General features: G+C 46.1%; 3 long non-coding RNA genes across 7 annotated transcripts in view; all 3 read right to left on the bottom strand.

Moving 5' to 3' along the window:
• LOC103666602 overlaps positions 1 to 16,883 on the bottom strand; it is an 18,929-nt gene extending 2,046 nt beyond the window's left edge. The window contains exons 1-6 of one of the 3 annotated variants that reach the window (XR_569563.2): positions 16,251 to 16,883; positions 14,167 to 14,468; positions 10,164 to 10,263; positions 9,872 to 9,956; positions 9,232 to 9,347; positions 7,645 to 8,940 (exon numbers count right to left, since the gene is read on the bottom strand). This is a non-coding gene — a long non-coding RNA (uncharacterized LOC103666602). Of the gene's footprint in view, positions 1 to 7,644; positions 8,941 to 9,231; positions 9,348 to 9,871; positions 9,957 to 10,163; positions 10,542 to 14,166; positions 14,469 to 16,250 lie in introns of those variants that run through there. The other 2 variants (XR_569560.1, XR_569561.2) reach the window with 2 other exon arrangements.
• Positions 16,884 to 21,679: 4,796 nt separating this feature from the next.
• On the bottom strand, positions 21,680 to 28,288 carry LOC121106422. Of its 2 annotated transcripts, none has more exons than XR_005839049.1 (2): positions 28,010 to 28,288; positions 21,680 to 22,181 (listed from the first exon to the last, which is right to left on the bottom strand). It is a non-coding gene; the product is annotated as an uncharacterized LOC121106422 (long non-coding RNA). The 2 variants fall into 2 exon arrangements; XR_005839048.1 differs by having other exon boundaries at positions 21,680 to 22,698.
• Positions 28,289 to 28,586: 298 nt separating this feature from the next.
• On the bottom strand, positions 28,587 to 42,206 carry LOC103666601. Of its 2 annotated transcripts, XR_569557.2 has the most exons (4): positions 41,503 to 42,206; positions 38,517 to 38,584; positions 30,864 to 31,142; positions 28,587 to 29,846 (listed from the first exon to the last, which is right to left on the bottom strand). It is a non-coding gene; the product is annotated as an uncharacterized LOC103666601 (long non-coding RNA). The 2 variants fall into 2 exon arrangements; XR_569558.2 differs by lacking the exon at positions 30,864 to 31,142.
• Between the last annotated feature and the right edge of the window lie 24,810 nt (positions 42,207 to 67,016).

A 67,016-nucleotide genomic window follows, 5' to 3' on the forward strand; every position in this document is an offset into this window, starting at 1 on the left:
TTCTCCTTGAAGCACCTTCTTCCATTGGCTTCCATGACATCTCGGAACTCTCCTGGTCTTTTTTTTTTTTTTTTTAAGATTTTATTTATTTATTCGACAGAGATAGAGACAGCCAGCGAGAGAGGGAACACAAGCAGGGGGAGTGGGAGAGGAAGAAGCAGGCTCCCAGCGGAGGAGCCTGATGTGGGGCTCGATCCCATAACACCGGGATCACGCCCTGAGCCGAAGGCAGGCGCTTAACCGCTGTGCCACCCAGGCGCCCCGGAACTCTCCTGGTCTTAATCCTACCTCTATGACTGTTCTTTCTCTGTTCTTTTGCAGACTCATTCTCTTCTACACAACCTCTAAATGACAGGGTCCCTTGAGGCTCAACTGTGGGCTCTCTCCTCTTATTTTGTGCCCTCTCCTTCGACAATCTCAACCATGCTCCTGGCCTCAGTCATGAGCCCGCCCCTGAAGCTGGCAGGGATGGGGACCTGATCATGGGGGAGGGGAACTGTTTCCCTGGTGATGGGGGAAAATTGGGGTACTGTTACAAAAAGAAAGAGAAAGGGGGGCGTCTGGGTGGCACAGCGGTTAAGCGTCTGCCTTCGGCTCAGGGCGGGATCCTGGCGTTGTGGGATCGGGCCCCACATCAGGCTCCTCCGCTATGAGCCTGCTTCTTCCTCTCCCACTCCCCCTGCTTGTGTTCCCTCTCTCGCTGGCTGTCTCTATCTCTGTCAAATAAATAAATAAAATCTTTAAAAAGAAAGAAAGAAAGAAAGAAAGAAAGAAAGAAAGAAAGAAAGAAAGAAAGAAAGAAAGAAAGAAAGAAGAAAGAAAGAAAGAAAGAAAGAAAGAAAGAAAGAAAGAAAGAAGAAAGAAAGAAAGAAAGAAAGAAAGAAGAAAGAAAGAAAGAAAGAAAGAAAGAAAGAAAGAAAGAAAGAAAGAAAGAAAGAAGAAAGAAAGAAAGAAAGAAAGAAAGAAGAAAGAAAGAAAGAAAGAAAGAAAGAAAGAGAAAGGGATGCTGGGGAATAGGAAAACAACAACAACAACAACAACAACGAAAGATGGTCATAGAGCCATGCATTCTGGGTAAGCTCATGCCAAGCAGTGAAACAGGCTCCCTTTGGGTCTCAGAGATTTCTTGTCGTTGGAACCCTAAGCAGGACTGGGAACAGGCAAAACAAAATCCTGATTTCCTTTGAAGACAGAACACTGTGTGGTTTATAGAGGAGGCAGTCTTGGCTAGACAGCTTAGATCAACTTTTTCCACCCCTTAGCATCTTGAAAGAACATGTAGCAAGAACTGGGAAGGTAAACAGACACTAGCAATCCACTTCTTTTTTAACACATCCCCAAAGTCAGTGCCAAGAGGATATTTTAGTCTGAGGTTAGACGCCATCATCTTAGGGCTTTTGTTTTGGCTTTTCTAGTAGGTACCTGGGAGAACTCACAGCTGCCTTCTGCTGGACCAGACCTATTTGTATTCTGACCATCTGTGGGGTCTTGCTCAGAGTTACAGAAAGGCCTCTCACATGTGGGCCAGCTGTTGGACTTTTTATATGCGTATTTGGGAGAATTCATGTTTAGTTTATTAAGCTGGCCAGCCAGCCGCCCACCATGCTTGGGATGGACCTCTACAGTGTGTCTGAAGCTGACCCTTCTTCCATGTAGTTTTCCTTGAGAATCCCCTCAAAAGCCGAGTTTGGGGCCTCCTGCTCTGTGTTCCTCTGGAAACCTTGTACTCTGAATGCTTTTATATTTGCAATTTGCGCTCCCTACTTTCTGGGCTCCTTGAAGCAGAGGCTGTGAGTCCTCTCACTGACAACTAGCATACATAGTACCTGAGACATGATACTCTGTGAATGAAGCCCGTCAGACGGTGAGCCAGAGAACCTCCAAGCAGTTGTTCCGGTTGCAAACCTCAACTCCTCCAAAGCACTCATCCCCCATTCCAATCAGACACTGCAGTGTTGCAAATAAAACTAAACCAGACACAGAACTGACGTAGGAGCTGGTGTAGTGGCAGGACTGCGGGACCAGGCTAGTGAAATGTTGGAATAATGAATCAGAGCAACAACCAACTGAAAATTAAATGTTTAAAAATACCATTTACCAGGGCACCTGGCTGGCTCAGACAGTACAGCGCATGACTCTTGATCTCAGGGTCGTGAGTTCGAGCGCCATATTGGGTATAGAAATTACTTAAATAAATAAACAGGCAAACAAACCATTTACTGGGGCGCCTGGGTGGTGCAGCTGGTTGAGCAACTGACTCTTGGTTTCAGCTTAGGTCGTGATCTCAGGGTTGTGAGATGGAGCCCCACGTTGGGCTCTATGCTCAGTGCAGTGTCTGCTTAGCTTACGATTCTCTTCTCCCTCTATCCCTCCCCTTATGCTCGCTCTCACTCTCTTTCTCAAATAAATAAATAAATCTTTTTAAAAAGAACATTTACCATAGCATCAAAACACAAAAAACACTTAGGGATCCATTTAATTAAAGATGCACAAGTTCTGTGTACCCTGAAAACTAGAAAATATCGCTGAGAGAAATTAAGTTGCTAAGTAAAGAGATGTACCCTATTCATGGATTGGAAGACCCAGTATTGTTAAGATGTTCATTCTAATGATCCATAGATTGAGGGCAATCTAATTAAAAATCCCAGCAGGTTTTTTTCCCCCTAGAAATTGACAAGCCAGTTTTCAAATGTATATGGAGGGACACGCAGGTGGTCAGTGGGTTAAACATCTGAGTCTTGATTTTGGCTCAGGTCATGATCTTGGGGTCCAGGAATCAAGCCCCGCTCCATGCTCAATGGGGAGTCTGCTTGAGGATTCTCTCTCTCCCCCTCCCTCTGCCCCTCTCTGCACTCGTTCTTGCTTCCTCGCTCTCTCTAAAATAAATAAATAAATCTTTTAAAAAATAAGGGAAAAAAATCAACCAGGTTTTTAAAAAATGGTATATAGAAATGCAAAGATCTTAGAATCTTGAGGAAGGAAAATAAAAGTTGGAGGATGTACACTACGTGATTTCAAGACCTACCATACAGCTGCAGAAATTGAAACAGTGTGTCGTTGGCAGGAGGATAGACACACAGATCAATGACCCAGAAGAGTCCAAAGTTAGATCCCACACAAACAGATTCAAATAATTGTGACGAAAATGCCAATGTAATTCAACCAGTGAAGAACAGTGTTTTCAATAAAGGATGTCAGAACAACTGAAGATCCATGTAAAAAAAAATGAATCTTTTTCGTTTTCTTAAAGATTTATTTATTCTTTGAGAGAGAGAGAGAGAGCGCGCGCACGTGCAAGCAGGGGGAGAGGGAGAAAGAGAATCTCAAGCAGACTCCCCGCTAAGCCTGGAGCCCCACATGGGGCTCCATCTCACGGATTGAGATCATGACCTGAGCTGAAACCAAGAATCGGACACTTAACCAATTGAGCACCCCAGGCACCCTGAAAACAATGAACCTTGACCCATACCTCACACCATACATAAACATAGACTCAAAATGCACATAGACCTGGGGTGCCTGGCTGGCTCGGTTGGAGGAGTGTGCAACCCCTGATCTCAGGGTTGTGGGTTTGAGCCTCACATTGGGTGTAGAGATTACTTAAAAATGAAATCTTTAAAAAAAAAATCTGAAAGTATCAAACTTCTAGAAGAAAGCATGAGAGAATCTTCATGACATTTGGTAGGCAAAAGTATTTTAGGATTACAAAGTGTACTAGCTACAAAAGACCCAATAAATCAGACCTGATTAAAATAAAACAATCCTGCTTTTCCAAAGATACCATTTAAGAAAAGAATTTCAGAGCCGCGTGAAGCATTATTTAACCTCATATAGGACTTTAAATTTTTTTCAAAAAAAAATGACATTCTCTTCACTAACACAAGCTTCAATCCTTCTAAATAAACAAACACAAATGTTATCTTTCTTTTTTGTTCAAGGGAATCGATGGAGTGCATAGCATAAGAGGACCGTTACTGAGACTGTTGACGCCTAGGACCAGGCTAGACCTGGTGACCTATTTATCTAAGGCAATTCATGCCATGATAGGCAGAAAGACTCCAGATTTTGGCCAAAAATTTCAAAGGCGGAGAAGTGATGGCAAGTATCTGGCCCAGCAGGTAAAGTGACTGAAAGTAGGGAAAATGAATCACCAAGTCTGAAGGCAGGTCCATGGGGAACAAAATACAAAGGACAAAAGCAGAGGGCACAGTGCGTCAGGCTGATTCAACACAGGGGCTCAGAGCAATGCCGGTAGCGATGTTGTCCATTTCCAACATTCATTGGTGCTGCCTGTTTTACAGCTGAAAACAGCCAGACAGGATCAGATATACTTGATCTGAGGCCGCAAGGTCTGGCCCCATTTAAAACCTATATGGATTGGGAAACTCTGATTGTCAGATTTCTCTGTCAGACGGCACTCCCTGGACAGCTGCCATTACAGTTCTGTTGGGCTTCACCTGGATGACTTTTCACCCTCTGCCCTGTGTGTACGTGCGGCCTGTGTGCATGTGCGCCCTGCGTGTATGTGTACCCTGTGTGTATGTGCACCCTGTGTGCATGTACGTCCTGTGTGTATGTGTGCCCTGTGTGCACGTGTGCCCTGTGTGCATGTACGCCCTGCGTGTATGTGTACCCTGTGTGTACGTGCGGCCTGTGTGCATGTGCGCCCTGCGTGTATGTGTACCCTGTGTGTACGTGCGGCCTGTGTGCATGTGCGCCCTGCGTGTATGTGTACCCTGTGTGCATGTACGCCCTGCGTGTATGTGTACCCTGTGTGTACGTGCGGCCTGTGTGCATGTGCGCCCTGCGTGTATGTGTACCCTGTGTGTACGTGCGGCCTGTGTGCATGTGCGCCCTGCGTGTATGTGTACCCTGTGTGTACGTGCGGCCTGTGTGCATGTGCGCCCTGCGTGTATGTGTACCCTGTGTGTACGTGCGGCCTGTGTGCATGTGCGCCCTGCGTGTATGTGTACCCTGTGTGTACGTGCGGCCTGTGTGCATGTGCGCCCTGCGTGTATGTGTACCCTGTGTGTACGTGCGGCCTGTGTGCATGTACGCCCTGCGTGTATGTGTACCCTGTGTGTACGTGCGGCCTGTGTGCATGTGCGCCCTGCGTGTATGTGTACCCTGTGTGTACGTGCGGCCTGTGTGTATGTGCACCCTGTGTGTATGTGTACCCTGTGTGTACGTGCGGCCTGTGTGCATGTGCGCCCTGCGTGTATGTGTACCCTGTGTGTACGTGCGGCCTGTGTGCATGTGCGCCCTGCGTGTATGTGTACCCTGTGTGTATGTGTACCCTGTGTGCATGTACGTCCTGTGTGTATGTGTGCCCTGTGTGCATGTACGTCCTGTGTGTATGTGTACCCTGTGTGCATGTACGTCCTGTGTGTATGTGTGCCCTGTGTGCACGTGTGCCCTGTGTGCATGTGCGCCCTGCATGTATGTGTACCCTGCATGTATGTGCACCCTGTGTGTATGTGTACCCTGTGTGCATGTGTACCCTGTGTGCATGTACGTCCTGTGTGTATGTGTGCCCTGTGTGCACGTGTGCCCTGTGTGCATGTGCGCCCTGTGTGCATGTGCGCCCTGCATGTATGTGTACCCTGTGTGCACGTGTGCCCTGTGTGTATGTGTGCCGTGTGTATGTGTGCCCTGTGTGCATGTACGTCCTGTGTGTATGTGTGCCCTGTGTGCACGTGTGCCCTGTGTGTATGTGCACCCTGTGTGCACATGTACCCTGTGTGCATGTACATCCTGTGTGTATGTGTACCCAGCATGTATTCTGCATGTGCAGGCCACGCGTTCACCTTTTCCACTTCTTCTTCCTGGGTGCATACATAGTCTGTGTTTCCCAGCACCCCTTGAGGGAGCGTGCGGTCATGTGACTGGGTTTTGTCCAATGGAACGTGAGAGGAAATGCCCTGAGCCACCTCCAGGTACGGCCACGGCCATAAATTGCCACCGGTGACCTGTGCCATACTCTCAATCTCTCTCTGTTCATCTGCTAGCCGAATGCAGAGGACGTGAGGGAGGACACCAACGTGGAAGAAGCCAGCATCCCCTCCCAGCACAGTGCACTGAAACATCCGATCAGACTATCTCAGGGAGAAAACAAACCCGTGTGGTCATAAGCCACTAAGAGTTGGGGGCTGTTTGTTTCAGCAGCCAGCATTATCCTGACTAATACAGGTCTAAAGAGCTGCCCGTGATAGCTTTCAATATAGCAGGAAATGATTGGGATGACCAATTGAAACAGGATTTCCCTGAAAGTGGGAAGGTTCCATCGGTATCTCAAGGTAGAGCCAGGGCGCGGGACAAAGATCACATGGCTACACGGATGGTGAGCCAGGGTTTGAACAGAGTTCTGTCTCACCCCAAAGCCTATGTCTTTCTCCCTCTTCCATATCACCCCAAGACAAAGAGGTGTCTAGAAGTTTTGAGTGGTGATCATAACAAGGATAGACCCTAGGGTTCTGTATCATTTACTCTCTGGCACGTTTGTGCTATATATTATCGCAAAGTTTCCACTACTTGACACAAGCCAATGAGGTTCACTCTAAGGACACCCTAGAATCCTTGTTTTTATAGCAACGTCATCCCCAAGGGCCCAAAGGTGGGTAGTTAAAATCATTCTCCATTTCCCTAGCCAGCAAACTAAATGTTAACCAGTCTGGTAAAAGTCTCTTGGGACCACGCCATAAACGTAGAGGTCTTCCTTCTCCATCCACTTCTCCCTTTCTACCTCCACCATTCCAGTCATAAACTGGGCTCTCTGTGGAATAAATGCAGTTTCTTTCTCCCTGTGATGTTGACAGGTCAGGCGGCTGAACGTCCATATCCTGGTTTCCGCAGCTATGAGAAGGGGGGTATCATACCTACCACATACAATTGTTGTGAGATTTAAATAAGATAAGCAGTCAGCTCGTGGCATATAGTATGTTATTCAGAGTTCTACTATTCGTTTTTATCCCCCACCCCGCAACAATCTTCACTGTTCTCACCAAACATCAAACGAGTCTTGGTATTTTATAAACACATTTGCCAGTCTTATGGTGTCCACACATTTTACACCTAGTTATGTCACCTTGTAGATCTGCGACCTTAAACTCCAAGTAGGCAGAAAACCCATGGTTGCTAAAGATTTGTGGATTCCATGACCACACAGTGAATTCATTATTCCAATCACAGTAAGAGATCATTGAGGACCTCCTATCTCATGAGCTTTATGCAAGGAAGCTCCGGGAATAAGACTCTGTGTCTGCCCAGTAGGACCATCAGAGAGATGATTTGAAAAGGCACGGTGGCTTATGATTCTTCAAAACAGCATTTTAAACACCTGGCTACAGAAATACCTGCCTATTGTAGAAAAATGACAGATAAAAGCACAAAAGAAAGAAAAATACCGAAGAAACCATCGCCATTGTCTTTTTAGAAGGTATCCTTTCGAACCTTTTTTGGGGTCTGTTGCACATATATAAATATTTTGCAAAAAATGGGATATTTTTGTAACCTGCTTTCCCCCCACCTAATACCACATCATGAATACTTTACACGTTATTAAAGATTCTCCTACGGCATGATTTTTAATGGTGCCTTAGTATCCATTGTATGGACAGATCATGATTTCTTTTTAAAGCAGCCCCCTCACGTTGTACAGTTAGGTCATTTCCAGTTTTTCTCCATTATTAGCAACAAACGTCTTTGTGTGTACTGCTCTGGTCACATCCCTCATTATTTCTTTAGAACTCACAAGTAGAAGTGAGCATCAAAGGACGGGCACATGGTCAAGGTCTTTCCTACCCATTGCCAAGTTCTCGATCAGGCAAGTCATACAAATTCACAACCCCACCGGCAGGGCATAAGAACGCTATAATGAAGGCTTTTGCCCAAGATCAAGATCATAAAAAAAAAACAATCGCGAAGATAAGCATTTGTACGGGCTCACCCCGCACCAGCTGTGTTTATTTGTTGAACTCTGTAGCCATGTTCCATGGACCAAACACTGAAGGTCCTTCAGATTCTTATTTATTTAGTGCCTCTTTCAACACCCTGAATCTCTGACCCAAGTTTTATCTGAAGGAAAGGAGATTTCTGGTAAATGTGTTTTCCAGTTTGGAAACTTAGCTCAAACACTTCCAGCCCTCGTCCCAGCGTGGACCACCTCTGTGAATCGGTCAGAAGGGGCTGCTCCTGACTTGGAGCTGAGAACTGAAGTGCTCATAAGCAATGAAAGAGCTGGTTTGGGGTGAAAAAGTCATGTTCCGAGGTACAAAGGAAAAACCAATAACAACCCAAGGGTTTGGAGTTTCATTTGACCTGCTCTGATAATATCGCTATGGTGATGGTCTCCATAAACAGTTGCAAAATAGCGAAGATGAAAAGCAACGAACCAGTTCCACCCAGGAGATCTGGAGTTATTTTAGGGATCAAGGCAATGTCATCTGGGGTAAAGATGGAATGCAAAATCTGTTCTTTTAATAATCATCCTCTTCTTTTGTGAGGCTGAACAAAGGCCTGGGCAAATCGGTCGTTTGTGCTGAAAGAAACGCTGACCCAGAGTCTTTGGGGCCGAGGGGGGAGCTCGGCCAAAAGAATGGAAATAATGGTTAATAACAGATGCTGGGATGATTCTTCTCACACCCTTGGCCTCTGAGACTCTGCTGAGCCTGGTGTGGAGTCCAAGGGTGGAACACGGGTGATGTTGTCAGGAAGGGCTGGCCTGGTTGAGAGGCTGGGATCGGGACCCCAGGGAACTGAGCTTGGTTGTCTGCCCCTGACCTTGATTTCTGAGCCAGAGGGGGTGGAGGGAAGCATCTTCAAGGCCACAGTTGGTCCCTGGGGCATCACCATCTGCCGCAGATGACATCTGCCACTCCCATCCTCATGCTGTTCTCTTTGAACCCCTGACTCAGCGAGTCCCAGTCCAAAAAGCGGAACTAGCTATTTTTTGCACCAAGAAAAAAAAAGTCAGGCAGTACACTTGCTGACTCCTTTCTGACCCTGAAACTCTTCTTCTTTGCACTTAACCCCTTGCTCTTCCTTATTCTCTTTGGTGCCTTCTCTTTCCCTCTCCTTCCCTCTCTCCCCCCCACACCTCCCCCTTCTGCTACACGGGAAGTTCCAAGGGAAGGGGTCCTTGTGCAGCTACGGAGGCAAGAATAGTGCCTGGCACGCAGAAGGTCCTCCTTAAGCACCAGCTGGTAGGAACCGAATTGAAAAGCCCATGCCTACCTTAAAGTGGATATTTCCCCAGCACATCTGAGACAATGGCTGCTTGTTCATTCACTCATTCACCAAATATTTATTGAGTACCTCCCAGGAACCAGAACTTCTGCGGGGGACTGGAGCTGCAGGGATGAGCAAGAGCGCAGGGTCTGTCCTTACACGGATTACGTTCTTGTAGATAGACCCTAATCCCTTGCAGCTGACCACAACCGTCACCCTATCACACAGCCCTCTCTGACCATTGGACATAAAATCACACTCCCTGTTTAATTTTTCTTCCCAGTACTTATCACAGGGCATATCTGTTCTTGGTTTCTTTATCAGTCTTCCCACACAAAAATGTATCCTCTTTGAGGGTGATTTGTCTCTGGTGTTCCCTGCTGAATCCCCAGCACCATGCCTAGCACACAGCAGGTGTTCAACAAATATAAGTTAAATCAATTTGCTCAATGCACTGTGCAGTCCTCTAGAACTTTCTAGCAGAAATCTCCAGGGAACGGGCTGAGAAGAACTCCAGGGAATCATAACAACAAATTACAACAGTCCAGGGCTTTACAGTTTATAAAGCAAGGGGGAGTCCGGGGGGTAAGCAGGGGCCTTCGCCCTCCTGATTGCCTCCTTGTAAAGTGGAAATAATGATGCCTACCTTTGGGAACTGTTGTGACATCTGGATAAGGACATGCTCACTAACCGCCCACCCTGGAACCTGGTACGCAGCAGGTGCTCTGTGCCTGGGGAGGAAAACTTGTTTCTTTATTATTTGAGCTGCATAATTCCACATGGACATTATTATTATTTGCCATTTAACCAACAAGGAAAACGGAGCTCACAGAGGCTTAAAGATTTGCTCTCGGTAGCTCAGGTGGGACTAAAACCCCCCGGAGGGGCCTTATCTGTATGCCCACAGCTGCCAACTTCGGAAGGAAAGTGCAACTTACCAGCACCTCCGAATTCGTCCTCTGCCCTCAGTTTGACGTTCCTGTTTTCAGTTGTCACACCACCCATGGCCGTGGGAAGAAAAGAGCTCTGGGAAGTAAGCTGAAGGGGAGGATTGTGCATTTGGTTAGTAGGTGAAGGACAGATCTCCCTCCCGCCCACCTCCCTAGCTTATCTTGCAACTTCCCCCAGTGCCTCCCCAAGTTTCCCACAGTTCCTACTCAGGGTCCCATAATCTCCTAGTATCCAAGCTGATGAGGATTCTGGTCCAATCAAGGGTGATGGGCCAAAAGACTCATTAGTATGAACAAATCAGGAAACTTCTCGAAATTTGGAGGTCCTCTGGCTAGACTATAAAGACTACCAGTAATTGAACTTCCTAAAAATAATTTTATATATATATATATATATATATATATTTTTTTTTTGTAAGAAGTGGGGGAGAGAGAATCTCAAGCAGATTCCATGCCCAGCATGAAGCCTGATATGGGGCTCAATCTCGTAACCCTGAGATCACGACCTGAGCCAAAATCAAGAGTGAGCCACCCAGGCACCCCAAACATAATTAGAATTTATTGTATTTTATTTATTTTTAATAATTTTATTTTATTTATAATTTTATATATACGTTATATATATATAATTTTATTTATAAGTTTTAAAATATATAACAGTGCTGTAATTCCTTGAACATCTCCTCAGTCTTAGGCAGTATGGGAGGCAATTTGCAAATATCCAACCCAGAAAGGTGGATATTATTGTTCCCATTTAATAGATTAAAAAGTTGGAGCCCAGGGAGATGGATGATCTCATCGGAGCTCACGTAGCTACCAAGCAGTGAAGGCTCAGGATTTAAATCCAGGTCCCCCTGCCTTCACAGCTAATGCTCCCCTGCCGCATAAAAATACATGGGGAGCACTGGGGAGTTACGTGCATCAGGACGCCTGTCCCAGCATCATTCCGAAGGAAATTGGAAACATCCTAAAAAATACAAAAATAAGGGGATGGTCCTATGAATTATAGTGAGTATGGCCAGTCGAATATTTTACAAATATTGAAAACGATACAAGGAATAATGATGACACAGAAAAGTCTTTATGATACACAGAAGATGTGGGCTGCAAAATATATGTCCATAGAGATTATAACTTATCAACGTGCAGGTGCAGAGAACTGAAAGGAAACCTATAAATATGATCATCACTGTGTGGGGAGATTTGGAAGGATTGTTTCCCCCCTCTAGCGACTAATCTTTCTGCAATGTGGTTAAATTACTTTGTAATTTATGGATTAGCAAAACAATTATCAGACACGGTTTTCCGAAGTCCTGTCGTTTGGCACACAGAGCCCAGAAACCAGCATGCATGGTTTCAAGTTGCTAACTAAATAGATGACTTTCCTTTACCAACTGTTTCAACCCTGGAGACCCACCTGCTCCCAAGTCTTAGCCCTTCTCGCTCGAGCTCCTGCCCACACAAGCGCCGGGTATCATTCTCACCCACCTCGGTGTCTGCCAATGCCAGCTTCCATCTACAGCTGTCCTGTCCAACATGGTAGCCGTGGCCACGTGGGGGCGTTTAAGTTTAAATTAATTTAAATAAAATAATTTGGTGCCTTGGTCTCCTGGCCATGGTCCAAGTGCTTGACCGTCACACTCAGCTAGTGGCTCCCGTAGTGGGAAGCACAGATATAGAATGTTTCTAACATAGCAGAAAGTTCTATCGGGTAGCACTGATCTGGACTGAACACAATCTCTTGAACTCTGAACCCCGGTCACCTGCTATCAGTGGACTGGCTGGACCATGACTTTCTCATCCTAAGGTTTTACTCTCTCATCCCATCTGTACTCTCCAGAGAGTTCAAGGGTCAGGGAAAATTAAGGATGGCCCCTCCCCGCTAAAAGGTGGGGGTCTCCCAATTATAGTTATTTGGAAGAGCTTTACAGAGTGAAGATCGATCAGGCAGGGTGGGAGAGAGGGGATGGTTAGAGTATAGCTTTTCATTATGAATGTTCTCAACAGAGCCATTTATTAATGTCCACTATGTGCCAAGCGCTGTACGTATTTTATTCTCGTTAATCCTCACAACCCTGCAGGATAGGTTTTACTCCATTATATACTATGAGGAAGACATTGAGGCTCAAAGAAGTAAAAAAAAAAAAAAAAAAAAAAAAAAAAAAAAAACAACTTGCCCAACTTCATGAGCCAGAATCCATACCTTCAGACACCACGGTTCACGCTCTTTCTATTACACCAATGTACCTCCGGGGGAGAGGAGGATTCCAAATCTCAGAGGATTCTCATTGGCCCTGCTTGTGTAACATGTCTGTCCTAGGACCAATCACGTTGGAAGGAAAGATCGGTGCCATATTTGGCCTGGCCTCAGTCATTGCCCACCACTGTACTGGCAGGGCGAGTGACCATCCGATCGAACCGTCTAAGGTTGGGGAAAGGTAGTTGCCAAATAGAAAGAAGGTTGGAGCACACAGAAACAATTGCTATTTGCTACTTTCACCCCACCATTATCATTGCCACGGGGCCTACCCACATACTGATCTCATTCATTTTCAGAATCATCTCAATGGGAACATCGATAACAATTACTACTTTTATCGAGAGCCTAGGTAACGTGCCATGTGCTTTTCCCGTGCGTTACAGTTGATCCTTATACTTGTACACGTTGTTCTTCAATGATGTTGCTATCGTTTTCTTACTCTGGGTAGAAATAGTAGATTTGATTTCCCGGACACTCAGACGTGACCCTCCTAAGTTCTCCGTGGTCCGTTTCCCACAGCTGGCCCACCCCTGCATTATGCACCGGACTAATTCAAAGCATCCATGTATTAAACGTCGAATCCTTTGATAGTTAAAGGAATAAGACATTCACACACAGGCTTCCTCATTAGGTTGGGTGCCAAGGGGCCAATTCTAAAACAGAACTCCATCTACACAGTCCAGCCGAGGGGCTGGATGGTTGACCGGAGGCTGGACCGGATGCCCTCCAGAGGGCCCTGGAGAGCTGAGAGGTCTGAGTTTCAATGGTCAGGGGAGAAGGAGGAATGTTCCCGGGCCATGGCTTCTCCTTGGGTAGAATCCAGCCTACACAAGAGCCGCTTGGGGCCCAAGTTGTCTAAGTAAACACTGATTCCTTGACGAGTTTCCAAAATCAGGAAGAGAGCAACTGTTTGGTTTGAACAGGCTGTGCTCTGTAAACCACCGCCTGCATATCACCAGGGCCCCATGTAAATATTTTAGCTACAGATTGGAAGAACACAACTTTTTTCGAAATCCCATCACTTCATCGCTAGGCTTATAATGAATTATGTGTTGTCTCTGTTGTTAGACTTAAAATGAATTATGTGTTATTTCTATTTATTGGGAGGTCCAATTCTCTAATTTGATTATCTTAGATGTGTCTCTACAGGGACTGTTGGGGTTTGGGAAGAGCCCAAGAAATAACATGCCACTTTTCCCTGCTTGAATTTGGAACAAAAGGAAGGGAAGACACAGGGATCAAGTAGGTAGAGATGAAATCATCATTTGAGGATCAATAGAGCTGATTATGGAGATGCTGGCTTTAGGTGTATGACTTCGGGTCTAATTCCTCCCTCCAGAACGAGGCTGACTTAGCCACCCAATGTGAGACAGTGCCACACTGGGGGAGACCCGTGGAGGAACAGAAGAAAGCCTGTGTTGCCAGAGGGAAGAAAGGAAGACGGCACTGAGCCAAGCATTCCCTGTGTCTTCTCCCAAAGCCACCAATCAAGGAAGCCGCCTCCTCTGGGAAACAGTAAGACGGGACCAAGGGCAGCTGAGAGGTTGGTGTAGTGGACGTCCTACCACATGGAATCGTGAAGCCAGAGAAAAGCATGTTCTCCACCAACAGACACCTTGACAAAGATGAGGACCTGGTCAAGGATCCCCCCCACCCCAGACACAGCCTCTTGGCAAAGATGACAACCGCTTGAATCAGAAAGCAGAACTTGATCTTGAAGAGAAAGTTTACCTTCAGGAGAGCTGCAGCAGTACTGGTAATCCTCAGGCCCCATTATAGGTAGAAAAAACGGAGACTCAAGTATCGTTCCCATTATTGCTTGGATCACCACAATGATATCACCTGCTGAGATGTCCACGCCACCCTCTGTCCAACAGCAGACAAGACCTATGTCACTAAAAGGGCACTGCATGGACTGGAAATTAGCACTGTGAATTTCAAACCTGGTCCTTTATAAGTTTCCTCTCTTGGGTATGTGGCGGAATGGGTTTCTCCGGGCTCGGCACTCTCTCTGCTCCTTCCCATTGTCACCCCTGGAAAGAGATGCGAAGGCAGGTCTTTTAACATAATGCCCCAAAGATCTACAAGAATCTATCAATATTGGTTGGACAGAAATAGGTCTCAGGTGCCTGGGTGGCTCAGCCCATTAAGCATCTGCCTCCAGCTCAGGTCCTGATCTCAGGGTCCTGGGATCAAGCCCCGCATCAGGCTCCCTGCTCAGTGGGGAGTCTGCTTCTCCCTCTCCCTCTGCCCCTCCCCTCTGCTCATGCTCTCACTCTCTATCTCACGTGCTCTCTCTCTCAAAATAAATAAATAAAATCTTTTTTTAAAAAAAGAAATAGGTCTCTTAGGCTTAATCACAAGGGGTTAGGCAGATGGAGCTGAGGGCTAGAAGATGAAAAAGAAAGGCCAAGTGGGAGAGAAGGTACACATGGAGAGCACAGAAATAGTGCAAGATGTCTTACACCATCCCCTTGACTGTGCAGCTGTTTGTGATTTTCTGGCTGCAGTAAGGTAGGGAACTTCCTGGGAGCAGACTTTAGCTGTCTCCCTCAGGGGCTGCTGGGTGTAAGGGCAGGGTTTTACTCACATGGCTTCACCGTCCTCAATTGCCAGTGGCCTCCCTACCAAATTCTTCTCTCCTCATTGATGACCAAGTCTTGTCCCTTCCTTCTCTGCAAGGTCTTTCTCCCATCTGTCTTATTTCTATTGCACTTTTCACTGACTCTCGATTGAACTTAATGGAAAAACTTCTCACCTAGACTTCCTGCCTTCATCACCTCCTGTCTGCACCTCCTGTGCTTTTCCTACCAGACCGAACTTTCTGAAAAACAGATCTGATCTGCTCAAGGCCCTCTGTTATTCAAAGATCTCTGCTTGCTCTCCATTGCCTGTAAAATAAAGTCTGAGACCCGAGATCTTCAGGCAAGTGTCCAACTTATCCCCTGCTGTTATCGTTCACACATCCTGCACATTAAGACAAGTATAGCTAAGTGAGTATGGAATGTTGGATTAGAAAGAAAGAGGTTGGGGGTAAACTGGACAAAAGAACCAGATTTGTAGGAACCCAGTAGGAAGGAGAAACCATTTGGCATTTTTAATATTTCCTGGGTCTTCCTAAATGTCCAACCAGAGGGGAATGGTGACGTATGAAATTTCTGCTTAGGGTATGTTATATACTTACAGTTTAAATTATGTTTACAGTTCAAAAACAGGATAATGTGCGTGTAAGAGAAACCATGGTACATTTATATGATACTTTACTATGAAGCTATCTAAAAATCAGATTTTGAAGAATACTTAATGAGATTGTAAAGTTAAAAAAAGTAGAAAAAAATGTATTATTGTAATGGTTTCCATGAAGAGAAAGCAGACTAGAATATATTACAAAAACATATAGTGTGTGGTAGGGTTATAGGAGACTTTTCATGCATTCTTTACACTTTTTTGTATTTTTCAAATGTTCTACAATAAGCATGTATTATTTTTTATTTTACAATCAGGAAAGAATCATGTTTACAAGGTTAGTCATAATATAAGGCAATGCAATTTGTTACAATGTTAAATTTAAAAGGCAGAGGACAAAATTACATAGAAAGACCTCAACTGTATTAAAAAAAAAAAAGTTTTGAAAACGCAGAAATAAAATACACTGAAACGTTAGCAGTGGTTGTCTTGGGGTGTTTTCCTTAATAGGCAAGTATTGTTTTTATTATGGGAGAAAACGTTTTATTTAAAAATTTTTGTGACACTGTATTAGTTTCCTTCAGAGAAACAGAATCAATAGTATTAATCAATTGACTATGAGGAATTACCTGTCAAAATTAGGGAGGCTGGTGAGTCCCAAACTTGCAGCATGGCCTGGCGGGCTGGAGACCCAGTGGAGTTGCTGGCACAGTTCCAATCCAAAGGCAGTCTGCTGGAGAACTCCCCTTTGCTTAGGGAGACTGGTGTTTTTGTTCTGTTCAGGTCTTCAACTGATTGAACGAGGCCCACCCACACTATGGAGGGCAATCTGTTTACTCAAAGATTAAAATGTTAATCACATCCCAAACAAAACTGACAGTTGACGTATAAAATGAACCATTTCAGACAGCATAACCATTAAAGCATTCTTGCCCCCAAATTTAATCTAACTGAATCTTCTCAATCTTCTAGATCTATTTATCAGTTTACATGAACAACAGGGGATGGAGGAACATAGTAAAAGACACTATGGGAAGGCGATTATCCAACCCAGTACAAAATAAATGAATGGCATAAAAAAAATCGAGGAATGGTGAGAGGTGAAAAGTGGCTTGAGAGGCCTATTGACTAAATGAGATGCGTGGGCCTTGTGTGGATCCCGAGCTGAATGAACCAGTTATAAAGGGACATTGATGAGAGAATCAGGGAAATCTGCACACTAACTAGATATTAGTTGATATCAAAGTTTTTTCTAATGTGTTAATGGTATTATAGTTATATTTTCTTTCTTTTTTTTTTTTTTTAAGATTTTATTTATTTATTTGACAGAGAGAGAGGCAGCCAGCGAGAGAGGGAACACAAGCAGGGGGAGTGGGAGAGGAAGAAGCAGGCTCATAGTGGAGGAGCCTGATGCGGGGCTCGATCCCAGAACACCGGGATCACGCCCTGGGCCGAAGGCAGACACTTAACGACTGAGCCACCCAGGCGCCCCTATAGTTATATTTTCTAAAACAAGAGGTCTTGTTTTTTAGAAATATGTAGTGAGGCACTTACAAATGGAAGGGTTTGACATCTGAGCTCTGCTTTAGGATAACCCGGCACATTTTGAGGGGGTATAGATAAAAAAGGGTCTTCCATACGTTGACAACTGTTGGTGCTGGGGGATGGGGGATCATTACATTATTCTCTCTACTTCTGTGTGTGTTTCAAATTTTCCATTAAAACATCCAATTTTTCACCTCTACTTTCAGCTAAAAGAATGAGAACAAGAATTACCTGTTCTGGAGCGTAGACATTCTTTTTCTATGTTCTTACTTTCTTGTAAAGGAGAACATCAGTGAGATTCTCCCAGCTCACAAAACTGCAAGTCGAGACCAGCATTCTCCCATAGAAACAGAATGCAGACCACAGATGTAATTTATAGTTTTCTAGGTCATATTAATGAAAGTGAAATGAAACAAGTAAAATCAATGTTAGTAACAATTTTACTTGACCCGATATTTCCAAAATATTATCCTTTCAACATGTAATATAAAAATGATTAATGAGATACTTTACACTCTTTTTTTTCATCCTAAGTCTTTAAAATCTGGCATGTATTTTAGACTGACAGCCCATCTCAATTTGGCCTAGCCACATGGCAAGTGTTCCCAATAGCCGCATGGGGCTAGGTGCCACCATATTGGACAGTGGAGGCTTACAGACTGGGCATTCAGGACTCTGGGATTTTTCTCTACCCTACTTCACATACGTGGTCTAGTTCTTGGGCTGGCTTCTTCGTGGCTGCATGAGGGCTGCCCATTGACACCAGAACGAGGTGTTTCTGGTTCACCATGAGTAGGACTGAGAACCTGGCAAACACCTTCAGATGTCTCACGGACCCGCATCGCCCCAGACCTGCCGTCCTGGAACCAATCATTGGCAAAGGGCACAGGATTGCCGTGATTGCATAGAGTAATCAGAGGCTTGGAGCTGGCATCAATTCCCTGAGTCTCACGGCTATTAATCAGCAGGAGAGGGATGTAATGGCCGTGGAGGAACCAAGCCCAAAGTCTATATTAGCGCAGGGTCTAGCACCCAGGAATACCACGCAGACTGCTCAAAACTTTCCCCACTACTCAGGGACAAGAGAACACAATTCCTTGATGTGGCATCTTTAATGACCTTTGCCACAAAGGGGTAAAAAGCTCATGAATACAATCTGCTTTCCAGCCGGCCAGCGTGAAGTTGAGCTGTTGACACAGATCCAGAAGACTCTCCGAGGGAAACAAAACCCCCAAATCCCATTTTCTTACGCGCAGTGTGGATGAAACAGCCCCGCCCTAGCCCCTACATCAGCTCCGCCCGCCTCTCATTAGTCGCGGGAACTTAGGCAGAGCATTTAGCTGTCCTGGCTACGTTTCCCTTTGTAAAATATGGGATTATATGACAACAGGGGTGGTCCACCTTTGTTCTCCCTTTTAATGACATTTTACAAGGAAGCCCGACATAGAAAACAGATAAAAGCAGAGCTTCTCGGCCTGCAGCGAGGACAGGGACCTGGCCTCTCCCTTGGCTGGGCCACTGCATCATTCTTTTTTTAAATTTAACACATATTGCATTTACGGCATGCCCAGCTCTGTTCTAAGTGCCTCGCATGCATGAATTCATTTAACATTTCATTTAAAGCCACCTAATGCCCCTATGAAGTAGGCGTTATTATGATCCACTGTTTACATGAGGCTATCGAGGTCCAGACGGGTTGAGTAACTTGTCAAAAGTCACACAGCTAGAGAGTAAGAGAGCTAGGATTCAAACCCAAGACAATCCAGCTCCGATCCTCCTTCCTATCTCCTGAAAGCCCCGGGACTCCAGGGAGTAGGTAGTGCTCAAGATCCCCTCCAGTCTTCAAGTCTGTCAATCTACGAGTAACGATCTGATTTGTTGCTTATTTCAGCACTGTGACTTCCTCAAAGCAGAATTTCATTGTTCAGGGGCACCTGGGTGGCTCATTCCGCTAAATGTCTGACTTCGGCTCAGGTCATGATCTCAGGGTCCTGGAATCAAGCCCTGCATTGGGCTCCCTGCTCAGCAGGGAGTCTGCTTCTCCCTCTGCCCCTCCCCACCCTCTGCTGTGTGTTCTGTCTCTCAGATAAATGAGTAAAATCTAAAATAATAATAATAATAATTTTTTTAAAAAGAATTCCATTGTTCAGCCTCCAGAATTCCGTGTATGGTTCAAGGAGCAGGGGTGGTTGGGAAGTGATGGAGAGAGAGGGCTCTTCTCCAGACCCTGGAGGAGTCTTGGGACCCCTTATCCCAGCGCACTTCAGCTGAAGCCCACGGACTCTGACTTCTGGCTTTTGCCTCTTTACTCATACCCCATAACCCCGGGGGAGGGGCACATTTTCCTAACGTCAAGTTGAGCTTCATGGCTAAAACTAGACACATGTTATGGTATTGTGATATAATAAGAAGTAAATTTGGTCTTTGTCCAGTCTCTGGCACAGAGCTCCAAAATCTCTTGTTATTTCTTAGGTGATAAGAGCAATCGAAATATCTTTTATTGTAATATTTGCTTTTTGTCCCCAGTTCCTGAAATAGCTCCAGAGGGATAAAAGTGAAAGGAACATCTTTTGTCATTCATAACAAGCCCCTTTCAGCGGCTCCTGAGTTTATGTTAATATGGTGACTTTTGAAAGCCCCTAAGGTTGGGGGGCTGGTTGCCAGGGGAACCAACCACGTGATTAGAGGGTTGAAGCTTTCAGCCCTGCCCCCAACTTCTGGGGAGGGGATAGGGACTGAAGAGTGAGTTCAACAGTCAGTGGCCAATGATTTAATCAATTGTGCCTATGTAATGAAGCCTCCATTAAAACCCCCTTAACCCAAGGGATTCAGAGAGCTCCAGATAGGACAGCTTCCCAGCAGAACGCATCCCAGCGTCAGGAGAGTAGTGCACCCCAGACTCTATAGGGGCCGGAGAAGCCTCCGTGCTCAAGACCCTACCAGACTTTGCCCTATGTGTCTCTTCATCTGGCTGTCCAATTTTTTTTTTTTAAGATTTTTATTTATTCACTTGAGAAGGAGCAAGAGAGTGCATGCAAAGGGAGAGGCAGAAGCAGGCTCCCACTGAGCAGGGAGCCTAATGCTGGGCGATCCCAGGACCCCAGGGTCACGACCTGAGCCCAAGGCAGCCGCTTAACCGCTTAACCGCTTAACCGCGTGAGCCACCCAGGCGCCCCTGGCTGTTCATTTTTATTCTTTAAAATATCCCTTTGTGGGGCGCCTGGGTGGTTCAGTCGTTGGGCGTCTGCCTTCGGCTCAGGGCGTGATCCCGGCGTTCTGGGATCGAGCCCCACGTCAGGCTCCTCCCCTGGGAGCCTGCTTCTTCCTCTCCCACTCCCCCTGCTTGTGTTCCCTCTCTCGCTGGCTGTCTCTCTGTTGAATGAATGAATAAAATCTTTAAAAAAAAAAAATCCCTTTGTGCTACATTGAGAAGGTTAAATTTAGTGGGGTTTTTTGTGTTGTTGTTGTTGTTTTTTAAGTAATTTCTATACCCAGTGTGGGGCCGGAGATGAAGATCAACCCCAAAATCAAGAGTTGCACGCTCTTCTGGCTGAGCCAGCCAGATGCCCCAAGTTTAGGGGTTATGTAATCAGACAAACTTGGCTACACTCCTACCCCTACCACTTGCTAGCTGTGGAACCACAAGGTACTTAAAAATAACAATCTCGGGTGCCTGGGTAGCGCAGTCGTTAAGCGTCTGCCTTCGGCTCAGGGTGTGATCCCAGCGTTGTGGGATCGAGCCCCACATCAGGCTCCTCCGCCATGAGCCTGCTTCTTCCTCTCCCGCTCCCCCTGCTTGTGTTCCCTCTCTCGCTGGCTGTCTCTCTGTCACATAAATAAATAAAATCTTCAAATAAAAAAAATAATAGCAATCTCAAGGAACATGGGGGAGTGGACAGATATTGTTTGAGCGCACGAACTTACGATGAGTAGTAAATAAGTCCTAGAGATGCACGGTCTAATGCACAGTCCAGTGAACAGAGACAACAACCTTGCATTGTAATCCTCAAACTTGCTCGGAGACTAGAAGTTAATTATTCCAAAGGACAGCTATGGGACATGATAAGGGTGCTAATGATCGCCACCATGACAATCCTAGTCCTACATATAAATGTACATGACATGTACATGACCTGTTGCACACCTTAAGTTTACACCATGTTATATGTCAAATATATTTCCATTAAAACGTCAATGAACATTGATTTATTGAGCGCTTTACAAGTATTACTTCACCTCATCTTCATTATCACCGTATATAATAGAGCTACCCTTTATTGCTGTATTCCAGGGAGGGAAAGCGGGGGACGGAGAGGTACAGGAGCTCTGCCAAGGTGAGGGAAGCAGGACTTGTGCCCAGACAGCGCCCACTTCTCCATCAGCCGTAAGACGCATAGTGCGTCAAGTCCGTAATGCCTCAAGGGTCCACAAAATTGTTTTCGTTTTCATTTATTTTACAATCAGAAGAGAAACGAAAATAATGATAAAGAGTATATAATAATGAATTCAGTCTGGATTAGATTCACCTTTATTCCAACATATCTATAAAATATCACGTTTAATATGCTTTTATGGAAGGAAGGGTCCCACAAGGCAAGAGTGCCCATAAAATCAGGACCTCTCACTGCGGATCCCATAACCCCAGGCCACTGGGCTTAAACCACTAGGGCTCCCCAACAATCTGAACCCCACGTTAAGACTGGATACCTGCGTGGGCTCGGGCAAGTCACCCTTTCTCGGCCTCGGGTTTCTCCTCTGTAAAATGGAAACGATAAATAGTATGGATTTGTCTATAGCCGGGAGGATGCCCCAAGTAACCTTAGCAACGTGACTGATGCTCAGTAAGGACTCCCGTACCGACGAGCTATGGCTGAACTGACTTGCTGCAGCCTCGGGGTCCAGAGCGTCCAGACCCCACGAGGGCCGTCCCTGGAAGAGCCAGACGGCTGACAGGCTCAGTGCGGCAACACTTCATCAGGCTCACCAGGAATTCCAGAGCATCTTCACAGCAGCCCCTGGAGAGATTCGGACGTGTTCTTCAACCAACCAGGGCAGATCCATGCTTATAAAAGCTTCCAGGCCTCAGCGATCATTTCTCCCCTTCCCACAGCCCTCCCCGCTCCCCTGGGCCCTTTTCCATCATAACTCTGTTTCTGCAGGAAGCAGGACAGAAAGGTCTCAGTCTTATGCGAGTCTAGAAGAAAGAGCCCAGACTTGGAGCTCCCAGGAACTGGCTTTGCAGCCCACAGCTCCACCAGAATAAGCTTCTACCCTTTGACAACACCTGACCTTGCCTTTCTGAGTCTAGATTTCCCATTTATAAAATGGGGAATAATAGTAGTACCCATCTCAAATGGTTATTGGGATGATAAAATGAGATATTTAGATCTAAAGCTCTTTGCAGCACTGGGTACACACTAAGTGCTCTATAAATGCCTGCAATTACTGCTTTAGTTATAAATGTGCCTCTTCATGAGCCTTTGGCCTGTTGCCCAGTTTCCCAACTGCACACAGTAGATGTTCAATGAACGGCTGTGGAATGAAAAGATGAAAGAACGGATGAGTGAATTAAGGAACAGACTTGCCATCCTTCGCAATCCAGAACTCAATCCAGAACTTCTTCAGGCCAAATTCCCTTGATCTAATGGCTGTGGGAATCCTTGCAGCCTCAAGACTTTCAATTTTCTTGTTTCTTCTTGACTGGATAAAGCGGTGAAAAATATGTCCCCAACTCTGACCCTCCCTTCAAAATGTGGACCCTAATTCCCTTCCTCCTCTTGACTGTGAGCCGAATTTAGTGACTCATTTCTTTTGTTTTTAATTAAAGATTTATCTATCTATCTATCTATTGGAGAGAGAGCAAAAAATCCTGAGGGGGTGAAGTGCACAGGGAGAAGCAGACTCCACACTGAGCAGGGAGCCCGGTGTGGGGCTCGATCCTGGCACTCCAGGATTATGACCTGAGCTGAAGGCAGATGCTTAACCATCTGTTAACAAGCTGTTATGGAAGCAGGTCCTCCGGACCCAGTCAAGCCTTCAGATGGCTGCTACCCCAGCCAACAGTTGGACTGCAACCTCATCAGAGACTCTGAGCAAGAACTATCTGTCTGAGTCACTCCCAATTTTCTGACCCACAGAAACTATGGGATAAAAAGTGTTGTCTTAGGGGCGCCTGGGTAGCGCAGTCGTTAAAGCGTCTGCCTTCGGCTCAGGGCGTGATCCCGGCGTACCGGGATCGAGTCCCACATCGGGCTCCTCCGCTGTGAGCCTGCTTCTTCCTCTTCCACTCCCCCTGCTGTGTTCCCTCTCTCGCTGGCTGTCTGTCTGTCACATAAATAAATAAAATCTTTAAAAAAAAAAAAAGTGTTGTCTTAAGTTGCTATGTTTGGGGATAATTTGTTATACAGTGATAGATAACTAATACTAACATTTGCGTGAATATTCTTTTTTATTTTTTTATTTTTTTATTTGACAGAGAGAGAGACAGCCAGCGAGAGAGGGAACACAAGCAGGGGGAGTGGGAGAGGAAGAAGCAGGCTCTCAGCGGAGGAGCCCGATAAGGGGCTCGATCCCAGAACAATGGGATCACGCCCTGAGCCGAAGGCAGACGCTTAACGACTGTGCCACCCAGGCATCCCTGCATGAATATTCTTTTTTTTTTTTTTTAAAGATTTTATTTATTTATTCGACAGAGAGAGAGACAGCCAGCAAGAGAGGGAACACAAGCAGGGGGAGTGGGAGAGGAAGAAGCAGGCTCATAGAGGAAGAGCCTGACGTGGGGCTCGATCCCAGAACTCCGGGATCACGCCCTGAGCCGAAGGCAGACGCTTAACCGCTATGCCACCCAGGCGCCCCCCTGCATGAATATTCTTGACAAAAGGTTGAACGAATGCTTTTCTAACAACACCTGGCTCATGGAAACGTCCGACAATTCATTCTCCATATTGTTCAAGCAGTCTCCAGAAAGCCTGAATCCCCACTTTCCCTGTGACGTTGCTATGACCAGACCATGCCTGCCAACTAATTAAGGTCCTCTTCCTCCCTAGGATCCCAGGCGGGATGCATCGTGGTATGTGTCGCACACCAGTCCTCAGGGGCATTGACACCGCCAGGTCCCCAGCTGGGAAGAAAGAGTCAGGCTTTGTGACAAGGAGGCCAGTCAGTAGCTCATATTTAGAAGAAACATAATATCAGTTTCAGGAGGAGCCATCTCAGAGAAACGATTTCCTTACTGACAGCTGCCTTGTTGTTCTAACAGCAACTAACCCTTCAGCTTTTTTAGAGAGAACTTCAGAATCCTTCCCCTGCCTAGCCAAGGCCCTGCACTCGCTGGAGAGAGCTCTGATAGTCCTTTGCCTCGGGGAAGCCTCTGCCTAATGTGGGAAAGTGCCTGGAAAGAGTGTCTGTGCCTGAGCAGACCGAGAACTCCAGGTTGATAAAGACAAGCCAGCTCTTCTTAGCTCACGACGAGGACTTTAGCAATCAGGCTGTCCGGAGGGCATGGCCAGTGTGGCTATGGCCCTCAAGTTCAACAGTCTTTTTTTTTTTTTTTTAAGATTTTATTCATTCACTTGAGAGAGAGAAAGAGAGAGTACGTGCGCATGAGCTGGGGAAGGGGGGGCACTGCGATAGTCCAAGCAAGAGGGGATGGTGGCCAAGACCCACATGAGGGCGGCATAGATGGAGAATGTAAAAAGATTCCTGATTTGACAACAAATCTGCACTTGACTCTTGTCTCAGGATCCCTGCTACCCACTGAGCATGGGTTTACGGGCCTTGACCTCTTTTTGTAAGCTCTTTCTTCAAATTTCAAGTCCAGTTTGGTAGTTACTGTTCCAGTTGGACTCCAGGAGGGATCAGAGGAGGATAAGTTGGATCCCACCAGTCCTCAGAAGTTATGACCAAGAGCTTGGAGGAATTCTTCCAAGTCCTCAACCTGGGATTTTCTCGTCTCTGTACTTGGCTCACGGCTGAGTCTACTTCTTAGTAGTTCTTGAATCAGTCCAATCTTCTCCAACCCCAAGGAAGGAACTTTTCCTTGTTCTCTTCTGCTATGTGCTCTTGGCTCACCTGGCTCATGGGTAAACTTCTGCTTTTGCTCTGGATTCTAATTACTGATTGGTTTGCCTGTTTGCCTGTCTTCCCCAGCAGACCGTGAGTTCCCTGAGGGCAACAATCTTGTGTACTCATCTTTGTGTGCTGGCCTTGTCTGCAGTGACTGGCACATAGCAGGTGTTGAACTTGGGGCGCCTGGGTGGCTCAGTCAGTTAAGCGTCTGCCTTCAGCTCAGGTCATGATGCCGGGGTCCTGGGATCGAGTCCGGAGTCGGGCTCCCTACTCAGCGGGGAGTCAGCTTCTCCCTCTCCTCCTCCCCCTCACCCCTGCTCATGTGCTCTCTCTCACTCTGCACTCTCAAATAAAAAAATAAAATCTTAAAAAAAAATTCAAATTGGATAATGTTATTCCCCTGCTTCGACTCTTTTGAAAGGTCTTCTGTTACTCTTCGGATCCACTCTCCTTCCCATGGCTTACCAGGGCCATGGGGCTACCTTCTGCCCACCTCTCCAACTTCCTCTCCGGCCGTGCCCAAACTGCTCACCGTGTCCCACACACCGACCTTCTACTGTGCCCAAATACGCCAAGCTCTTCCCACTCAGAGCCATTCGTTCACTTAGAACAATATTTAACAGGAATCTTCTGTGTGCCAGACATTATTTTTGTTGCTGGAGATATAGTGGGGAATAAAATGCACAGAGGGGTGCCTGGGTGGCTCAGTCGGTTAGGCGTCCACCTTCAGCTGGAATCGTGATCCCAGAGTCCTGGGATCGAGTCTTGCATCAGGTTCCCTGCTCAGCAGGGAGCCTGCTTCTCCTCCCTCTGCCTGCTGCTCCCCCTGCTTGTGCTCTCTCTCTCTTTCTCTGTCAAATAAATAAACAAATAAAATCTTTAAAAATAATAATAAAATAAAATGCACACAAACCCTTGCCCTTGGGAAGCTTATATTTTAGTGAAGAACGACAGACTGTAAACAAGAGAACTAAATAAACATAGTATGTTGGATGGGAATCAGTACTAAGGGGGAAGAAAAAGCAGAGAGAGGGGAGCAGAGATGCTGGGGGATGGGTTTGCAGTTTCGACGCTGGAGCCAGAGATGCACTCAAGAAGGTGCTATTTGAGCCCTGAAGAGGGGACGGTACAAGCCATGCAGATAGGTGGGGGAAGAGCCTTCTCGGCAGAGGGCCTGAGGCTGGGGCACACCCAGTTTGTTCAAGGAACAGCGAGGAAGCCAGAAGGGCTGGAGGGGAGCAAGAGATGAGACTGGAGACTCGAGAGGTAACAGGAATCCTAATCAGACTCACCTGAACACCAGACTGGCCTAAGAACTTCGGCATCTGTGGAAATTTCCACCTGGAACATTCCACCTTGACTCTACCTGTCTGGCTCTTTCCCATCCTACAGTTCTCAGAGAGACTTTCCTTGACCACCCTCATACTTCACTTTCACAACACTCTCCTTTCTTTGTAAGAAGTACCAGAATATGCAATTGTATGATCTATTTCCACGTTCTTATCTGCTCACGATGACACGAGCTCCACCGACAGCAAGAGCCCTGTCTGCCCTGGCCACCCTCACAAGCCCAGCGCCCAGCAGACTACCCGGCACTCAGTAAGCGCTCAATAAATCACTTGTGGGATGAAAGAAAGAAAGAGGGAAGTTCTGTAATTATTATTCCCAGCTTGAACCTTCTGAAGTATGAAGAAATATGTTTTGATGTAACGGCAGACAGTAAACAAGAGAACTAAATAAACATAGTATGTTGAATGGGAATCAGTACTAAGGGGGAAGAAAAAGCAGAGAGAGGGGAGCAGAGATGCTGGGGGATGGGTTTGCAGTTTCGACGCTGGAGCCAGAGATGCACTCAAGAAGGTGCTATTTGAGCCCTGAAGAGGGCGACGGTACAAGCCATGCAGATAGGTGGGGGAAGAGCCTTCTCGGCAGAGGGCCTGAGGCTGGGGCACACCCAGTTTGTTCAAGGAACAGCGAGGAAGCCAGAAGGGCTGGAGGGGAGCGAGAGATGAGACTGGAGACTCGAGAGGTAACAGGAATCCTAATCAGACTCACCTGAACACCAGACTGGCCTAAGAACTTCGGCATCTGTGGAAATTTCCACCTGGAACATTCCACCTTGACTCTACCTGTCTGGCTCTTTCCCATCCTACAGTTCTCAGAGAGACTTTCCTTGACCACCCTCATACTTCACTTTCACAACACTCTCCTTTCTTTGTAAGAAGTACCAGAATATGCAATTGTATGATCTATTTCCACGTTCTTATCTGCTCACGATGACACGAGCTCCACCGACAGCAAGAGCCCTGTCTGCCCTGGCCACCCTCACAAGCCCAGCGCCCAGCAGACTACCCGGCACTCAGTAAGTGCTCAATAAATCACTTGTGGGATGAAAGAAAGAAAGAAAGAAAGAAAGAAAGAAAGAAAGAAAGAAAGAAAGAAAGAGGGAAGTTCTGTAATTATTCCCAGCTTGAACCTTCTGAAGTATGAAGAAATATGTTTTGATGTTGGAGGACCATGTGGGCAAAAAGCTTTCAGAGAGAGAGAGACTAAAAAAAACCAATCAGAAGCATGCCACATTGAAAACCTTGGGAATTAGAATGGCCCGAGCTTCGGAAAAATAACATTAGAAGCTAGATGGTGGAGGCACACAGCCGTTCAAAATATTACATGCAAAATACCGTTACCACAAAACTCGGCAACTAGCCGATCTGTCAGTTAGGTGTGAGGGAGAATCAACATCGTTCCAGATACGCAAACGTTCGGAGCATCTTACCTCGCATGCACTTTTTCTCAGAAAGTGATTGATGGTGCGCTCCGCCCAGATGAGAGAAAAACAAGAAAGTATCCAGGAGACAGTGGCTCCCACCCAGGAGCAAGGCAAGGGAAGCTTCCAAGCTGATGGCCCGAGCAAGACTCAGCAAGACCCCCGTGCGGGGCATCACTCCAGATGGGACCAGGAGGGCAGAAGACTCCGGGTTTGAGATCTCCCGGAAAATAGGGAAATTCACACATTATCTACTCCATGCATGTAGGGCTGCCTGCCTAATTTGCAGGGCCCTGTTCTGTAATTATTCCCAGCTTGAACCTTCTGAAGTATGAAGAAATATGTTTTGATGTTGGAGGACCATCCCTAGGAAATCTGTGGGCAAAAAGCTTTCAGAGAGAGAGACGCCCAGCAGACTACCCGGCACTCAGTAAGTGCTCAATAAATCACTTGTGGGATGAAAGAAAGAAAGAAAGAAAGAAAGAAAGAAAGAAAGAAAGAAAGAAAGAAAGAAAGAAAGAGGGAAGTTCTGTAATTATTCCCAGAAGGAACAAGAAAAAGGTTTTGATGTTGGAGGACCATCCCTAGGAAATCTGTGGGCAAAAAGCTTTCAGAGAGAGAGAGACTAAAAAAAACCAATCAGAAGCATGCCACATTGAAAACCTTGGGAATTAGAATGGCCCGAGCTTCGGAAAAATAACATTAGAAGCTAGATGGCGGAGGCACACAGCCGTTCAAAATATTACATGCAAAATACCGTTACCACAAAACTCGGCAACTAGCCGATCTGTCAGTTAGGTGTGAGGGAGAATCAACATCGTTCCAGATACGCAAACGTTCGGAGCATCTTACCTCGCATGCACTTTTTCTCAGAAAGTGATTGATGGTGCGCTCCGCCCAGATGAGAGAAAAACAAGAAAGTATCCAGGAGACAGTGGCTCCCACCCAGGAGCAAGGCAAGGGAAGCTTCCAAGCTGATGGCCCGAGCAAGACTCAGCAAGACCCCCGTGCGGGGCATCACTCCAGATGGGACCAGGAGGGCAGAAGACTCCGGGTTTGAGATCTCCCAGAAAATAGGGAAATTCACACATTATCTACTCCATGCATGTAGGGCTGCCTGCCTAATTTGCAGGGCCCTGCGCAAGACAAAAACGAAGAAGCCTCTTGCTTAAAACTTAAGAATTGCAAAATAGTGAAAGCCAAGCCAGTGGGTGGGCTCTTCTGAGAATGGGGCCCGCTGCCTCCTGCACAGGTCACACGCCCAGGAAGGTGGCCCTGCATGGGACTGTGTGGAAAACTGTCTTGCTAGCTGTTCTTCTCTGTAAGCCAAGAGAAACCAACTCTAGTTGACTTAAGGAGAAAGGGAATTTATTAAAAGAGGATTAGGTGACTCGTAAAATCCCACGAGGGCTGGAGAACGTCCATCATAGCTACCCGACTAGAAACAGCTCCTCCACCGGGCTGTCAGCTCGTGTAGTGAGGATGACGCCGCTGTTGTCCCCAAGTAGCAGGCACTGCAGCTTGCAGAGATGCCACTGATGGGTCCCCGGCACAGGTCACTGCCGCTGTCGTGCAAGGCGGCCCCACTGTGACTTCTTCTGCCAAGAAAGAAAACGGTCCTTGCATTTTCTGCTTCTGCATCCAGCAGTTACCCATTGAGATGTGTGCATCTGATGGGTGATGTCCAAGTTAAGTGCCTTAGCTGCAAGAGGCTGAGAAAATGAGCTTCTAGAATCTTCCATTTCTCTGGTGGAGGTTCTGCTTCTCACAAGTCTCCTAAGGGGAAATTCCCCAAATACAGGAAGGCTTTAACATCTGGGCAGCAAGGAAGAATGACAAACAGCCACTGTAGAAGTATGGAAAAAATTGGTGACACAGAAATTAAAAAAAAAAAAACAAGCAAATAAAAATAAAATGAGACAAATATAAACCCAGATACAAATAAAATTAAAGTTTGTTCAAGAAAGGAAATGTAGGGGCGCCTGAGTGGCTTAGTTGGTTAAGCACCCGACTCTTGATTTTGGTTCAGGTCGTGATCTCAGGGTCGTGAGATCAAGCCCCATGTCATGCTCAGCACTCAGCGGGGAGTCTGCTGGAGATGCTCTCTCTCTCCCTCTGCCCTTCCTGCTCGTGATCTGTCTGTCTAATAAATAAATAAACAAACCTTTGGGGCGCCTGGGTGGCACAGTGGTTAAGCGTCTGCCTTCGGCTCAGGGCGTGATCCCGGCGTTATGGGATCGAGCCCCACATCAGGCTCCTCCACTGTGAGCCTGCTTCTTCCTCTCCCACTCCCCCTGCTTGTGTTCCCTCTCTCGCTGGCTGTCTCTATCTCTGTCAAATAAATAAATAAAATCTTTAAAATAAATAAATAAATAAACAAACCTTTTGTAAAAAGATTTTATTTATTTATTTGACAAAGAGCGAGAGCAAAAGCAGGGGGAATGGTAGGCAGAGGGAGAAGCAGGCTTCCCGCTGAGCAGGGACCCTGATCTGTGGCTCTATCCCAGGATCCCGGGATCTTGACTTGAGCCGAAGGCAGTCACTTAACCGACTGAGCCACCCAGGCGCCCCGGTAAGTACATCTTAAAAAAAATAAAAAAGAAAGGAAACATAATGCCACTATACTGTCTGGCTCATCAGTGTCCTACATTTATTTGCATGTTCTGCATAATGTAAAAATTGAATGTAGATTTAACCCCAAATGGCATATTTATCACATTGCAAAGTTGGGAAGGGGACGATCAGGGTTGTTGACGATTTAAGAATGCTAACTCATTTGCTGTAACAGGAAGTCCGTAGATAATACCTAAAATTGGTAAATACAAAGTTAGAAGTAAAATCATATTTAGAAGTGAGGACATACATGCCCAAAGAAGTTGCTGAAACATTGCAAGTGGTCATCTGGGGACTAGGAGGGAGAACGAGGAGAGGTGAGGCAGGGGACCTGCTACTTTTGTTGTCGTTTGTTTCGTTGTAAGCCTTTTGGTGGTTGTCTTGGTCCAGTTATATTATGCTATGTTGCAATAATACATCTGTGGCTCAACACAACAACAGGTGGGGTGTTTTTCTCATTCTTCCAGAATCTAGTGTGGGTTGGCTCGCCCTCTTTGGTCTTGTAGCCCCATCATTCGGAGCAAGTTCACTGCAAAAAGAAGAAAAAGCTAGAGGGACATTTTGAAGGGCCACGCCTGGAAATGGCCTGCATTGCTTCCATTCTACCGCCCAGAACTCAGACACAGGGGGCCCAACAAACTCTCAGAGAACAGGGAAATGTGATCTTCCCGGGAAGACACATAGCACTGTCTGCTGCAAGACCATTCCCTTTTTTTTTTTTTTAAGATTTTATTTATTTATTTGAAAAAGCTAGAGGGACATTTTGAAGGGCCACGCCTAGAAATGGCCTGCATTGCTTCCATTCTACCGCCCAGAACTCAGACACAGGGGGCCCAACAAACTCTCAGAGAACAGGGAAATGTGATCTTCCCGGGAAGACACATAGCACTGTCTGCTGCAAGACCATTCCCTTTTTTTTTTTTTTTTAAGATTTTATTTATTTATTTGACAGAGAGAGAGACAGCCAGCGAGAGAGGGAACACAAGCAGGGGGAGTGGGAGAGGAAGAAGCAGGCTCCCAGCGGAGGAGCCTGATGTGGGGCTCGATCCCAGAACGCCGGGATCACGTCCTGAGCCGAAGGCAGACGCTTAACCGCTGTGCTACCCAGGTGCCCCAAGACCATTCGCTTTGTAAAAATTAACAGACTCTATTATTTAGAGCAGTTTTAGGTGAACAGCCAAATGGAGCAGAAGTAGAGAAAGTTTTTCCATATACTCCCTCTCCCCTTACCTCACACAATTTCCTCAATTTTTAAGAAGGAGTTTATTTATTCATTTGTGAGAACGAACAGGGGGGAGGGGTAGAGGAAGAGGGAGAAGCAGCTCCCCGAGGCTCGATCCCAGGACCCCGGGATCATGACCTGAGCTGAAGGCAGACGCTTAACCGACGGAGCCACCCGGGGACCTCCCACACTGTCTTGATTACTGTATCTTCATAGTAGGTCTTGCAGCTGGGCAATGTCAATCCTCCGATTTTGTTCTTCTTTAATGTTGTGTTGGCGAGTCCCAGATTCTTTTGCTTCTCCATATAAACTCAGTTTGCCGCTATCCACAAAGTAACTTGCTTGCATTTTGACTGAACTGAATCTACAGACCGAGTTGGGAATAACCGATAAATCTTAACAATATGGAGCGTTCTTATTCACGAACAAAGAATATCTATTTCTTTGGTTGTTCTTTGATTTCCTTCATCAGAGTTTTGTTGTCTTCCTCAGTAGATTTCACGTATATTTTGTTAGATTTTATGCCCAAGCATTTGATTTTGGGGGGTGGTAATGTAAATGGTGCTATTTTAAATTTCAAATTCCAATTATTCGTTGCTGATGTCTAGGAAGGCGATTGGTGTGTATGTATTAACTTGTGTCCTATAACCTTGCTGTAATTGCTTTTTAGTCCTCAAGGCTTTTGTCGATGCTTTGGGATTTTCTACATACACAATCGTGCCATCCGGGGACAAAGTGAGTTTTATCTCTTCCTTCCCAATCTGTGAATTTTATCCCATTCACGTTTTATTCCATGAATGTATTATTTTGCTAAAAATCTTTATTATTTTTTAAAGATCTTATTTTTAAGCAATCCCCACACCCACTGTGGGACTCGAACTCATGACCCTGAGATCAAGAGTCGCACACTCTACTGACCGAGCCAGCCGGGGGCCCCTGGAAATGTTTCCTTTGAACAACTGAAGGATACCTCGGAAGGGTCCTTGGAATGCCGATGTGCTGAGGCACTCTGCCATCCATCACATACAAAATCTTGGGTGTGTTAGTCTCTGTTCCCTTGTTCCTCAAAACCTGATGGTCTTACGGCAAACAGCAAGGGTTGGCAAGGATGTGGAGGCACTGGAATTCTTGTACACTGTTGATGGGAGTTTCGAATGGTGCAGCCGCTACGGAAAACAGTGTGCAGTTTCCTCAAGGCATTAAAAATAGTGTGAATGCACAAGCAGGGGGAGGGGCAGAGGCAGAGGAAGAAGCAAACTCTCTCCTGAGCAGGGAGCCCACCACGGGGGCTCGATCCCGGGATGCGGGGGATCCTTGAGCCGAAGGCAGACGTGTAACCCAGCACCCCTAGAATTATCATTTGACCCAGCAGTTCCGTTTCTAGGTATACACCCCAAAGAACTGAAAGCAGGATCTCAAAGAGATGTTTGCACACCTGTGTTTAGTCCAGCATTATTGACAATTTGGGTTGTGGAAGCAACCCAAATGTCCAAGACAAATGATGAACGCAGAAAACGTGGTAATGTATACAATGGAATATTATTCAGCCTTTAAAAGGGAATCCGGTCAGTGCTACAACGGGGGTGGATATGATGTTCAGTGAAATGAGTCAGTCACACTAAGACAAATACCGTATGATTCTAACTTACACGACGCACCTAGGGTAGTCAAACTCGTAGAAATAGAAAGTAGAATGGTGGTTGCCTGGAGCTGGGGAGGGGGAGAGGAAGTGGGAAGTTTTTAATGGGTATAGAGTTTCAGTTTTGTAAGATGAAAAGGTTCTAGAGATCTGTTGCACAACAAATGTGAATATACTAACACTACTAAACTCTAGACTTAGAACGATCAAGATGATAAATTTAATGCTATGTGATTTCTACTACAATTTGAAAAAATGTTAATGATCTTTCCATATTGGACTGGAAGGATGAACTGGAAGGCTTTTCAGGTCCCACCAGACCCTATAGAAATCTATCTGTAAGCAAATACTTAAACATGTCATGTTACTGCTATTTAAGTTTTAAATACTAAGTATCTTTTAAGTGTCTTAAAGGGACTGTTTGGGGGGAAAATGATTATTTTGCAGTGAGAGCAGCCAGCTCTAATTTATCAGATTTGAAAAGTGAAATTTTTGCTTCTTGGGTTTTCTGGAAGACATCAAAAATATACAGCATTTCCTGGGCTTAAAAACTTTCAGTTTTCTGAGTCTTAAAAAAAAAAAAAAAGCAGCTATTCAACTCCCCTTACTGTATAAAGAATTAGAACGAGCCATGCTGGGGCACGGGGGTGGTACAGTCGATTCGGCGTCCGACTCTTGGTTTTGGCTCAGGTCGTGAGCTCAGGGTGGTGAGATGGAGCCCTGCGTGGGCTCCGCGCTCAGGGCAAAGTCCGCTTGAGAACCTCTCTCCCTCTCCCTCTGCCCCTCCCACCCCGCTCGTGCTCTCTCTCTCCAGTAAATACATCTTTTTAAAAAACGAAAAGAACCAGCTATGTTGTCTGGGTTAATTAGTTTGTTTTCAATCTTGAAACCACATCAGCAGTAATGAATCAATAAATCTTCAAAAAAAAAAAAAAAAAAGAACCAGCCATGTTGTCTGGGTAATTAGTTTGTTTTCAATCTGAAAACCACATCAGAAGTATTTCCTTACTTGCTGTGACGGCCAGGAAGCTCAGAACAAGATTCATAACACATCTCTAACCTCTACCCAGAACTTTATTTTTTTAAATTTATTTTAAAGTAGGCTCCACAGCCAATGTGGAGCTCGAACTCACGATCCCAAGGTCAAGAGTCACATGCTTTACCAACTGAGCCAGGCAGGCAACCTCTACCCAGAATTTGAGGCGATATGTGTGTAGGAAAATCGTGTTTTATTTTGTCTTTTAATTCATCTGATTTATCCCCTCCCCTAATGTTTGCTTGGCCCAGCTTCATTGCTTACTTTTTTTTTTTTTTTAATCTTTTGCACAATATATGTTTAGGAAATCCTCTTTGGAACATGGTGGGGTCAAGAAACGTAAAATACAAATGAGTCATGTGGACTGAGCACTTTACAGAGATGGTCTTGTATAATCGTAAATCTCCAAACATCATCAAGTCCACGACTTCCAAAGACAAATAAAATTCCAAGGCCAAGTGAAATTCATCCTGCGAAGCAGAAGGAAGTAGCAAAGCATGAGGGGTGGACTCTTTAACTAATATATTTCATATCTCTTTGTAAACAGGAAGCACGCTGCTCGCACAGCCAAGCCGCTGATGGGAGGAGGAGGTGGGGAGGAAGGCTGGTTCCTGAACCAACTCGTTCTGGGGGCAGTGATTGTTCATTGCAGTTAATTGAAGAAACCAGCCACCTTCTAAGAAAGAGGTAGGAAGTTAAAACTATGCAGTGAGGAGACTTTTAAACACGCAGAGGTATCATGAATGAAGATGACACTAATGAGTCCTGCTCATTGTGATCTGCTTCCAGTGGTTTCTCCAGCAGTGGGAGTGAGGGACTTTGAGCTATCCCTTTTGCGGAGGGCCTCGTGGAATTAAATCAAGTGGAGGAAGTGCTGCGTCATTTAGGGTTCTTGGTTGCAAGCCACAGAACTGCACTCTCGCTTAGGCAAAACCAAAATACATTAGAAAGATGTTAGGGACCGAATGCTTGTGTTTCCCCAAACTTCATATGCCGAAAGCCACACCCTCCATGTGACGGTATTTGGAGAGGGGGCACTTGGGGAGTAATTAGGGTTAGATGAAGTCAGGAGGGTGGGGCCCTCATGATGGGATTTGTGCCCTTATAAGAGGAGACACCAGATGCCTAGCGCTCCCTCCCACCCACAGTGTACTCAAAGAAGAGGTCGTGTGAGCCCACGGGGAGATGCCAGCCCGCTACAGGAGAGGCCTCAGAATGAAGCCCACCTACCAGCACCTTGATCTTCGACTTCCCAGCCTCCAGCACTGTGAGAAATAAATGTCTACTGTTTAAGTCACCCAGTCTATGATACTTAGTAATGGCAGCCTGAGGTGACTGAGACACAGGATATGGGGGTTCGCTGAATCCAGAGGAAGCTGCAGGGCTGGCTTGGGAAATCAGCAGCAACAAAGGGAGCTCCAGAAGCCCAGCGGGCATGTTGGTACCATTCCTGGGGCCCCCAGCCTGCTGGCCGATTGTTGCCTGCCACATGCGTTTGCAAATAAAGTGTCATCTGAACTACCTCTTTCTTACCACATCGCTCGTTTCTTCTATCAGAACTGCAGAGAACAGTAACTGGCCCTAGAATACTCTTAAGGTTACATGTTGTCTAGTTTCCATAGGGATCATAAGACCTGCAAAGCCTGAAATATCTACCCCAGATGTTTGCTGATCCCTGCCGTAGACTAACATAGGATAGAATGAACTAACGCCCCCCAAAGTTGTATAGTGCACGGGTGGCCTTGCCTGGGGGGAGGCTGGGTGGCAGAAACCACAGCTAAGGTCATGCTATAGGACAGGTCAGGTTCGCATGCTGCCTCTGTGATGGGTCTGCACTTTCCAACCCCTTTTTCCATTCTCTGTATCCTTAGTCCATTGGCCGAGCTTGAGTCCTGGACCCATCGCTATGCTGTGGGACAGAGGGTGGAAGGATTGGGCTCTCTTGGCCTCATATACAAGGGTGGGCAAGGGTGCCAGGCATAGCCCTCCTATAAGACTCCAAGTGGGTTCCTAGACAGGGGGCTTCGGGTCCTAATAGGAGGAAGGGGGAGCTGGATGCTGATCGCCTCAAAGTCTACAAAAGTCTTCATAAATACGAACAGCACAATCATTGTCTTAGGACCCATCAAGGTAGACACGGCTGTCTCATTCATTCATTGTCATGCCTCATGCCCAGAATCTTCTCTCCTGGCTGCAACCCTAGCCCGGCCAATGTCATTGTCATCTCTCCCCTGCATCATTGCAACAGCTGCTATCTTATCCTTCTCCCTCCTTCCAGCCTTGCTTACTGCAGTCTGTTCTCCACACAGCTTTCAGAATATTCCTTCTACTGTTTATTTCACCGTAAACTCCAAGTCAGGTTATATCATATCTCTGTTCATGCTGTCTAGTGGCTTCCTATGCAACTCTGTCAAAGCCAAAACTGTCACCATGGCCGACCAGGGCGAGATCTGTCCCCATACCGCACAGGCTCTCTGATCTTACCTCCTACCATTCTTCCCCGCACTCCCTCTGTTCCAGCCACACCGGCCTCCTGGCCATCCCTCCAATTGTGCAAGCATTGTCTTGCCTCAAGGCCTTTGATCTTGCCCTTCCTTCTGCCTAGAATTCTGTTCCCTCAGATAGCGGCAGGCCTTCATCCCACGAGTCCCTCAGTCCTTGTTCAAAGGTCTTCTCAGCAGGGAGGGTGTCCTCGACTACCCTGTGACCTTTATCTCCCTCACCCTGTCCTCTCTTGTCCTAACATCTCTCACCAGCAGATACGTTATACGCGACTGTTCATTCGTTTGTGGTCCGTGTGTCATCTCGGAGAGTAAATTCCACAAGGGCCACCGTGTCACCGTGAGCTCGGCCTGGAACACAGCAGCACTCGATGAATAGATGTTAAATGGAAGAATCGTGGCCCAGGAAGGGCCACTGCTTCCCTCGAACCCTGGGAAGCTCTGGGCCCTGAAGCCCCCGAGAGTGTGAAAATGACCCTCTTTTCCCCACCCTCGGAATGTTGATCTTGACTTCCCTCACTTCACACTGGGGGAATTTCCAGACTATAAAACTAAAAGCTGAAGGCCTTGACCTTTTTAAACCCCAAAAGCCTCAAGAGCAGGGAAAGGGGGATGAGTCCTACAGCAGGGTCAAAACAATTTTCTGTTTCTCGTCCCTATGACCCTGCTTTATTTTTCTTCATAGCATTTGAAACCGAGCTGAAGGCCCATCCAGACACTTGGCTGCTTCTGTATTTTATGTCTGTTTTTCTGAAACTCTCTTTCTTCTGATTTTCCTTGGGAGTCACCACCCTTCATCCCCGACTCCCTCAGTTCAAATGACTTGGTTAGCCTAACTCTCAAGAGCTCCAAGAAGGGGCACGCAGACAAGTCCACACTAGTCAGTCTGTTTTATCCCCCCACTGCAGTGACTGCTTTGAGAATGGCCATGTGACCCCACTGAGACAAAAGAGAATCAGGACCAATTTAAGTCAATGGGACTGCTGGAGAAATAGAGCATCTTTTTTCTGCCATTTTTGGGGTGTGGGTTTTTTTGTTTTTTTAGATTTTATTTATTTGTCAGAGAGAAAGAGGGCACAAGCAGGGGGAGCGTCAGGCAGAGGAAGAAGCAGGCTTCTCGCTGAGCAGGGAGCCCACTGTGGGACTAGATCCCAGGACCCTGGGATCATGACCGGAGCCAAAGGCAGACGCTTAACCAGCTGAGCCCCCCAGGGATCCCTTCTGCCGGTTTTACGAGAGAACAAGATGTAAGCCTGGGATTGCTGGTGCCACTGCCACTGCTAGGGAAGAGCCTTTTTATATAAAGTTTTTTTTTTCCTTTGTCTATAAAGTTTCACACAAAGAGAGAGAGATTGGTTCTGATACCATTAACACCCTGGATCCAGCCGTATCTGAAGTCAGTGGACTTGCCGATCCATGGTGCCTAAGCCAGCTCGAGCTGCGTTTTCCGTTACTTACCGCCAAGAGATGGTTCCCTTTTTATTCACTCTTTCCTCCCAACTCACCGTCCGTTCATTCCCTCGGACTGCTCTCCTGCTAGTAGGAGCCGTATCTCTCGGTCAGACGTCAGGCCCTGAAATGGGACACAAAAGCACTTCCTGCTCAAAGCCAAAACAACAGGATGAAGAAGGGGCAAGGTCAGTCCATTTTCCCCCTGTTTCCAAACATTTGGATGCTTGTCAACACACAAACAGACTTCTTGCTTTTGATCTGGTAATTCTGGAGCTCTGTCAATGCCAAAGGGCTTGATTCTCATGCTCTCCTCAGAGCTGTAGGACATAACTAGCATTTGCGCAGAACCTGGAGAGAAGGACCCTAAATACATTCGCTGAACTATTTGTCCAGCCTCCTCTTAATCTACTTCAATGACATCATTGTTTTTAGAGCATTCTGAGCTATTTTTCATTTTTAATGCTAGAAGAATAGAAGTAGACACATGTGGACTGTATCTTTTTAATGTTATAAGAACAGAGGTGGACACATATCTGGACTTTTCAAAAATATTTCACCCTCATCATTTTTTTTTCTTATGGAAGTGAGAAATGACTTTTTCTTTTTTAAGATTTTATTTATTTATTCGACAGAGAGAGAGACAGCTAGCGAGAGAGGGAACACAAGCAGGGGGAGTGGGAGAGGAAGAAGCAGGCTCACAGCGGAGGAGCCTGATGTGGGGCTCGATCCCACAACGCCAGGATCGCGCCCTGAGCTTAACGACTGAGCCACCCAGGCGCCCCGGAAGTGAGAAATGTCTTAGAAAAATAAAACATTATAGGAATATATAACACAGGGTACGTCAATTTCCCCATGATGTGACTCTCTAGAGATGGCCAGATTGACAGGGTGCTGGGTACTCTACACATAAAGTTCTTAGACCCCAGTGGATTATCCCACATACATAGTTTGTGACTTTTTTCTCTGATAGGTCATGGACAACCCACCATTGTCTTCATATGCCCTTCTAAAGGCTTGCATCATATTTCATTGTGCACAGGGCTGTGCATGCTGTCTGAGTTGCCAGCATGTGATAGTTCTGATTTTATCGAAATTCCATCGTTTATTTTTCTACTACCTTTTTGATGGGTATTCGGGTTATCTCGAATGTTTGCTCTAGTAACGCTTTATTTGCATCTTTCTGTGTTGGCTTGCTTGTGGAAGTATGTAGAATTTATCTCTAAATGTTGAATTGCTGGGTCAAAAGGTATACCCGTTAAAGTTTTTTTTTAAAGATTCTGTTTATTTATTTGAGAGAGAGAGAGAGCATGAGCAGGGGGTGGGGGAGGGAGAAGCAGGCTCCCCGCTGAGCAGGGAGCCCCATGGGGCTCCATCCCAGGACCCTGGGATCATGACCTGAGCTGAAGGCAGACACTTAACTGACGGACTGAGCCACCCAGGCGCCCCATCGTTAACGTTTTAATGCCGAGGGCCTAACTTTTATTCTCTGCGGAGGTTGTACCGGCTTTTACCGATAACGCATGAGGGTGCTTTGGTTGGTAAACTTTTTTTTTCTCACTAATAAAAACCATCAGTAGGTGTCTTAATATGTCCGAGCCGCTAGAATAAACTACCATAGACTGGGGGGGGGGGGCCGTGCATAAACAACAGAAATTTATTTCTCACGGTGGGAGACTGGGAAGTCTAAGATCAAGGTGCTGGGAACTGGGCGTCTGGTGAGAACCTGCTTCCCAGTTCACATACTCCTGTCTTTTTGCCCCCCTCCTGCACTGGGAGGGCCAAGTGAGCTCCCTGAGATGTGTCATCTGGGCACTAATCCCATCATGGAGAGCTCTGCCCTCACCGCCTCCCAGAGATCCCACCTCCAAGTCCTGTCCCATCGGGGATTAGATCGCCATCTATTAATTTGACGAGGACACAAACATTCAGTCACCGCGGTAGGATTGTGCTGCTCTCTCCCTTGAGGACCTAGTCAGCATCAGGAATGCGTTGCAGTGAGCCATTTCCTTTCATTTCATCTCCATCATGTCAGCCAGCAACCAAACTCAAATTGATTTGGCCAAAAGTTGACTTTATGAGGTAAATGGCTTCAGGCAAGGCTGGATTCAGGGCTCAGATGTTGCCATTGGAACTCATTTTCTGTTTCCCACGGGGTTGGCTTACTTCTGTTCTAGGTCATGCCTCCGGCAGCTCCAGGCTCTCTCCTTTTTTCCCCCCTCTTTCTTTCCTTTCCTTTTTTTTTTTTTTTTTAAGATTTTATTTTTAAGGAACCTCTACACGCAACGTGGGACTCAAAATCACACGCCAGGATCAAGAGTCCCCGCACGCTCCACCCACTGAGTCAGCCAGGTGCGCCCCCAGGGCTCTCTCCTTTTAGGGGCAGGGCGGTTGCAGGAGCTCCCCCTCTCCTATCCTCTCAGGTTCAAGTTCTGCACACAAAAGCACGTTTTCTAGGGGTCAGAGCCAAAGTTCTGACAGTCCCTGTTTTTGGACCTGTCATTGACCCGATCACAGTGACCCAGCAAGTGGGCTGAGTTGATGGACTTTGCGCTGGGTTGCTCAAGTGCTCCCTGGAGGTGTGGGGGTTAGAGCCCCACCCCCCTCTCGGACACAGGGCCGGAGAGACGGAGAGAGGCAGAGGCCCTAAGGAAACTGGGAGTGCTGAATGGTTGCTGGGGAGACGACACTCCGCTCCGGCGGTCACACCGCTTCCAGTGCTGTCCTGGGGTAAATCCATTCTCCACGCCACAGGCGGAGAGGGGCCCTCCGAAAGGCTGAGCCTTGTTTAAAACTCTTTGGTTGTTCTTCTTTGCCTTCGGGGTGAATTCCACCCTCCTTAACAAGGCCTCCAGGACCTGGCCTCTCCCACCCCCCACACTCCCCAGCATTCCTTAGTGAAGCCAGGCTACATTGCCTAGTTGTCCAAATATGCCTTGTTCTCTCTCCTACTTCTTGGCTTTTGCATAACAGTCTCGGTGATTTATAAAGAACTTACCAAGTGCCAGGCAATGTGCTAAACATTACATGTGTATTACATACCCAACGTGAGTCCTCACGACAACTCTGTGAAAGCAGGCAGGGTGTACGGGACACGACACACACAGCAGTCGATCTGCTGGAGTTCAGAGTTAGGCTCGTGTATCAATCATATTTTCGCTTTCTGTATTTTACGATGCTTTCACGTCTTACGGCCTTGCAAATCCTGGAGCGATTGCCCCTCCCAGGTCTCGCTAATTCTTAGAGGCAGTAAACAACTAGCCTTCCAGCATGCCTCTCCAATACAAACCGGTCAATTCAAAGCCCACACCCCCAACCCCTCCTTTATGCAACCCTCCCGCAGCAAGTCAATAGTCCCCCTGCCCTAATCTCACACACACACACACACACACACATAGGCCAGGTAATCAGACAACCAGGGGTCACCCCACGGGCTAGAGCCTGCTGCCATTATTCATACTAGCCAATCTGAAACTCATTCTTTCCCCTGAAAATTGCAATCAAGGCTTTTGCTGGTGCTTTTTTATTTCTGTCTGACTTGTGCTGGTGCTTTCCTTCATGGCTCTGCACAGCATGGGGTGCCCCTGTTCCTTGGGAATTTCAAGTTATAAATCCTTCTTTCGAAGGCAGTTGTCTCCATGTCTGACATCTCACCATACCTGATTAAAATCACATCATGGAGGGGCACCTGGCTGGCTCAGTCGGTAGAACACATGACTCTTGATCTTCGGGTCGTGAGTTCGAGCCCCACGTTGTGGGTAGAGGTCGCTTTAAAATAAAATTAAATAAATAATAAAATTAAATAAAATTAATAAATTAATAATTAATATTATAATAATATAATAATAAATTAAATTAAAATTAAAAAATTTTTAAAAATCAAATCATGGGGAGCGCCTGGGTGGCTCAGTCGTTAAGCGTCTGCCTTCGGCTCAGGGCGTGATCCCAGAGTCCTGGGATCGAGCCCGCATTGGGCTCCTCTGCTGGGAGCCTGCTTCTTCCTCTCCCACTCCCCCTGCTTGTGTTCCTTCTCTCATTGGCTGTCTCTCTGTCTGTCAAATAAATAAATAAAATCTTTAAAAAAACAAATCAAATCATGGATACACCTCACACTAGTTTTAATCTCTAACTAGCTGTGTGACCTTGAGCTCAATCTCTGTCTTGAGTTCTCTCTCTCTAAAACAGGGATCACAGTACCTACTTCAAGGACATAGGGAGGGCTGCCTTGGTGGCTCAAGTTGTTAAGCATCTGACTCTTGATCTCAGCTCAGGTCTTTGTCTCAGGGTCCTGAGTTCAAGCCTTGCACTGGGCGTGTGGAGCCTACTTACAAAAAAAAAAAAAAAAAATGTAGGGGTGGCCGGGTGGCTCAGTGAGTTAAGCATCTGCCTTCGGCTCAGGTCATGATCCCAGGGTCCTGGGGTAAAGCCCCGCATCCAGCTCCCTGCTCACTGGGGACTCTGCTTCTCTCTCTCCCTCTGCCCCTCCCCATGTTCATGATCTCTCTCTCAAATAAATAAATAAAATATTTCTTAAAACGTAGGGAAGAATTGTGAAAGACTTTAAAATGGGAAAAAAACCAAACCAAACAAAAAACCATGAATGGGTGTCTGATGATCTCGCCCATCACAGTTATTGCTACTTTTCATGGTCTTTGAGTTATTTCGCAACTCTGTAAGTCTTGGAAACCGATAGTAATGCAATAATTATTGCTAATAGAAATGCAAATATTGTATCTGTTGAAATGCAGCTGATTTTGCCCTGAGGATATTGACCAGGTTGTCAGTTTTGCATCTATTCGTAAATTTCAGTATCCTTTTCCCAATGATCTCTGGTAGCACTTCCAACTTCCCAAAGTTCTGTTCCCACCCATAGTATCTTAGTGGCTCCCTCCTTACTTAAGGAGTGCAATAAAGTCTTTGACAATGTTCACGCTGTCTGTCCAAGAGTCAGGATTTTACCATTTTGGACAATGATTTTTTTTTTAAGATTTTATTTATTTATTTGACAGAGATAGAGACAGCCAGCGAGAGAGGGAACACAAGCAGGGGGAGTGGAAGAGGAAGAAGCAGGCTCATAGCAGAGGAGCCCGATGTGGGACTCCATCCGAGAACGCCGGGATCACACCCTGAGCGGAAGGCAGGCGCTTAACCGCTGTGCCACCCAGGCGCCCCATGGACAATGATCTTTTAATGTTCCACCGAGACATCCTAGAGACCCACCTGACAGCTGGGTCGACCTTACTTGCAGAAGAGCGCCTCGTGGCCGGTCTAAGCGCAGACGTGTCTCCTCTTGGCGCTCCGAAAGAGCCAAACTAGCAAGAGAACCTTGCCTTTCCTAACTCTGTTTCTCTCTTCTCTCTCTCTACTAGGTTTGTGTTTTGTTTCTTGTTTTGGCTCATGTACAGCCAATAAATTATTCCCCTTTTAGTGGTAGCCGTAATGGGGAATTTGATTTTTATGGTCAGAACATTTAGCAATCTCTGTAAATGGGTTAATGGATTATAAGAGATCTATTCTCAGCTGAGAGACGCAGAGAATCCGGCTTGTTCGTCTTTTTGTCTATTTGAACTCAAATCAATTAAGACTTTTATGCTTGCCAGAAAGGAAAAGAGCTCTTTGATATTCGGACCAGTGAGTTTTATGTGTTTTTCAGTTTATTCTTGACCCTTGGCTACAGTCGTAGGTTTGAAGCTGGAGGCTTCTGTATGTTTGTGTCTCTGCACTACAGAAAGGCCCTTATCTCTTTTGTAAGTATGTAAAGTTTTCCTATCTTTAGAGGGTATTAGTAAATCAGATTATGAAGTCTTCTGAAGTAAAGGAGCTCTTTTCTGAATCTCACAGAGATTTTTAAAAAGTGATTATATTTCTGAAATATGCATAAATAAGGAAATCGAATCTAATACTTCGATATGTGGTAAGTAAAACCTATTATTCTTATAGAAACTCAGAAATGTGGGGCGCCTGGGTGGCACAGCGGTTAAGCGTCTGCCTTCGGCTCAGGGCGTGATCCCGGCATTGCGGGATCGAGCCCCACGTCAGGCTCCTCCACTATGAGCCTGCTTCTTCCTCTCCCGCTCCCCCTGCTTGTGTTCCCTCTCTCGCTGGCTGTCTCTATCTCTGTCAAATAAATAAATAAAATCTTTAAAAAAAAAAAAAAGAAACTCAGAAATGTTTTCAGGGGGTGCCTAGGTGGCGCAGTGGTTAAGCGTCTGCCTTCGTCTCAGGGCGTGATCCCAGCGTTCTGGGATCGAGCCCCACATCGGGCTCCTCTGCTGGGAGCCTGCCTCTTCCTCTCCCACTCCCCCTGTTTGTGTTCCCTCTCTCGCTGGCTATCTCTCTCTCTGTCAAATAAATAAATAAAATCTTAAAAAAAAAAAGAAAAAAGAAATGTTTTCAGGATTCAAGTCCATGCATGAAGTAGGGAGGCTGAAGGGACTCCGTTTTAGAAAGGCTCTGTCTCTGCTGTTTTTCTGCTAGGTCCCACTGACTCGCAATCCATGTTTTGCCTTTGAATAAACCAAAGACCATTTACTCCCACTGCAAGGGGGAAGCAAGAAACTTCATCATTCTCTGAGCTGTGTCCTAGGCCCCAAACGCCTGATAACACCTAAGATGAGCCAGATCCCAAATATGTCCCAGGGCATAAGCTTCCAGCAAACCTTGGCTGATTCTGGCCTCAACACCCCCCACCTTCAGTAATGTACAGAATAACGCCTATTCACCTCTCACTTGCCTTTGATTGGACCCTACCGTGGATTCCTGGAGGAACACGTACCCTAGACCCATTTCTACGATAAACCCCCAGCCCCAAGCCACGACCAGACTCATTTTCCTTTCCTTTCCAAGTCTCCCAGACACTCCGTCTGCTATCGTCTACCTGTCACTTATACTATGCAATAAGCTGTTTCCACTTTCTCTGGCTCGCCTCTGGTTTCTCTCTGCAGGAAGCCAGAGATGCTCTTGGCTGGTCCTGTGGGACCCTCCCCTGGGTCCTTGGGGACCCAGCCTGCCTGCATTACATATGTAAGATAAACCTTTGGCAGAAAAGGTCAGCTTAACAATTTTACTTTAAGGGGCGCCTGGGTGGCTCGGTCGTTAAGCGTCTGCCTTCGGCTCAGGGCGTGATCCTGGCATTCTGGGATCGAGCCCCACGTCAGGCTCCTCTGCTGGGAGCCTGCTTCTTCCTCTCCCGCTCCCCCTGCTTGTGTTCCCTCTCTTGCTGGCTGTCTCTCTCTCTGTGGAATGAGTAAATAAAATCTTAAAAAAAAACAATTTTACTTTAATAAAAACAACTATGTCTGATTTATCAGCGTGAGTATAGTAACAGTCTATATTTTATTCTACTCGGGCTTGTTTATCCTGAATTTATTCAAGTTTATTGATCAAATAAGCTAACTTAGTCATGCGTTACATTTACAAAATGAAGAAATGTAAATTTGTGTTCAACTAAATTGAATCATTCTGACACACTTTAACAGGGATCACGTCTTATAGTCTGTCAGCTAATAGAGAAGTTCCAAGGTCTTCAGGTGACAGAAAACCTTGACTGATAATAAATTGAGTTATTTAATGGATAATCATCGATACCCAAATAATTTCTAAGATACAGTAGTGAAACATTGCTCACTAGACATAATTTTAAATTTATATACTCTGCTTATATGCTTGTTCTATAAAGGCTATATTCTGAGTTTTTTTTTTTTATTTTATCTATTGTATTTGAGAGAGAAAGAGAGAGCACAAGATAGGCAGAGGGAGAAGCAGGCTGCCCGCTGAGCAGGGAGCCCAATGTGGGCCTCGATCCCAGGACCCTGGGATCATGACCTGAGCCGAAGGTAGGCGCTTAACCAACTGAGCCACCCAGGCGCCCCTATTCTGAATTATTTTAATGAGCATTTTTAAAAGGTGTAAGAGCGGTACGTGGCTGTAGAAAGTTGCATTGTGAGATTTGCTCACCTGCTGCAGTACTGGGGTATGGCTGACAGGTCTTCATTACTACCCCCACATGCCCCGGTATTGTCTGTGAAATGGAAGTTAGTTACTTTGGTAAGAAATCAAGGCTCGGTTAAAAATAAAAATTCATATGGGTACCTGGCTGGCTCAGTCAGTGGAGCATGTGACTCTTGATCTTGGGGTTGTGAGTTCGAGCCTCATGGTGGGTGTAGAGATGACTTAAAAATAAAATTGAAAATACATACATACATACATAAAAATTCCTATGAGTAGTGGAGATTCCACTAGGAGCAGTTGTAACAGAGAATTATATGTGAGTAGAAGTTCTTAGGCTTTTTTTTTTAATCTCTTGATCTCTTTGTATTTTCAGACTTATTGAGGACCTCAGACAGCTTCTGTTATGTGAATTTTAACTATCAATCTTTACCGTACTGGAATTTGAAACTGGGAAAAAAAATTTTTATAATTTTTTTTTTTTTAGATTTTATTTATTTATTTGACAGAGAGAGAGACAGCCAGCGAGAGAGGGAACACAAGCGGGGGGAGCGGGAGAGGAAGAAGCAGGCTCCCAGCGGAGGAGCCTGATGTGGGGCTCGATCCCACAACGCCGGGATCACGCCCTGAGCCGAAGGCAGACACTTAACCGCTGTGCCACCCAGGGGCCCCGGGAAAAAATTTTTTAAAGTTTTAAAATACTAGAGGTGCCTGGCTGGCTCAGTGGGAAGAGCACACAACTCTTGAATCTTGGGGTCATGAGTTCGAGCCCCGTGTGGGATGTAGAGATGACTTAAATAAATAAAACTTAAAGAAAATCATAAAAAAAAATACTTACTGATTCATTGCAAGATAAAACGGATGCATTCATTGCCCATTAACATAATGTCTTAGTATTAATATGAAAATTGTTTTGGCCTCGTGGACCCCCTGAAAGAGAAATGCTATGCTCAAGTAGTTTCAGTTTGGTCCCGAATATAAAAGAGGATTTACATAAACATCAATTTTATTCGCTTTGGTTTGTGATATCTGAGTCTGAAAAGAAGCTACAAAATATGTTAAAATCAGGGGCGCCTGGGAGACTCAGCTGATGGAGTGTCCGACTCTTGATTTCCGCTGGGGTCCTGATCTCAGGGTGGTGAGGTCCAGCCCCAGGTTGGGCTCCGTTCTCAGTGGGGAGTCTGCTTGAGATTCTCTCTCTCCCCCTCCCTCTGCCCCTCCCCTGCTCCTCCCCTGCCCTGCTTATGCGTGCACCCATGCACGTTCTCTCTCTCTCTTTCTCCCTCTCTCAAATAAATACATGTTAAAGTTGCGGCAGAGTTCCTTCGATCGTGATGGGCTTGCTTCCTTGGTTTACTGATTCATGTTCTCACCCGCCCTATGGAAGGTTGTTCCTACCTTCTGCACAATCGCCTAGCTCGGAAAGACTCCATGTCTTAATCATTTTCTATGATTTACTTTGATTTTATGATCTCTTTGATTATTTAAGGGGGAGAAAAAAGAACAAAGATTCCTCGCTCATGAGAGAGTTAATGTTCTTCGCCATCCTGTTACCGGCTATGTTTACTTGCAAAGGCTTTATTACTACAATTAGAGGCACTCGGGATCCTAGCTTCAATCAATTTCCAGATCACTGATAATGTTTTTAAATTTTTGCCTTCCCAGACTGGATCCTAAATATAGAAAAAAGTAAAAGAAAAAATTTAAGATATCCGCTATACCTAAAACTATCTTCGAGGTTTCCCACAGGATCCCTGGAAAATCACAAAGATTTGTTCTTTCGTGGGGCACCTGGGTGGCACAGCGGTTAAGCGTCTGCCTTCAGCTCAGAGCGTCATCCCGGCATTCTGGGATCGAGCCCTACATCAGGCTCCTCCGCTGGGAGCCTGCTTCTTCCTCTCCCACTCCCCCTGCTTGTGTTCCCTCTCTCGCTGGCTGTCTCTCTCTCTGTCAAATAAATAAATAAAATCTTTAAGGAAAAAAAAGATTTGTTCTTTCGGTTTACAAAAAAAAAATTCTAGAAATAATTAGATTGCTTGAAGAGTTGCATGGGAAGAGGTGTCAAATCAGGAAAGATGCTCAGCTTTCTGTAGATTAAATTTGTATAAGTAAAATGTTTATGTAACTATTTTTAGAGGCTCCTGGGTGGCTCAGTTGAGCATCTGACTTTTATCTCAGGGTGTGAGATCAAGCCCCACATTAGGCTCCACTCTGGGTATACAAATATTTTTAAATTGTATGCCTTATGGGAAGTCCCTGGGACAACATCCTTGCTCTCCATAGTAGGAAATCATTCTTACGAACTGGTTCTCTTATGAGCTAGAACAATCATGAAATAGCTCTGTTGAGTTTTCCTACATCAGAGTCCTGTCAGTGCTTTGCCTGATGACATTGGCAACAACAGCACAGTGTATCACGAGCTCGGTTATTCTTTAAAATGTTTACTTGCGGGGCGCCTGGGTAGCACAGCGGTTAGGCGTCTGCCTTCGGCTCAGGGCGTGATCCTGGCGTTATGGGATCGAGCCCCACATCAGGCTCTTTCGCTATGAGCCTGCTTCTTTCTCTCCCACTCCCCCTGCTTGTGTTCCCTCTCTCGCTGGCTGTCTGTATCTCTGTCGAATAAATAAATAAAATCTTTAAAATAAAATAAAATAAAATGTTTACTTGCTGTAGTCTTCCTTCTTCAATTTGGATCTAACATGGTCTAGATCCAGTGGGATGCACATTAGACTTATGGAATAGAGATCTGTGGACATCTATAAGATTTCTAGGCCCTACTCTAGACTTACTGAATCTCTTTACTTGCTATTCTTGGTATAAAAAAAAACTTGTGTCTCAGGATTATTGTATGTTCTCTCTTAAGATGTTTCCCTCTGTACGAATTACATTCATCTATTTTTGTGAATCAGATGTCACCGTAGCAGATTCCGTTGAAAATAAACTTAATCATTATCTTCAGAATATTTTGCCTAGGGGCGCCTGGGTGGCTCGGTTGTTAAGCGTCTGCCTTCGGCTCAGGGCGTGATCCCAGAGTGCTGGGATCGAGCCCCACATCGGGCTCCTCTGCTGGGAGCCTGCTTCTTCCTCTCCCACTCCCCCTGCTTGTGTTCCCTCTCTCGCTGGCTGTCTCTCTCTCTGTCAAATAAATAAATAAAATCTTAAAAAAAAAAAAAAGAATATTTTGCCTAAATTTTATTCTTTTTGGAATGGTTTGATTATCTTTGTTTAGCTTGCCAAAACAGTTCAGTTTCCTTGTTTGCTTCGTGATTCTTATTATGAACCCTCATCAGACCTTTCGCATTGGGAAATTACCAGTAATAAGGTAACCAGAGCCATGTTAAGTCATTGCCATCTACAATATCTCGGAGGCTTACCCAAAGACCCTGCTATAAGCCACAGGGTTTGTGTTTCCATCAAAGAACCGGTCTCAGAGCTTCGTGGAAAAGGACTATACCGGACACTTCAAACTATTGACACTCAAACCTGAGTTGACTGGGCTTAGACAAATTTTAGACTGCACCAGCGAAGTGAGTCAGGATTTCCAGGACTCTATAGTCGAGCAGATGGCTTCATGAGACACTAACTCAAGAGCTAGCTGAAGAAGAACTAATTACACAGGACTGAATGACCTGACAAGGGAAATTTTATGGTGGTTATTTGTTTGGAATATTGTTGCTCTTGTAAGGTTTTCTTTTCCAGATTCATAAGGAAGCCCTTTGTCTTTCTTCTCAAGCCATCGGTTCCCCATAACAACTTAGCTGATTTTGCTTTTGTAAAGTGAACTAAACCATTTAAAATATCTGATTTTCACTGACCTTACAGAATCCAGAAACTCTCACTGTCTTCTTACTTTTCATGGTAATAGTTATTTGCATAACTTCAATAAGAATGTGTCCTACTGGGGCGCTTGGGTGGCACAGCAGTTAAGCGTCTGCCTTCAGCTCAGGGCGTGATCCCGGCGTTATGGGATCGAGCCCCACATCAGGCTCCTCCACTGTGAGCCTGCTTCTTCCTCTCCCACTCCCCTGCTTGTGTTCCCTCTCTCGCTGGCTGTCTCTATCTCTGTCAAATAAATAAATAAAATCTTTAAAAAGAAAAAAAAGAATGTGTCCTACTCTTACCAGGATAAATCGATTGTACGTCAAGGCATCGAGTGTCATATTTGAGAATGAGCCTCACCAAATCAGTATGACAAGACATTTTAAGGAATGAAATTGGGCTCTACTTATGGAGCTAATACCCACAAAACTCTCCAGGAAAACTGACCTGGGACCTGGTTTATGGGTGCTAAGGTATGATATTTGGAATATTTGGGAGACCTCGAAAAGAGAAGAACTCACCCAAATTTATCTATGACAGGTGAAAGAAATCTGGGTTGGGTCCTTAACCTAGGAATTACAAATAATAGAGCCTTTTAAAATTCCGGTTGGAGATTCCTTACGAAAACTTCCAGACAAAAGTTAATTGTGTTATGATTTAAAACCGTGTGGCTTTAAATTTTGCAAAGCAAATTTAGGAGGTCCATATGACAAATTAATACACTCACTGCACCTATGTAAACAATCAGACCAAATCTCATGAGACCAGCCTTATTTTGTGATCAAGAATAACTTTTCTTTGAGATTATTACGATCATAAGGGGTTGGCAGAGACCATAGGGACAAATTGGAAGGACCTTGAAATTCAGTGGGCGTCCTCACTGGCTTCACGTTACCTCCGTCTTTCATTATCACTGAGCTACTTTACAGCTCGAAACTGTAGAAAATTGACAGTAATGCAGATGATTCTTGTCTATTGAAATGCAAATAGTGTCTAGCGGGGTGCAGTTGTCTTGGGGATACTGACCAACCTTGCCACTTTTGTATTTGTTTATAGATTAATTTCATTGCTCCTTACCTCCCCGCGATGGTGGAATACTTTGATTTCTCCATTGCACTAGTCATAACATGTAACTGGTTCTCTCATTATTGCATGGGTTCCATAAAATCTTTGATACAGGTTCATTTCATATCCTTAGGAGAGTCAAAATTTTACCTTTTTTGAAAATTACCCTTTGAGTTAACGTGTGTAGGATGCATAGAACGGTGCCTGGCATCCAGTAGGAGCTCAATAAATGTTAGCTTTTTTGAGTAAAGGATTCAGATGATCCCTACCTCACAGATGAGGAGAATGAGGCACAGAGAAGATAGGCAAACTTGCTTAAATGACACAGCTTGTTGCAGGTGGAACAGAACTAGAAGTCAAGTCCATCTGTCTTCAAGCCCCTGTTTTCTTGTCGCCACCCCCTCCATCCCCCTGTCCTACCCACAATCCTCTCTGACTGTGCTCTGCTGTCTTCTTGAGGTTTCAGAGTTGGAGTCTTTCTGGATCCCTCTGGGCTAGGTTAGCAGTTCTACCTCCAACCTTGTGCCTTCCCCTATCAAGCCCATGTCGTAAATATGCTGCAACCATCCCTTCCTTCGTCCGAAGGATGAGCCCCATACAACCAGGGACGAGACTGTTGCCATCACCCTCCAGCCCACAGCTGGCACGTGGCAGGTGCCCACGTGTGAGTGCCAGAAGTGAGATGTCATGTACGCGTGGCATTTTCTCCCCCTGACGCAGAGAGCGGGGATGCTTTCTGGAACTGCCTGGAACCCCTCAGCCTCTCCGCTCAGCCAACCTAACACTCCCTGGGCACCTGTAGGCTGGAGGGAGTATCGAACCTTCTAAAAAGGATGCCCGGAGCCACTAGCCTCTCAGGACTTCAGTTTCTGGGGTTATTTATTTATTTATTTATGTTGTTGTTGTTTCTTCTTCCATATCAAATCCCAGAAATCCAGATTTTAAAATAACCAAGAAATGCAATCTTCTCCACCAAGCTTGGCAAAAACATATCCTCAACAAAGACCAATGTGCAGTCTCGCTTCACACTTACTCATTTTCAGACGCCAACTCGGCTCTGTGTTGGGTGGGGAGGAGGAGGGGAGAAAGGACCCCTTGGGGCTGGAGGGCAAGGGCACAGGAGCCGGGCACAGGCTAGGCGGGGTGGCGGGCAACCCGGCGGGGCAGGCATACGCCCTTGCGGGAAGACAGCTGCCTGGGACTGCTGTGAAGTCCCGTTTTCCTTGGAGTCCCAGCTTGCTGGTCCCCAGCCCCGACTTGGGCAGAAGATCAAAACAACCCTGGAAAACGGTCTCCATCAGTGATCCAGAAATCATTCTCCTTCCCTGGGGAGACATCAGCCTCTGCTCCAGCCCGCCTTTCCCCATCATTACTTAGGGAACTGGCTGATGGTAATAGGGAGTAGCATTTATACTCCTGCTAACAACAACCTCAAACTCCCTCCTCTTTTCTACATGGTCTATTTTTTGACCTGTCATCTTTCTTAATGCCTATTTTGTGGGCGAGAAAAATGTGTGATGGAAGAGAGGAAATTCGGGACCAGGGAAGGCCTGGAAAACCGTCAAATTTCATATTTCCTCCTCCTCTGAATCAGCATTTATGTCCCTCAATGGGGTTTTCCTGCATATGCTTGCATAACTCCCTTTTAAAACAATTTTTGCTGTTTTTTCCTTTCCCTGCCCCTGGGTAAGTTATTCCAACGACTACTTTCCACCTCAAAAGAAAGTAGTGGACAGGAAAAAAGAGGTCGTGTGGTCTGTTGGCTACCACTCCAAGTAGAGCCGGGAGACTTTGGTTCTATTCTGAGTCTTTTTGGGAACAGGATGAAGGAGGGGGACGCGAGCCTTGCCCTTCTACGGGACTTCCCAGGATGCGGTGCCAACAGAAGGAAGTTGCTTCCTCCCGATCAGAAGGGGGCCGGGACCAGCATTTATGAAACCAGCAAAGCACCGAGGCTCACTTAATCCTCGCAACTGGGTGAGGGAGGGTTTGCGACTTCCATATTGCAGATGAGGAAGCTGAGGCTCAGAGAGATGTTGTGAATTGCCCCAGGGGCGCACAGCTTGTCAGCAGGGAACACAGCCTGGCTCTGATTTCATTGAGTTACTCAATTTATTGAGCACCTATTATGTGCCACTCCCCATTCCAGTTGGGAGCAAAGATCCATTTTTTTTTATGGAGCTTCTATTCTCGTTATGGGCGGGGCAGAGGAAGGAGGTAGACAGGAAATAAACACAATAAATAGGTAAATTATGTAACACGCGATGTCTTCCAGGCTGAGGACAGAAGTAAAAATAAAGCAGGCTAAGGGTATTGGGAGGGTTGGAGACACAGTTGTACATTTACACAGGGTAATCAAGAGAGGCCTCCCGGAGGAGGTGACATTTGCGTGAGGATTTAAGAGAAATGAGAGTTGAGGGTGGTGTTTGAGGGAAATTATTACCGTCAGAGGGAACAGTCAAGGCAGTGCCGAGACCCTGAGGTGGGAGTGTGCTGAGCATGTTTGACCAACGGCAAGAAGGCAGGGGTGAGCAGAGAGAGCAAGGAGTCCTTACACAGAAAAGGGCCACTCTCCTGTGTTGTGAATAGACGGCAGAAGGGTGGGGAGAGCAGGCAGAGCAGGGAAGGGCTGTGGCAGTCCCAGGTTAGAGATGTAGTTGGGAGCAGTGGAGTGGTGTTGGAGTCTGGATTTGTGCCGAAAGCAGAGTTGGCGGGATTTCCTGACAGATTACAAGTGCAGTGTGAGAGGGAGAGGCATCGGGCACGTTCCAAGGTCTCTGCTGGCCAGAGGAGGGTTTTGAGTGGGGCAGATGTGGGCAGGAAAGGAAGATCAGGAGCTTAGTTTCGGACGCAATGAGTTTGAGATGTGTAACTTCTCTCCATTTGGCCCCAAATCAAGATATCACCCAAAAGCAAGTCCCAGGAGGCCCATTTATGGGGAGCTTCCAAACTAACCAGCCAGTTTCAGAGTTTCCCCAACATCATCTTCCTCTTTTTTTCTTTGAAAGATTTATTTTTTTGAGAGAGAACGAGGGAGGGAAAGGGGTAGAAGGGGAGGGACAGAGAATCCCAAGCAGACTGCACTAAGCGTGGAGCCCAACGTGGGGCTCGATCCCTGGGCCCCGAGATCATGACCTGAGCTGAAACCAAGAGTTAGACGCTTAACCGACTAAGCCACCCAGGCGCCCCCACATCCTCTTAACCATCTATTTTTAACTCGGGGGTCTAAAAACTTGGATGGGAAAAAAATTACATCTTTTTTTCTGCCCCACTAACCTCTTACTAGAATTTTGCATTTCCTTCAATTATGAATGTAGGCAACAAACCCCAGTAGACTTAGCAAGGCCAGTGACTGTTACCAATCGGAATCACAGATATTTTCATTTTACATAATTGGTGCCACAGATTATCCACAAATATCTTTTATCTTCATCACTTCTTTGAACTTCTGGTAATTATTAGGCACCTCTACAGTTTATAATTTCATGCATTAGCAAGCACATATATTACTATACCATAAATTGGAATTCAAGACATTTTTGATAATGGAATTTCATCATACTTAGTATCCCTGGTAATCCTATGCATTTTATTGTTTGTATCTAAAATCATTATTTTGGGGGCCTCTGGGTGGCTCAGATGGTTAAGCGTCTGCCTTCAGCTTGGGCCGTGATCCCAGTGTCCTGGGATCGAGTCCCACATTGGGCTCCCTGCTCGGCGGGGAGCCTGCTTCTCCCTCTCTCTTTACTGTTCCCCCTGGTTGTGCTTTCTCGCTCTCTCTGTCCAATAAATAAATAAAATCTTAAAAAAAATAAAAATAAAATCATTATTTTGAGGGGTGCCTGGATGGCTCAGTCTGTTGAGCGTCGACTCTTGGTTTTGGCTCAGGTCATGATCTCAGGGTCGTGAGACCCAGCCCCCGAATGAGGTCAAGCTGAGGCCAGAGTCTTGAGATTCTCTCTCCCCCAGCTCCTCCCTCTGCTCTCTCTCTAAAATAAAGAAATAAGATCTTTAAAAACAATAATGAAATAAAAATAAAAAATAAAACCATAATTCTGAGAAAAGCTTCAGCAGCTTCCCCTGGCTGCCAAAGGGGTCCATGGCACAAAAGAGTTGAGACCCCCGATCTAAGTTAAAGACTCCTTGACAAGACGGGAGCAAAAATCAATAAATAAGCCACTAATGTTGCTTGAGCCATGGCGGGAACCACGCCAGGAACTCAAGAGACGTTACCTCATGTAATCCTTGCAGTTGCAAGGTGGATATTCTTATTATTCCCCCTTTACAATTGAGGAAATTGGGGCTCAGAGACGTTAAAGTCACCCAGTCACTCAGTGAAAAATCAGGCATTCAAACTCAGGGCTATTTCTAAAGCGAGTGTTTATGTTACTAAAACAAACTGGTTCCTATGCGGAGCCCTGTGTGGCCCTCTGAATCAGCACAGTCCAATGGCAGGGTGGTATTAGTTAAGAATTGAAGACTTGGGGGTGCCTGGGGGGGGTGCAGTCGGAACGGTGTCTGACTCTTGATTTCAGCTCAGGTCATGATCTTGGGGTCATGAGATGAAGCCCTGTGTTAGGCTCCGTGCTCAGCAGGGAGTCTGCTTGAGATTCTCTCTCCCTTTCCCTTTTCTTTCTCTCTCTCTCTCTCTCTCAAATAGATTTAAAAAAAAAAAAAGAATTTGGGGCACCTGGGTGGCTCAGTCGGTTAAGCGTCTGCCTCCGGCTCAGGTCATGATCCCAGGGTCCTGGGATCGGGTCCTGCATCGGGCTCCCTGCTCAGTGGGGAGCCTGCTTCTCCCTCTGCCTGCCACTCCCCCTGCTTGTGCTCAATCTCTCTCGCTCTCTCTCTGGCAAATAAATAAATAAAATCTTAAAAAAAAAAAGAATTCAAGACTGGGACTAGTCTGCCTGGGTTCAAATACAGCCTAAATTATTCAAATCCAGCCTTTGGCTAAATTATTCAACCTCTCTGAGCTTTCATTTCTGTGTCTATAACCTAGGCATGAGGGTGACAAGAATGCCACCAGCAGAGATGTGTTGTGTGTTAGCACGAGCGTGACCCTTTGAACAGTGCCTGGCATGTAGAAGGTGCTTGCTTTATAAGGATTTACTTTTCTTAAGAGCTTTGGCTCTAGAGAGAAACAGATTAGGTTTGAATGTCAGCACAACTTCTTACTAGCTGTGTGATCTCGGGCAACTCACTTAAGCTCTCTGAGCTTCCCATTCCTCATCTGTAAGTGGACAGTAGTCCACTGTCATCTTCCAGGACCACGATGGTGAGTTCATCCTCCATTGGTGATAAGCACCTTTGGTCTTTTATCATCTTTCTCCAGGGCATTGTAGCCTCCAGGAACAGCCATCCGATTCCCGTCTTTGAAACCGTCAAACACCTGATATATTGCACCCATCAATTCATTCTCTTCCTTCCATATCCCATTCCAGTTCACCACCAGTGAAAATTTTAACAATGGTGCTATCATGGCCCTCAAGAGGCTGCTGGAACTCCACAAGCCACCAATGATAGGGTCTTCATTGGCAGGCAACCCGCCCGTGATCCAGCTCTAAAATCCCATTTTAGTTCGCTTCCTAGAACCGCTTTCTGTAGCAACTGATATAGGCTGGGTTCTCTGTGCAACAGATGCTGAGTCTGAAATGTGTATGGAAGACGTTTTTGCGGGGGTGGGATGCTCTCAGGAACCGTACCGGTGAGTGAGTGAGGGAAGCAGAATCCGGCAGAGCGAGAAGCTGAACAGCGACGAAGTTGCCCCAAAGCCTCAGAGAGAACCATGGGGAGCTCTGGAGTTGAGATGGATTTTCGGAGTTGTCCTGCCTGAAGCAAGGGGGCTGGGCATTGACTCTCCCTCCTGGACCAGTCGTCAGATACAAGGTGCCTTTAGGGAGGAGACTGATCTTGGGCAAGGCATAACTCTGTGGCTGAGCCGGGGGAGTGAGTGGCTCAGTTCTGCAATCTGGGATCTGCGAGAACCCCGCAGCATCCTCTACGGAGACTTTTTCATACCGGCATGCAAGGATTCCATGCACATTTTAAATATTTGAGAGTCTGAATATCTTTGTTCAATCTGTCATCTATCTGTCAACTCTTAGTGTCATTTGCTGAGCAGAATTCCTTAATTAGGTTGTAACCAAATTAATAGATTTCTCTCCTTAACGATTTGTCCTCATTCCCGAGATCACAAAGAGATCCTCCTACATTACGTGTTTTTCATTAAATATATTCTTACCTTTCAAATTTAGGTCTTCAGTCCTCCCAGAACCCACTTCGAATGCGGGTATTACGGGAAGTATTTCTTCCTTTTTCCTCTGTGTAATGAACCAGCTTTCTCCACGTGTCTTCATCTCTCTGCTCTCCGATTTCTGCTCTCATCACTGTCTTAAGACTCCACATCTGCAGAGAATCATTGGTCTCTTAATACTCTTACTTCACGGCTTTAAAAAAAGGAAAAATCTCCATTCATCTTGCCCTCTATCCAGCACTGGGCGCTTTGGACCATTTCCACTGCTTGCAGCTCTGTGTGCACGACCTTTCTAGACTTATTATTCTTGTTTGCCTTTTCCTCCTTCATCCTTTCCTCCTCTTTCATCCCTGGGGCTTTGTGGGTTGACTTTCTCTCGCAGCTCCTAACAATTGGTGTAATTTAAGGCTCTATGCTTGTCTTTATTTTTATCCTGTGTAATTCTATCTTCTTGGAGAAATCCCTTCATTTTCAAGGTTTCAATGCTTCCAGGTGTGTGACTTCCCGGCTGGCAGGTCCAGCCCTGACCTCTCTTGTGAATGCCGTCAAATTTCAAATGGAAAACTGGGCATTTTTAGTATGTGTAGATTAAATCAATCTTCACCACGCAAGTAATGATATATGATTCACCTATATTTTATGCGTTTCCAGATCCTTCAACAATCTGGCACGGTATCTTCTAAAAAGTAGGTGTTCAACATGTATTCATTTAAAGGATGAGAGGATCTCTTATGTTTCGCCCTATTAAAAGTCAGAGTCAAATATTTTTATTCATGGTTTAAAAGATCAGAGTCACACAAATTTCAGAGGGAAGTTCAGCCATGAGTCAGCTTGTCTTCTTCTTCTTCTTTTTTTAAAGATTTATTTATTTATTTGGCAGAGAGAGAGAGAGCACGAGCAGGGGGAGTGGCCGGCAGAAGGAGAGGGAGAAGCAGACTCCCTGCTGAGCAGGGAGCCCAATGCGGAACCTGATCCTGGGACCCTGAGATCATGACCTGAGCTGAAGGCAGACACTTAACCAACGGAGCCACCCAGGCACCCCAGTTTATCTTCCTCCTTTGGGAAGAGAGTGGTTCTCTCCTGGTTGGTCCCCTCCTCCAGTCTTGCAGCGTCGCTCTCTCTCGGAGAGAGTAGGGCGTGAGGAAAAGAGTTGACGGTGCCAGAGCCATAGTCACTGTGCGGTAGTGGAAAGATCGTAGTTTTGGAGTCAGAGAGACCTGCGTTGAATATTCCAAGCCCTCCACTTACAAGGGCTTGCTTTTCTTACCTATCAAAGTGTGTAAGAAGGCTCGGGGCAGATGGCTACCACAGACCAAAACAACACACGGAGAATGCTTTTCACCTGAAGGATGCTAAAGAAAATTCTGAGTTCCCTTTCCTTCTTTCTCCTTGCATCCCTCTCCTGCATTCAGCTTCCCATGAAGACAGAAATATCTGAGCTCTCAGGATAAATGGCCTCTATGTGAGCACCCTGCAGAGCCAAAGGGGAAAGTCGGACTGCGAATGTCTGTAATCCACACGACCTTCCCCAGGTATCTGTAAACCTGGTTGAGGAACTACAACTGTCCCCTCTTTACAGATTCAGAATTCGACGGATCAGGTACCATCCCAAGAGCACCCAACGAGCACTTTACAGTTTACGACAGCTCAGAACTCAGACTCTCAGGAAGTGAGCTCACTGTTAACTTTTCAGATGGGCAGCGGAGGAGATCAGGTCAAACTATCCATCCACCACGATCCTTTCCAGCGACGTGGGCAGCATGCTCCGGCTGGTGCAGGGATGAGATGTAAAGTCACCGCGATCATCCCCAGTTTGTCTCTGGAATCCTTCCAGACCACCTCCTTGTTTTTCCACCCTGTGACTCCTCGTTCATGAGTTCATAAGTTTCTTAGTCCTCAACTCTCTTTGTTTTGGCTTTAGACTATGGCTCCTCTCCTCCACCCACCTCTGTGCTAGATGGTCCTCTGGGCTTGACTCACGCTCCTGGCTCTCAACCACCACACTGATCCAAGCCATTGCTTGGTCTTTGTGCTTCGATCTCCCACACTGCTCCCACGGGTCAGAGCAGCCCATCTGCCAGATCTGCTAGAGGCGCCCCACCCCTCAGCAGGACCACCAGGGGTCATGGTGTCCTGCCAGTTTCAAGATGGTAGAATCAGGGCATTTCTGCCCCCATCATTAAAAAGCACCCCAAAACAAACAGCGCAGGATATGAAAACAAAAGTATCGTTTATTAAATCAGGAGAAAACAGCAGCCCCCCATCGCACAGGGACCAGGAATGTGGAATGATGAAGGGCGGAGCTCCCCATGTAGACATTGGAGTCTCCCCACGGAGACACCAGAGTAGGCTGTGTGACAGGTGTGTCTTATGCATTTCTTTATCCTCAAGGCTTAGCATAGGACTCATCATTCAACAAATCCTCATTCAACACTTGTTGAATGAATTACCTCATTTTATAAATATCACATAATAGTTATACACAGATGAAGGCATATTTTATTGTAAGGGGAACCATTAGAAATGTTGCCTCTGTTACTAAGTGAAGCTGCCATTACTTCTCTTAGAGAGAGGGCCCTTCCAAACCCATATGCTAAGGAAGAGAACTCTAAGCAATGCCCTTACCTGATATTTAGCATTTCATTGCTCCAAATATTTTTAAAAACTCACCAAATCAGCTCTTTCATTAGCTCGATGTTCATCTTTCATTATTTTAACGTGAACTTGGTTCCTATGGCGGTCAGGACTTGATAATTACACGCAGCCCTTTGCAATTATTAATAAGGAACCAGGTAACGGTGCTGACATTTAATAGTTAATTGTTTTTGATCAGCATTAATTAGTCACAGATGCACACCAGATTCCCACTGAATTAAATTCTCTCGGGAACATATTGCGGGCTCAGGGATTCTAACCACATCAAAAAGTAAATGTTCAACTTTAAAAGTTGGGCCCTAGAGACCCAGGCATCCATGGAGAGGAAATTCCAGATGTCTCGCATTCTCCCTCTTTCGTCAGAAGTCAACCTCCTCCTTGTAGCCCCGTGGAATCTAAAACCTCCGGGTTCTGCAGGGGACCTTGCAGGCTGCAGTCTCTCCCTTTCATCCACCAGTTTAACCCTCTTCCCAGAATCATTCCCATCCGCCTACACACGAGGAATTTCTCCAATCCTAAAAACCTGCTATGGACTCTACCACTTCTCAAGCAACTGCCCCTTCTCTTTGTTCCTCTTTAGAGAAATACTCCTTGAAAAAACTGTATGCACTTGACATCTCCAACCCTGCACCTCCTGGTCTTTCTCAGACCCACTGTCTTCACTCTTGGGCTCCGACCCCTCCCAGGAGATTGTCCTTGTCGATGTAACCGGAAGAACCACCTTGGCGAGAAATCCAACAGCCGGGTCTTCATCTCCTTTCGACCACGTCGGTCATAATCTCTTTCTTGAAACAGCGTTTCGTCGTTTGGCTTCCAGGAAACCATTCGTGTTGGGTTTCCTCCCACCCACGGTCGTTCCTTCTGATTCTCGAGTGCTGGTTCACCCTCCACTCCCCAGCCAAGAGTGCCGTAGGCTCGGTGCTGGCTCTTCCTTGTTCCTCTGTCCACACTCATTCCTTAGGTGATCTCAGAGAAGCACATCTATGCATTGAACACTCATTTTTATCTCCAGCACTGACCTCTCCCCTGCTTACTCTGCGTGTCCTCTTGAATGTTGACTTAGCCTGGGTGCCTTAGACATCAGAGCCTGAGGCCAAGCTCACACTTGGGCATGCTCTATTAAAGGAGTGCAATCGCAGGGCAGAGGTGGGGGGAGGGAAACAAGCCAGGGAAGGAGGGAAAGCAAACACCAGGGGGTGCATTATCTAGCTAGCCATACATCACGAGAGAACCCAGCGAGCGGCTGGGTCACATGGGAACATCTCCAGAGAGAGGCCAGGTGTGTGTGTGTGTGTGTGTGTGTGTGTGTGTGTGTGTTGGGAGGGACCACAGCACCTTAACACTGCCTCTCAGGAAGCAGGAGGTTTATTTCTGGCCTGCAGAAGGAAATAGAATTCGTCTGTTGTCTCCTTCTTATCTTTTGTCTCTAAATGATCAAAGTTGAGCCCTGCACGGCAGGGCTGCGGTCCCTAGCCCTTTTGGACTCCTTAGGATGCCAGCACTCCCAGCTCTGGTTTAGAACTTAATCTGGGCTCAGACGTGTTTGGAGGAGCCAGGGCCTCAGTGTCTGGACCTGTGGGCCGTGTGCCGGGAGCTTGTGCGGGTCCTGGTGCAGCGGGCAGAAGGGAGCTCATGCTGGGAGAGACAGAGGCAGCTGGTCTTAGCAGAAGGCCATTCGCCGTGGTGGCCGGGCCCTTCTTTGAGTTCACAGTCAAGAGCAGGTGGGGAGGATGGGGGTTGGGGAAATACGGGGCAGCACATAGACTGGGTCTCCCTGGCAGCCCCGAACTTAAGCTAGCCAGATCTGTTCCCCCACACAAACTCTTTTCTCCCATTTTCTTCTTCCTCTTCTTCTTTTAAAAGATTTTATTTATTAATTTGCTGGGGGGAGAGAGAAAGAGCACGTGCGTGAGAGCGTGAGCAGGGGGGAGGGGTAGAGACGTAGAGGGAGAAGCAAACTCCCCGCTGAGCAAGGAACCCAATGTGGGACTTGATCCCAGGAACCTGGGATCATGACCTGAGCTGAAGGCAGATGCTTAACCGACCAAGCCACCCAGGCATCCGTCTCCTGTTTTCTTCTGTCTCAGCTTCAACTCCTACCTTTCCCTTTGCTCACACCCCAAATCGTAGAACTTAAGTCCTCTTTCTTTTTTCCTCAAACCTACTTCCCATCCATCAGTGAATCCTATCAGCTCTACCTTCAAAATATATCAGGAAGCCAACCTCTTCTCACTGCCTCCTTTCCCATAATTCTTAGATGATTGCAAGGGTCTTTCTGTCTGCCCTCGGCTTCTGCCCTTGCCCCCACATTCTCTTCTCAGCACAACAGTCAGAGCAATGCTTTTCTTTTTTTTTTTTTTTAAGATTTTTTATTTATTTATTTGACAGAGACAGAGACAGCCAGCGAGAGAGGGAACACAGCAGGGGGAATGGGAGAGGAAGAAGCAGGCTCCTAGAGGAGGAGCCTGACGTGGGGCTCGAACCCGGAACGCCGGGATCACGCCCTGAGCCGAAGGCAGACGCTTTAACCGCTGTGCCACCCAGGCGCCCCAGAGCAATGCTTTTCAAACACAAGTGAGATGGTCGCTTCTCCTCTCAGGCCTCTAATGTCTTTCCGTCTCATCCAGAGTAAAACCAGGCTTTGCTATAGCCTGCAAGCTTCTATACCTTCTGCTTCTACCACCCCTCTGATTTTATCTCCTGTTTGCACACTCTGTTCCAGCCACACGGTGTCTTTATAGGGTCAAGCAGACTCCTGCCCCAGGGCCTTTGTACTTGCTCTTCTCTGTGCCTACAAGACTCTCTTCCCAATATCTGTGTGGCTTGCTTCCTCGTTCCTTCAGAGCCCCTCACCTTGTGTTCCACTGCTTCTCAGCTGGAGACGGCTCCATGGAGGATGGGGCTGAAGGATGAGAAAGACAGCAAAACAGGAGGGAAGAAATGATCCCTTCAGGAGCTTGTGGGAAAGCCCAAAGCAATTGCAGGGATAGTCTGGCCAACAACAAGACCTTCTGTGTGGGAGAAAGTCCCATGAAAAGAAAAAGTTGAAGAGGGAGCGGAATCTTTTCAAAAGGCTTTGAATGCTAATAAAGGAGAGAGTTGTTTATTCTATAGACAAAGGCCCCCAACTGGGAATCAAAGTCAGTTCACTTAAGTTTCCATTGAAAAAATGTCTTCCAACGGGAACTCTGAGTCAGAGTTTGCTCTGGTGGTCAAACATATCCACGAAGGAAGCAAGAGAAACCAGCATTGAGAAAGGAGCAACAAAGCTGAGGAAACTGTATGTTCCTGGGAAGAATTTTCCAGGCCCTTTCAGGAAGTTGATAGGAGAAGGTAGTCTTCTCTAGAGCCACTCTTTGAGATCTTACACATCCCATGATGTGGCAACTGGGGGTTGGAAATGGGATTTCAAAACCAACCCAACAGGAAGAACAGGGGAAGCTTGGTGTTCTCTTCTGGTGCTCTGGGGTCAGGACTACCTCACCCCATCACTAGGATCTCTTGACCCCAGTGTTGTAAGGTCAAGGAGGTCAGCGACTGTAGGCGCCACTGCCCTCTGCTGGAGGGACTGCAGTCCTCCCCAAGGCCTGTATTTGGATCCTTGTCAATGGCTAACCTTCTTTGGATCATGGGTCTTTTTGAGAATGTGAGGCAAGCTATAGACTCAAAGGGAAAAGATATGTACTAATCCATAAAGATTTGCATAGAGCTTCAAGGATTTGTGGAAAGATCCTCTGAAACCCATCCATCAACCTTCCAGATAAAGGTATAACTTTACTTTTTCCTATTTATGTATTTATTCATTTAGATTTCTTTTAAATTGAAGTATAGTTGACGCACGATGTTACATTAGTTTCGGGTGTACAAAGTAGTGATTTGACAAGTCTAGACCTCATGCCGTCTATGCTCCCGGTAAGGGTAGCCGCCATCTGTCACCACACAACGTTATTACAATAGCATTGACTGCATTCCCTATGCTGTGCTTTTTTTATCCCGGTGATTTACTCATTGCGTAACTGGAAGTCTGCATCTCCTACTCTCCTTTACCCATTTTGCCCATCCCCCCAGTCCCTCCCTTCTGGCAACCACCAGTTTGTTCCCTGTGTTTATGGGTCTGTTTCTGCTTTTTCATTCGTTTGTTCCTTTGTTTTGGTTTTTCTCAAATCCACACATAAATGAAATCATATGTATTTGTCTTTCTCTGTCTTATTTCACTCAGTGTAACACCCTCTAGTTCCATCCACATTGTTGCAAATGACACGATCTTTTTGGGGGCTGAGTAATATTCTATTACATATAGACACCGCATCTTCTTTACCCGTTCATCTATGGATGGACACTTGGGCTGCTTCTGTACCTTGGCTATTGTAACTAATGTTGCAATAAACACAGAGGTGTGTATATCTTCTCCAATTAGTGTTTTTATTATCTTTGGGTAAATTCCCAGTCGTGAAATTACTGGATCATATGGTAATTCTCTCTTTAATTTTTTGAGGAACCTCCATACTGCTTTTCCCAGTGACCACACTAACTTACATTCCCATAAAGGTGTAACTTGTGAAGCAGCAGACCTAAGTGCCAGTTCAGGGCTGAGATACCCAGCTATCTGGCTGTGAGACAGAAGAGAGATAAAAACAAGGTTACTCCACCTATTTTTTAAAAAGATTTTATTTATTTATTTGACAGAGAGAGAGAGCACAAGCAGGGGGAGCAGGGGAGGGAGAAGCAGGCTCCCCGCCAAGCAGGGAGCTCGATGCGGAGCTTGATCCCAGGACTCTGGGATCATGACCCGAGCGGAAGGCAGACGCTTAACCGACTGAGCCACCCAGGTGCCCCCCTCAACCTATTTTCTGTCAAGAATGCCTTTTCCCTTCTTTGGATCCCATATTCAGAAATATTTTCCCTACCAAAAGAATTGCATTGACCAAATTTTTTGTTAACCAAACAGAATAGGCAAGTGATAGCCGGTAACCTCTTTATGGCTGAATCCATACAATCCAGGCAAAAATCAAAGCTGACGCGACAGTCAGTTGGCCAGGGGAACTGTCCTGTAGACAAGTACATGGTACATGGCTTTGGTTGGCCTTTGAAATAGCAACACTCAGGCTATAATGATTACACGTGCTCCAGCTCTTACTCTCAAGCTCATATATTTAAATCCAAAGCAATTCAGAGATGATATTTGTCTCAAACTCACCCACTCTCAGAAATCCATTTCCACGCCCCTTCAGTGTACCTTCAAATGCAGGTAAATGCACCTTACAGTGCATCTTTCCAAGCATCCCCTTAGACTCAAACTCTCTTCGAGGTCAATTCAAACACATGGTGACCACAAAACTACACTTAAGTCTGCTCTGGTTGTTACTCGAGCTGTGTCCCACCCTGGGGCCCTCCGGCCTCCTAGGCAGGGCCACGTGAGAACATAGAGCATCAATTGAGCACCACTTAGTACCTGGCGTGGCTAGTGCTAGAGTTGCAAAAATGAAGAAAAGCAAAAGCCATTCCTGCTCCTCATTCATTCTTTCAAGAAATGTTAGTTCAATGCCCTCAATATTATCAGACACGGTGTGAAGCACTAGGGGTATAATGACAATGAGACACATGAAGTCCCTGCTTCCATGGAACTTGAGGTCTGGTGGGAGAAGCAGGGCAGGGGAGGGGTGGGAAGGAGAGAGAGGAGTACATAAACAGAGAACGTGATTGCAATTTTGGATATGCCCTAGGAAGGAAACAAAGAGGCGGGGGGCCGGATAGAGAATGGGGGCAGAGCAAGGTCTGTCGTGGGTGTAACGGCCAGGGTCCCAGCAAGAAACACGGGGTACACTCAAAGAGGGGCATGGAGAGTTTAATACATTGGAGCTAGTAACAGTGGGAGCCATTGCCAACATTATGTCCACAGCACAAGGGGAAGAAGCAAACAGGAGAGTCTGGAGAGAGCTGATGGGGGGCGCATTTGATGAGAGCGGCTATATGTATGTACACAATCACCCACCAATCCGTGGCAGCGTAGACTGAGAGCCAGCTCATGATTTCCGGTCTGGCGCGTTCCCTGTTAGCTTGGTTTCCCAGGGTTGCTGTAGCCAAGTACGGCAGCCTGCGTGGCTTAAAGCAACAGAATGTTATTCTCAGTGCTGGAGGCTAGAAGTCTGAAATCAAGGTGTCTGCAGGTTGGTTTCTTCTTGGAGAGGCTCAGAGGGAGAATGTGTTCCATGTGTCTCTCCTAGTTTCTGGCGATCGCAGGAGTCCTTGGCATCCCTTGGCTTGTCGCCATGTAACTCCAGTCTCTGCCTTCATCGTCCCCCAGCCATCTTCCCCTGTATCTGCCTGCCTCCATATTTCTTCTCCTCTTATAAGGACACCAGTCATCTTGGATTTAGGGCTCCCCTTATCCAGTATGATCTAATCTTAACCTATACCATCAGCCGTGAACCTCTTTCTAAATCAGGTCACATTCTGAGGTTCCGGGAAGGACGTCAGTAGGGTAGGGGGCACTATTCAAGCCAGGATACCTACTTCTTTGCAAAGCATTAACTTTGCAAAGTGTCTTTGTCATCTTCTCTTTCAGGGTGCCCTTCATTCCATTTGAATCCCCCACTCCTGCTGTATTATGGATTTGGAACATACGATTGAGCAGTATAATCACTTGAAGAAGCTAGGATTATCTTAATGAGACGCCATGACACACGGATCAGATTGGCAACAATTTTAGAGTGTAATTGACAATCAGCTGCTGGGGAGGATGTGGAGTAACGGGAATGGTCATGCATTGCTGGTGAGGATGTAAACTGGTACCATCACCTTAGGATAAAGTCGT

This window comes from Ursus maritimus, unplaced genomic scaffold, assembly GCF_017311325.1.
Source record: "Ursus maritimus isolate PB19 unplaced genomic scaffold, ASM1731132v1 scaffold_32, whole genome shotgun sequence".
NCBI lineage: Eukaryota > Metazoa > Chordata > Mammalia > Carnivora > Ursidae > Ursus > Ursus maritimus.